Below are 72,089 nucleotides of genomic sequence, written 5' to 3'. Positions count from 1 at the left end.
AGAGGGCGCTAGGTGGGGCTTCCCACCTCTCCCACCCCTGTCGGTGTGAAGGTGCCCTGGCTTCCTAGGCAGGCCTCCCATTTCAGCTGCTTCATGATGGGTTCACCTTACCTGACGTGTCCATCATGCCCCCTACCAGGGAGGTGGGACCAGCCAGCGAATGTTGCCTGGAATCAGACCTGATCTGTGCCCTTGAATGTCAGGGCCTTCCAACAGAGCTCTTGTCTGTCTGCGTCCATAAGTCCCAAAATGCACATAAGAAGCCTGTTGTTTGCCGGCTATTTCACAGGACAAGTGTAAATAAACAGATAGTGCCTGAAGCGAGGCACTCGGGGAGGCATGGAGGAGAGCAGCCGGGAGTGGGAGATGAGACGAGTCTGCTGTGTGACTCCCAGCCCTTCCTCCCAGCCCTTTATTTACCTAGATTGCACCATCGTCATCCCACCCTCGAGAGAAAACAGTCAGAGAAAGGCAACTTCCCTGTGGAACTAGAATGGAAGCCACCGTGGCCTGTGGCAGAGGCCGTTTCTCGCTTTTGCTCTCGATGCAGTCACTGCTCAAGCCCAGGGGGAAATACCAACCGGAGGCCTCGCTGGGTAGTTTCGCTTGTAATCCTCAAACAACTGTGAGAAGTACAGACACGGTCAGTAGTCCAAGCAACCGAGGCTCAGGGAGGGCAAGCATCTTGCCAGCAACCGAGCTGGTTAGCGCAGCATCAGATCTCAAACCCATACCCTGACTTTCTGCCTAGAGTTGGGTTTCTTTCACTCTGTCTCTTTTCTCCTCTATCTTGCTCTCTGTGTGTCTATAGTGTTGTCAGGTGCTTCTGCTGAGGCCGGGTACACTGGGAAGCGAGTGAAAGGAACCAGAATGCACTGATCAGTGTTGACTGTCATCAATGAAGAGATCGTAGCAGGCTGTGGCTGTGTGGAGGTGCGACGCACTGTGCAACCATCGCTGGGCCTCAATCTTGCCCTCTATGAGCTGGGGATAGTGATGAAAACATCTGCTGAAGGCAGAGGCCTGGTAAATGTTCCAGACCACTCGTGGAACATAAGCGCTCCACAACAGGAACTATTGTTATTCTTAGGGCTTAATTATTAATAAGTGTAAGTTAACAGCCAAAATGAATCTCCCAGGGCGAGATGCAGATATTAAATCATGTTACTAGGCACGCATTCTGTCCCGCACCTGAACATGAGCACCCGTGCTTTGTCATGATATTTTCAGGGCACTCTCATGTTTCCAGAAAGAGGATGGCAAGAGTTCAAAACCAAAACCTCAACCTGTAGGAACTCCAGTAGCTTGAGAGAGTCTTGAGTCCCACCATCAAAAGCAGAGGCGTGGGAAAAGGTGTATAACAGTGGGATTGGTCAAAGAGAAAGGATCAGTTTTATCTCAGGACTCCCACGAAGGGATGAAGCCTCCAAAAGGAAAGGAAATTATTGCCAGGAAAGGCAAGTAAGGAAGCAACCACAGGTTTTGATTGGTGCTGTTGGGCCCAACCCAGGAGGGTACAATGACCTGTTTGTCTCAATAACATCACCTAGACTGAGTGACCATTTTCAAGAAGACGAAAAGGGCAGGGATTTAGCCCCGCTGACCCTGTAGTCTGCTTTACTCTAACAGCGGTTCTCAAGCTTCACTGTGCCTCAGAATCAGCTGCAGGCTTGTTAAATAAACCCAAGTGGTTGGGCCCCACCCCAGAGTTTCTGATTCAGTAGGTCTGGGATGGGGCCCAAGACTTTGCATTTCAAACAAGTTCCCAGCTGACGCTGAGGATGTTGATCCAGGGATCACAACTGAGAACCACTGGTTTAAAGTATTTTTCTATGGCTAGAAGACAAAGTGTTTCAAATTGCAGAACCTTTAATACCTTACATTCCAAGCATATAATTGCATTTAGTTATTAACCTTTTTATTATCCTCTATCACACTGATTAGAACATGAAATGTGTATTTTCAATTACAAATTCTCTGTTGTATTCCCAGCCTTAGCACCCTCATCCTAGAAGTCTCCACACTATGAGAGCCAAGTGGAGAAAGAGGCAAACGCACCGGCTGAAGCCCAAAGGAAGAAAGAGGAGGCAGAGGGCCAAGTAAGTGCTCCCTAGCTTGTGTGCCCATGCAAGCCACAGGGGTAGAAACAAGGGCTGGGGCACCAGGACCTGCATGGTCTGGGGAACTGGGTGCCACTAGCGCTGTCTCAGTGGATCTAGAACACCCGCCACCACTGATGGTTGCTACCACATTTGAGAGCCCATTTGGCTATGTGTAGGGTAGGTAAAGTACCAGGCTTTTCTGCCCTCCCGCCATTAAGACTGATGATAGACCCTGTGGTCCTGAATGCATGCCTGATGGCAGGCACCTGAAGTCGGGTGTGGGCATCCATAGGTGGGTACACCTGGGCTGAGACACTGAGCTTATAAGGGCTGCATCACAGGACACCAGCAGAGCAGAGCAGAACCACGAGAAAGAGAACGCCAGAAAGAGTGAAGATTCGCTACCAGCCTCCCGGCACCCCAGCACCCCTGCCTGCCTTGTACCTGGTAAATCCCAATAAAAACCCTGAAAAAGCCACCGAGGGCTCCAGGACTCCTCCTTTACCTGTCTGCTCCAATCATAGAAACCTGCTCTATGCCTTCTTGCCACTACACTATGCCAAGCAGTCTCTCTTGGGCCTTTAGGCCTAGAGGCGTGCCATTCTGGATTAGCTCTGTTGTGATGAGTGTAATATGCACACAATAAATCATTTCTTCTATCTTAGCTGAAAGGGGGAAAAAAGATTTCTAAGTAGAAAACAGTAAAAACAAAAAATGCCAAACATACAGGTGACTTTTCAAAGTCTGACTGACATACTCCAGGGCTGACTTGGCTGTTGAGGGAGCTGTTGAGGGAGCTGTCCTCCCTGGCCAGCCCCTCACCCCCGGGTGCATTTGTGCTGAGAACCTGCCTTGTGTGGCCAGGCTGGCTTTCTGACTCTACAAGAATGTGGTGGAAGATAAGCCTGGAGAAGAAAACTAGCCTACTTTTCAGCTGAGTTTTCTTAATACCATACTCTTAAAAGGAAACAAAACTCCAGTTCTCACGACCTTCCACGCTGACACTTGTCCAACCCGTTAATGAGGGGAAGCGTGTGTCATGCACATTAGCAGAGCTCGGTGACAGTAACTGGGCGAGGAAGGCGAAAATTTTGCAGAAGCCAAAACAACCCGTTGGTCTCCTTAAGCAAGATAACGTTAGGAGGGAGAGGGGCTTTCCACGGCTGCTGCGAGTTGTCTTATCTCTACAAGCAGCACAAATGATGTTCTTAAAAATCTGATGGAAGAGGGTATCATGAGATAACAGCCTTCTGACCAGAATTTCAGTATTTACACAGTTTGACTGTTAACTCAGCCTACATAAATCAAACTTTTTTAGGAGACCTTCTGTTGAAATTGGCCCTTTCTTCCCTGAAGATTGAAAGGAATTGGCAAGGGGTAGGGGGAGGCTTCTATTATTTGGCTTGGCCCTGGGTTGCCAAAACTCTGTGAAAGGGCCTCATGATAGTGCCCCCCCAAAAAAACATTCTCAGTGGGGTTTCTGTATGTGCGGACACAGGATATCACATGGCAGTTGGGAAGCAACTCACTGGGCCCCTGGATTCCGTCCCTGATAATGGCACCAAAAGATTTGTGGCTTCAGAAATGGTATTAAACTTTTACTAAAGTTTAATTTAGTAAATTAAACTAGGATGATTTCATATATCACAAATAGACCATGATAAACTATTGCTAGTCAGTTTTCCAACCCAAATGAATATTCTCTCACTGGAAGTGTCCATAATGGAGAACAGTTTGCAATCACTCGATAGGATTTTTTTTTCCTATGAGAAGCTGAAGAAACAGACTCCAGTCAACAGCTCTTTTATTTTTTAAAGATTTAGTTTATTTATTTATGCATACAAGAGCTGGGGTGTAGGTCAGAGGTGCGGGGAGCAGGCGGATTGACTGAAATACACTGTTGAGGGGGGCAGCTGCAGTGGGTGAGGAGGAGAGGTCTGCTGCACCATGTGGGTCACCTCCCTGGCTGGGGATCGAACTCATGCTACAGTGGCTGGTGATAGCTTAAGAGTGCAGAGACATAACCTCTTGCACCACCAGGGAGGCCTCCGGTCAACAGCTCTTGTACTAAAACTATTAAAAACACCTTGTCACTTGGGAGTTACTGTCACTTTTCCCTCCCTTTTAAAGTCACCTTCTACTGTTGGCTAGTTAAAGTTTACCCTCCTGCAAGAGTTATCTTACTAATAAATGACTCTTGAACTTCAGAGACAAAGCTAAAGGAATTTCAGCTCTGCAGGAATGAGGCTTTCGCCAGCCTAGAGGCTAGAGGGCCGTCCAGCTTTTGTTTGAGGCCATCTGTCTGCAATGCTCACAGCAACTGGGGCACAGAGCCTCTTCCAGGTAGGCTGGGCCCGGGCCCATGCTCACAATGTCCCTTTGAAGCCAGGAGAATCAGTCCCCACTGTATCAAGAGAATTGGCCTGGTGGGGGAGCTGGGAGGTGGGCTGGAGGGGATTTACCTGAGATCACCCTGTAAACCTGTCTTCTGCTTCAACCTCAACCAACCTGGGAGGTTCTGTGAAACAGGTGACTGGGCGAGGACAGGTGATGGGGGTCTGCTCTGCGGTGGGAGGCTGTCGTCCTTCGTACCTCTGCAGCCACCCCTGCTGTACTGCATTCAGTCCTATACATTTCCTCACACAATCCAGTTTTAAATATTTGGGGCTTTTGTTCCTTTAACCATAAAAAAATCTGAGAAATGCCAATATTCTGAGATCCCAACCATGCGTCAGACTGGTTTTCCTATTGTGCAGTAAGATAACACTTGTCATTATACCACAGGACCCAATGTTTGACTTGGAATGTAATATCTTACATAAATTTCGCCATAAGGTTCACTATCAATAAGTATTGCTGACGAGCTCATAGGTGAACTCTAGATGGGACTCCCCCTTCTGCTGTCTGAGGTTCCGCTGTGTGTCTGCTCAGATGCTGTCTCTGGGGCGGGCATCTCTTTCTCCATGGCTCTTCCTGGTGTTGACATCTAGAGAAGCGAGTGACCTGTGAGCCAGACCTCAGGCTTGTTGCTTCACTTCAGTGTGGGCAGAGAATGAAGGCAAAGCAGAGCGAGGAAGGCATGGCCTGTTTGCTGGTGGCCCAGGGCTGGCTGTGGTGTGAGGACTAGGCCAATGAGCACTCCGGGTGAGGGTGTGTGTGGCTCCTACGTGCCCGAAGTCACACCAGCAGGTCCCCACAATGGAGCCTCAGATTCTGAGCTCTGAGCTATTCCAAGTTTACCAGGAAATGCCACTTATCTTGTCTCGGATCAACTGTGTGACTCCACAGGACACCTGGTTCCTCCTTTCCAGGCCTATCTCATTCCTGAACAATATATTTGTATCAAAAACAGTCACCTCCTAGAAAGCATTCACAGAAACTAAAGAGAGACGGTGGTAAATTAGGTCAGAGACGGGAGGGAAAGGCTAAGTGGGGGAAACCTGGAGTTTGTAACTGAGAGGTGGCATGCATTAGATATGAAGTTAGGTTACTGAACCCCAGATTATGTTCCAAGATCTAATGAATGTCAGTTGAGTTCCCCTCAAATCCTAAGGACCTTTGGGGTCTTGTAAAGTTTCAGGGTCCTCCCTGGTGGCTTGGAGTTGAGTCTCAGAGCTGTCACCGCTGCAGTCTGAGTTCAATCCCCAGCCAGGAAGCTGACCCACACATGGCACAGCAGACCTCTCCTGTCTCGCCCACTGCTCCCCTCAGCAGTGTATTTCAGTAGATCTGCCTGTTCTGCTCCCCACTCTGTCTCTGGTGAATCCTCTCACACACCTGCTCCCACCCACCCATACCTCTGTCCTACACCCCAGTTCGTCTACACAAAAATAAATAGATTTCTAAAAAATTTTAAAGAGCTTCACTATATAATTATCCCTTACTTTAGCAATAAAACCATAGTTTCAAAATGTTTAGTATTTTGTCCTATTAGGCTGAATTAGTGAACTACAAGAGAACCAACATTTATAGTTACAAAGTGAGGATGTTGTTGTCTCTACACAATTTTTGGGTACACACAAGTATTTTACCATCTCCTTTTTATGAATTTTATCACTAACCATGTTCAATTTATTGTGGATGAGAATCACTCCTTATCATGTAAGCAACCAACATTACCAAATTGGTATATCTTATCCTAAAATTTAGGCCATCACCTTCCTTGTTCCAATGACTTTCAACCTCCTTCAGAGACTTACCTAACCCACCCACCCTAATCACTTGTAGGCAAGAGAGCCCTGATTTCATGCAGACTACATATTCCTGTTCCTACCCAAGGTAGAAAATATGTAAATATTGGACACATTCCATTCCATATCAGCCAAGGAAGTGGCCTTCCAAATGAAAGGGGTTGTGTGTGTGTTTCTACTTAATAGCTAAAACATTGCCAATAAAATTGGTAAAATAAAATTTCCTGTGATTAATCTATTCCTTAAAGTTAGATTTTTAAACAAATCATTTCCGGGTGCTAGCTTAGGGCTAAATCAAAGCAAACTATTACTTTCAACGTTTTGTTATCATATTTTTAAGTAATTATTTGCTCTATTGGATGGAAACTCTGGCTGTACCCTTTCACTCCCTGACCCCAAGATTAACACAGCATTTATTTCACAATATTTGTACAGGGCTTTGCGGCTGAGACATGGGCACACCCTTGAGCAATGCTGACTTCTGGTGGTTACCCAGCTAAGGAATATCAAAATGGGGACCTTTCCATTCTGTTACAATAATGGAAAGAAAGAGAAGCACAGCATCAAAATAAAGGAACACAAGATACCACATACTTTTGAAATTAGTCCATATTCTAATACCACAGATCCATATTCTAATACCACATGGGAATATATATCAGGCTGCTTGTTCAAAAGACAAGTTTTTTGTGCTGGAAGGAAATTTTGAAAGGTGATACCTGTTTCCAAATAGGGCCAAGAGTTCACAGCCGCATTTTTAAGTCTCAACATATGCTTTTATTTGGGGATGTTATACACGAAGCCTTATTAGAAGATCCTTAGAATCACTAAGAATCCAGCTGCATACACTAGGATGACAGGATTTCTTTAATCCAAGCAGGTGGTTGGGGTCCAGATACAGTGGACACTGAGCCCAGAGTATTTAGAATTGAGCTGGGGAGCTATAGAGCACGCTAGCCAAAGCATGGAGGACAAACACTGCCCTCTACTGGCAGAAAGAAGGACTGTATGATCAAGATAATATTTACTTATGACGGAACACTTATGATGGAAAACTCAATGAGATGGAAATAACCCGAACTTATCTCAACATAATAAAGGCCATACATATTTGACAAACCCATAGCCAACATCATAATCAATGGTGAAAAACTGAAAGCATTTCCTATAAGATCAGGAACAAGACAAGGATGTCCACTCTCACTTCTGTTTAATACAGTATTGGAAGTTCTAGCCAGGACAGTTAGGCAAGAAAAAGATATCAAAGAAATCCAAATAGTAGAAGTAGTATCATCTCACTATTTTCAGATGATATAATGTACACAGAAGATGCAAAAGACTACCAAAAAACAACTAGAAATAATAAAATGACTATAGTAAAGTGGCAGGATACAAAATCAATACACAAAAATCATTTTTATATGCAAACAGTGAATTAGGAGAAAGATAAATCAAGAAAACAGTCTCATGTACAACTGCACCAAATAGGATGAAATAACTGGAAATAAACTTAACAAAGGAGGCAAAGGACCTATACATTGAAAATGCTAAAATAGGGCCTCCCTGGTGGCGCAGCAGTTGAGCGCTGGGTTGCGAAGCTGCCCGCAGCCTCTGCAGCGCCGGTTCGATCCCCGGCTGCTCCCCGGCCACTGGAGGAGGGTCCCACATGGCGCGCAGACCTCTCCTGCCGCCTGCTGCTCCCCTCAGCAGTGTACTTCGGTCCTTCTGCCTGTTGTGCTCCCCGCTCTGGCTCTGGTGAATTCTCTCACCCTCCTGTGCTTCTGACTGTACCCAGTGCTTGTATAAATAAATAAAAATAAATCTTTTAAAAAAATGCTAAAATACCATTACAGGATTTAAAAGAAGAATAAAGAATTAGAGAGATATCCTGTGTTCATGGAGTGGAAGAATAAACTTTGTTTAAATGTCCATCTTACCTAAAGCAATTTAGAGTTTCAACCAATACCTATCAAAACACCAATGACTTTTTTCAAGGAAATGGAATTATAAAAGTTGAGTTGCACCACAAAATGCCCCAAATAGCTAAATCAATCCCGAGAGAAAAAAATTCCCTGTCACATACTCGGCTATCAGAATATACTATACAGCAATGGTAATCAAAACAGTATGGTGCTGGAACAAAAACAGATACACAGACCTGTAGAATAGAGTCCAGAAAGAAACGCAAACAAATACAGAGTTTATCTTTGAAAATGGAGCTACAACCATAGAATGGAGACAGGAAAGCATTTTTTTGGCCATCATTTTTTTTTTATTTTGATATTCCCCATACAATTGCAACCCCCTGATTTTGACCCCAATCCCTTCTTTCCCCGCCCCCTCCGAGTGTGTCTCTAGTTCATAGTTGTTTGTTGATTTTGATTTTTTTCTTTCTTATAGTTATTCTTTTTCCTGGTCCCTTATTTAGGTTTTCTAGATTCCTGCTATGAGTGAGACCATCCGGTATTTTTCTTTCTGGCTTATTTCGCTGAGCATGATCCCTTCCAGCTCCATCCATGTTGCTGCAAATTGCATGTGTTTATCTTTTTTGATTGCTGAGTAATATTCCATGGTGTATATGGACCACATCTTCTTGATCCAGTCACCTATTTTTGGGCATTTGGGTTGTTTCCAAAGCTTAGCTATTGTAAATTGTGCTGCTATAAACATAGGGGTGCAGGTGCTCTTTGGAATTGATGTTTTTGTGTCCTTTGGGTAAATACCTAAGAGTGGAACTGCTGGATCATATGGAAGCTCTGTCTTTAGTAGGTTGAAGAATCTCCACACAGCTAGGAAAGCATTTTTAACAAATGGTATTGGGTAACTTGGACAGCCAAAACAAAAGTATGAAACTAGATCCTTACTTAACTCCATACATGAGCTGTAATTCAAAATGGGTTAAAGACTTATATATAAGACATGAAACCATAAAATATTTAATAGGTGATATGCTCCTGGCATCAATTGCAGAGATGTATTTGGGGATACAACCCCAATGTCAAATGCAGCAAAATAAAAATGGTACTACATCAAACTAAACAGCTGTTGTACCTCAAAAGAAACCACCATGGAAACAAAAAGGGAACCTGTGGACTAGGAGGAGGTATTTGTACAGCACACATCTGACAAGGGATTAATTTCCAAAATATATAAAGAACTCATACAACTCAACAACAAAAGAAACAATCCAAAGGAAAAAAGACCTAAATAGACATTTCTCCAAAGACATTTAGATGGCCTACAGGCACATGAAAAAATATTCAATATCACTTATAATAGAAATGCAAATAAAAACCACAATAAAATATCACCTCATCCTTGTAAGAATGGCCTGTATTTAAAGGAATGAAAACAAAGGTTGGTGAGGATGTGGAGAAAAAGGACCACTCATCTGCTGTAATTTGGTGCAACTGCTGGAAAACGGCATAGAATCCTCAAAAAAAAAAAAAAAAAAAATTTGGGCCTCCCTGGTGGCCAAGGGGTTGGATCTCACTCAGCACTGTCAATGCCCACCGCTACGGCCTGAGTTAGATCCCCAGCCAGGGAGCTGACACACATGGCGCAGCAGACCTCTCTCGTCTCGCCCACTGCTCTCCTCAGCAGTGTATTTCAGTAGATCCACCTGTTCTGCTCCCCACTCTGTCTCTGACGGATTCTCTCAACTCCCGTACCTCTGGAATATACCCCAGTTCTTCTATGCAAAAATAAATAAAATCTTTAAAAAAAAAAAAGCACTTGTCCTTTAAAAAAAATAAACTGAAACTTATATAAAAAAATTGTAAAGCCATTGGATCCAGCAATATTATTGCTGGGTATTTACACAGAATGTGAAAAGTCTAGTGTGAAAATGTACTCCTATGCTCACACAGCATATTCACACTAGCCTAGTTGTGAAACCACCATAAGTGCTTACAGGCAACTGGATAAAGAAATTGTGGAATATTGTACATGGAGGAATGTGACTCCATTATTGAAAAGATGAGATAATGCATTTTGGGACAAAATGGATGGATTTTGGGGTGATTGTATTAAGTGAAATAGTCAGAAAGTGAAAGACAGATACCAGATGGTTTCACCTACTTGTGGAATATAAATAATCCAAGAAAATGAACTGGCAAAAACAGCACAAATAATTCTGAGACTCTGAAAAATACACTGGTTATTACAGATAATGGGGGGAGGGATTAAGGGGGAGTAGGACATTGTCAGGGTCTTGGTAAATTAAGCATGTGCCCATATGGAGGTGTGAAAAAGATTCCCTAAAGTTCTAGTTATGCAAATGACTGTCACATTAATAAAATCTGAGAAAAGTTTACTATTTCCCCATCTTATATAAAAAAAATTGTGTACTCATATATATATGTATATATATATATATATGAAGACACAACTTGCCTCATTACGACGTGCGGTGGTGGGATGAAAATGGAATGAGAAGCCTAGAGGGACTCCACCAAGAAAGTGCAGCCCAGCTCCAAGGGCAGTCTCGTTTTTATTTAGAATCGGACAGAAAATAAAAAGATCAAAGAAGCCAGCACAAGTATATGGGGAATGCACAAGTATATGGGGGATGCATAACCAGCTGGCACCAGCCAAGGTTGAAAAATAAGGAGAAAGCCAAGGAAAGTCTCAGTGTTTATGCTACTCTAGCCGTAACACCTATTGCTGTTTCTGCACATGCTGTTTTCAGCATTTATAGATCCTCACACCAGGACTTTTGCCCTGAGATGTTCCCTGTCTTAAACTTTCCCTGTCTCTGCACATGCTGTTTTTAGCATGTATGGATCCTCATACCAGCGCTTTTGTCCTGAGAGGTTCCTTATCAACTTTCCCTGTTTCTGCACACTGAGAGGCACACAATAGTCAAAGCAAAGAATCAACAAGGCAAAGACACAGAATAGTTGAGGCACACAATAATACAAGCTCCCGCAATAACTAGAACATAAAATATTTTAGGACCTCCCTGGTGGTCTAGGGGTTAAGTCTCAGTGCTGTCACCATGCTGGCCTGAATTCATACCTGGCCAGGGAGCTGACCTACATGGTGCAGCAGACCTCTGCTGTCTTGCCATCTTCTCTCAGCAGTGTACTTCAGTCATTCTTCCTGTTCTGCTCCCCACTCTGTCTCTAGTGAATCCTTTCACCCCCCACCAAAGTCTGGCCTGCACCCCAGCTCTTCTACTGTAAATCTTTTTTTTAAAAAAAGTGGTCTAGTAACACTCATGTATCAGTTAGGAAGCTGAGGAGGTTCATACCTAACCCAACTTGTATACCTCTGTATTTGTGCACTTGACGGCTTTGAAATCTTCCAAACCAGACTTATTTCTTTAGCATTATACTGAAACAGAAATGTGGTATGTTAATCACAAAACACCTACAGTAGATTGTGGACAGCTTTACAGCACTGCGCTCAACCCGTTGGCGCAACCTACAATAGATTGTGAGGAAGTGTGGCTGGTTAACATTTTTTCTCTGCCACTCCTCTCCCCTACCCCCAACCTTCACCATAAATGTAGTCCCTGAGGAACAACTGCTTGCAACATTTATTTGTATTTAAATTCAAAGCCAATGGGCCTCCCTGGTGGCACAAGGAGTTAAGGATTAGCACTATGAAGCTATCTGCGATTACTGCAACTGCAACATAACATTACATTGAATTTGGTCTACAGCCAAGGAGGTGACCCACATGGCACAGCAGACCTCTCCTGTCTCCCCCACTGCTCCCCTCAGCAGTGTTTCAGTCAGTCCGCCTGTTCTTCTCCCCATTCTGTCTCTGGTGAATCCTCTCACACACCCTCTCCCTTCTAGTCTGTACTCCAGTTCTTGTATGCATAAATAAATCTTTTTTAAAAAAATTCAAAGCCAAGGTGAGTTTGCATGTGAATTACAATATTTGTATTAGACATAAATGTAAACAAGGGCAAAGGTTGGAAGGAATAAAAACCCTGACAGCTGTTATCAGCTCAGTTTAGAGGGATTTTGTACCAGCTTCTCCACCCCGGAGCATTTGGAGTGGCAGCGTCATTCAAATGGGTATTTGAAATCGATTGCAAGTATCTTTTGTGTATAAACATTCTTCTTTGATATAATTATATGATGAATTATGCCTTCTATACCACTTGAGGAAAAATGTTAACTAGGAATCCTTGTGCACATAGGTCAATGCTCCTTTAATCAGAAGTTAGCCAATACAGTGCCTCTGAAGAATGTATGAACTACGTTTGACTTGTGAGATAACATGCTTTTGCTCCCAACAGCAGTGGTGATCACTGTTAGTTTCTAGAGCATTCAGTTGGGAAGCAGTTTCTTCCTCCAAGTCAGGCTGGGTGAGGAGCTAACAAGCCAAGGTGATCAGCTGTATAGGAAGTCAGGGTATTTGCTTAAGAGTGTTACAAGAAGTACACAGAGCACACATCTGGGTTATAAAAGCCCTTTTATAAAGCCATTTTTAAACAAAACAAAAAAAAGTTTACAAAAGAAAAAAGATACAGAAAAAGAATAACTTGCTTCATATGTCCCAAAAAGAGAAAAAATAAAAGGGACGATGCCAACATGCTCAACGATAAAGGGTTCTTTTTCTTATTTTTTAATACAAAATACAAGCAAAGGATACACATACTTAAAACAGAGCTCAGGAGCAGACACGCAGTCCTGGAAACCCTTCAATAAAAGAAAGCAGGAATTTGTTTTGTCTTTGTTTATGCAGATAACACACAGAGACAGGGATATGTAAAAATTAAGTATCACAAAAGACCATCGCACAAGCCTACCAATGCATGTTGCATTTATATTCACAAACATGGTCAACAAAATCATGTTCACTTCCATCCCATTTTATTTAAATTAAAAAAAACCCTTTTAAATAAAGTGGTTACATTCAAACTTGAACCGCCTCAAGTACCATGCTGCAGGTGTCAGCACTGTGAAGGTATTGCAAGAACGCCCAACCCTCTAGAGTCTGATCGCACACTCAGCAACACCAGAGCCCTGGTCGAGTCCCACGGGCTGATTAAACACATTTAAGCAGGTTCCTCTCTTTTACCCTTCCTGCTCAGAACTCAAAAGATTAAGGACTAAAATCAAGGGAGACCGGGAGTTTTACAGCTGGCAAAATGAAGTCTGAAAGATGCATCAAGGCAAACAGTTACTGAGAACTTGGCTGCTGCTTAACCTGGCAAGTCTTAAAGTCTCTCCTTAAATCTTACAGGAACTAAGTGTATAAGATTTGCTGCAACATGTTCATGGTAAACAAACTAAGTAGAGCTCTTATTTACAAATCTTGTAACAAATACTTCTGGAGAAAAAAAAAAAGAATCCACTAATTTCCAGAAGACAAAGGTTTAATTGCCAGACATTATACAAACACACACTCACACACACGTCCACACAATACTTCAGGGTTCTGTTTTTTTTTTTTTTTTATACATGTTATTTAGGGCATAAGCTGCTTACTATACCCCTACATCCCATTGAAAAAAGAACAAAAAAAAAAAATCCCAATTTTACCCTCCTTCCCACCCCCCAAAATCTAGAAAACCCTCCCTTCACCCCGATGTACAAAGTGTATGCACATTGGTGGCATCCACCAGCCACACGAAGCATGCTCAGACAGATGTCACAGGTCAGTCCTTCCACTGGCATGGCAACAGGCAGGTTTATAGGACTTGTCGCGATAGTGGTTAATACACAGTCAGCACCACTGTGAATTTTGTGAATTAGGCTTTGAAAAATAAGTGTTACTTGGGATATGGATTCAAAAAGAATCATCCTGTATCAAGTCTATCCCAAGACAGAGGGAAAATGGGTTGGACTGAAGCTTGCTAATAGACAGCTTGATGTCCCAATACTCAAACCATAACCAACTCCCTTCTCACGCAGAAAAAAGGACAATTTTCTAACCTCAAGAGCAACCAACTTATTTTTCCCCCTATCCCTTGCAGGAAACACCCACTACTTGTTCTGTCCAACTACCTAAATCTAAATCTAAGACCAGACTCAGGTGTCTTCCTTTCCAAACTCCCAAGGTGAGTTTCTATTTAGTAAAGCTACCGGTGGTACAGGCACAGAAAGAGCTACTCAGACTCCCATTCCTTACAACAGCCACAAGATCTTCTAGAAAGCTTTGCCCATTGCTCCTGGAAGGAAATTCTGCTTTTGAACACTCTCAAAGCATGTCTCAAACTGGTTTGTTTAAATAAAAGCACTACTTCCTTCCCAACCAGAACCCTAACATCCACTTGTTACTTGAATGTACGAGGGCAAAAAAAAAAAAAAAAAAAAAAAGCATCAAGTTGGGTTTGGCTGACCACATCCACAAATGCCACAACTTTATTACATTATAGCCTCCAAGTTAACCTATAAGGACATTCTATTTAAACCAGTACCAAGAGTAAGTGTTGAACTGAGGTTTGAACCTGGAGCAAACCAGTTATTGTGAAAAACAAACAAAAAACAAAAAACAAAAACCAGTATCAAAACTCCTTCATAGGAATTCCACTACTATTCTTACAGATTACAAGATTTCCACTCACCACTTCCCTAAAGGAGGATGCACCCATTAATATTCTTTCATGGACTCAATCGGAAGTGGAGATATGAAAGGGAGATATTTTAGAAAAAAGGGTAAGTCTATCACTTACCAAAATTAAAATGTCTCCATAGAGTCCAATCTAAGGTGAGGAGGACCAAAAGCAGCAGTTAGATTTAATAAAACGTAAGAGACCCTTTTCTAGATGTATGTTTGTGGCGGGGGCAGGGTCTAGGGAAAGAAAGTCTTAAGAACTACAATGTAGTGTCAGTCAGCATAGCTGCCGAAATTCATGTTCTAGAGGTAAACCTAACAGCTAAGGCAGAGAATCCAGGTAACACAAACGAGCACCTTCAGGGTTAACGTCCTACTTCCTGAGCTGCAAAGCAAGACAGTGAAGCCATTGCCAAGAGGCCACGAGGCCACGGTCACACCAGAGGAAGAGGGCATTCAGTCAGGGGTGGTGCCTAAGGCCGGGGCCTATCAGCTTAGAGCTCCTCACCTGTCCCGACCTCACGGCCCGGCCTGACACTGAGCACCTGTTTCCAGTTGAGACACCGCTGCTGTCCTCTCCTCGCGTGCATGATTTGAAGGGAAGACGAGTGTTTTAAATTATCAATAAAAAGTGGAGAAAACAAAGTTCATTCAGAGCCTGTCTCACTTGGGGACACAGATCCTTTTGTCCAGTCTATTAGAAATATATAATACATCTTCAATCTCAAGAATCAGTTTTTTAAAAAGCAATCCCAAGCAACCCAACCCAATGCACACTAGAAGACATGGTTACCTCTAAAGTATGGGTGTAGATCACAGAGATGTTAGTGCAGATTATAATAAAAAGACTGTTACATAAAATATCAAGGCTCAATTTTTAACCCCCCCACCCAACTTCATGAATCAAAATCTAAGAAAAGTCCAAATGTTACTAGGAATGTAAGACTTAAAGTTATAAACCCCTAAAAATAGAAGTGCATGGTGGAAACACTGATAAGGTGTTTTACTTGAACACAAACTTTCTTGTTAAAATTAGATACCTGAACAAACCTACCAATGCAAGTAGAATAATCTTTAACACCCTCATTTCAAAGTTCACAACAAAGTTACCATCATGAAAGATAATAATCCAATTGCTACTAATGCTCAAGTTCTGCATTTTTGGCCAAGTATTAAAATCTCCAAATTCATTCTTTAACACACAGTTCAACAGTGGCGTGACTGTCACTGGGTGCTGTTTTTTTAAATCACAGAATAAGGATATTCCTTAAAGTGTCTTAAGAATCAGAGTAAAAACATTTCTTAAATAACCCTTTGACTTAGAATCCTCTGAAAGCAAGCCATGCTGAGGGAAAAATACGTTATGACTTAAGATAGAAAGGAAATTACCCATGTAAGGTATTAGGAAGCAAATGTAGATATAAAGGCTAAATTTCAGTAACACCCTAAACCTTTCTCCTAGTGGTGGAGAATCGAGCCTACAGCTGTCTCCTGACTGCTTGTAAGGCATGGAAAAGCTGTTACCAAACCACACACAGGCCTCCAAAGACATGGTTTCTGAACTTAAACTCCTGATTTAAGCAACAAGAACAGTAAACAGGAGCACCACCAAATAAAGTCAAAAGCAAACTGAAGATTGTGGGAGCAGCACTTAACATACTCCCATCCAAGACAGGATATGAAGGAACTGAAGAGAGCCAGGAGAAATCACATGGGAGGGCGGAGCTGCTAGGCATGGGGGGCTGTGTGTGAGGCGTCCTATGTAGCAGCAGGAAGCTGAGAAATGCATTTTGTATCATGTTTTTACAAAGAAATGGGAAGCTAGGTGAATGAAGAGGAAAATGTTCTATCCCCAAATAAAAAGAGAGCATGGTTCATGGGATCTGAACGTCCATCTACAGCTTAGGAGAATCTCAATCCTCTGTTTTCATAAAGGAAAAATCTCAAGTCTTTGTGATTGAGTTTCACATTAACTGGTACTTTATTTGCTTAAAACCTAAACATTATCAGTTTGAGAAGAACTCCACTGTGATGTATATATCTCGCCATTGAATTTCTAAGGTTTTTTTGTTTTGTTTAGATCCTTGGTAAAATTTTATCCAAGAAACAGAATGATACAATACATATATATTTTAAAACATGAACCATCAGAGAATGAAATAAGAAACGAGAGTGATGTCCTGGTGGTCCTTGCTTTTTTAAAAAGTTCCTTAGCAGGATAAAAGGATCACTGGCTCTGAGTCTCTTTGAGATTAATAAGTGATGAAATAAAAACAAACTCACATCCTAAAGTAAGGCCAGGAAGGTCCACCCCCACCTACCCTGCCTCCCGGTAAAAAACATGAATACTTTTAGCAACAATTCAGAATTCATCTTGATCTCCTACTTGCCCCATCAGTGGAAAATTAAAGTCATGATTATTTTTAGACATCTATACCTGTATATATAGATAAATTGTATTAGGTGACAATCAATTTTTTCAAAGTCCAGGTAGAGAATGAAAGAAGCATCTTTTAACTAAAACTTTTTTACATATTTTGAGTACTGTTCAACTTGCTACGGTTTAGCAAAAAGCAAAATTTTCATAGTGTTCACCTCAAATCTTATTGCTTTACAATTGTGGTATACCTTCCATTAAAAACAAAAAGATGAAGCAATCAATCCAGTGATTATTTGACAAGGCTTTCATTGGGGAAGGGGGGAGGGCCGGTGGCAAAGAGAAGAGTAAGAGACAGAAAGGCAAATTAAACGTACAATGGTTTTCTTAAAAAGGAAAAAAAAAAAAAAAAGGAGAGAAAAAGTTATTTTCAATAAAAGGAAAAAAAGCATTGAAAGCCCATGAGTCAAGCCATAGCCAAAACCATGTTCTATCTTAAGTAGGTTTTCTTTTCCCCCTTCTTTTTTCTTTTTTTTTCTTTTTTTTTTTTAATAAAATCTCTTCCCAAATCATCATCACTTTTAATCTTCCCCAGACTGGGCTTCATCTTCAGACCCTTCATCCCCAGATTTCTCAGGTGGAGGGCTTGCAGATGTTTTCTTTTCCGGGGGGCTTTCCGGTTCCTCATCATCTTCTTTTGGAGACGGAGTCTTTTCCTTTGATGCCTTTGAAGCTGTGGGGCGACCCACTTTCCCTTTGCCTTTCACTGGACTTGGCGTCACTGAAAGAAGAAAAACACCAATTGGGGCAAGGGGCAGAAGAAAACACCTTTAATAAAAATCAGCTATAACACAAAGCAATTTGTGAGAATAAAATTTGTTTTTGACTCAACAGGCCAACTTACTAAAAACCATATACTTACTAATAAAGTATATGCATCCCCAGATCAACCCATCTCAATTTCTAAACTGACCATGAAAATATGCAGTACACTAAAGTGGTTTCCAATCACTTTTTTAAATTATTAATTTGGGTCCTTCACACATCTATGTAACTTTGGGGGTACACTTTCACACCTCCATTTGTGCAGGTGTGACCTTCCACCAAAGCTCCAGTGCCAATGACCCATCCCCTTCCTTCCCTCCCCTGTGTCCTATCATTCCTTCTGGGAACCAGTGTATTTTCCACAGACTCTAAGAATTATTTTTGCCAGGATGTCTTCTTTGGTTATTTATATTCTGCAAATACTAAGATCATTTGGCATCTGTCTTTCACCTACTTTTATCAATGTAATGTTATGTTAGCAGTAAAGCTTCTAAGAGATGTCAGGCTGTAGAAACTGCACATCATCACAACTTTTGTGAAACTAAAAGTATTGTTTATGTTTAAAAAGTGAGTAAAAAACAATAAGGCGACAACTTGATCTGAGTAGAGACTGAAGCCATCAAAGAACTTTCGATAGTTCTATCATTCCCAACAGTCAGCACTGATTTTAGAAATAACCAGTTCTATTTGGCAGAATTAAAAAAAAAAAAAACAACCAAACTCAATTTTTTCATTTAATGACAAAGTAGTTGCAACGAAGAGAAAATCTGGTAGAATCCAGAAAAGCTCAAAGAATCTGTGTTGTCCAGGAAGTTTCTATTCTGCTAAGGCAGAAGGTGGTGGGGGTCAGATCACTGAGGGGTGCGCTTGCATTTTTAAGCTCTCACTAGCTGTTAGGAGCAGGGACCATGGTTAATGCATTTTTCACCACTGTGCCCGACACAATCCCTCCAAAATCTCGCTCACGGTGGCAGGTGAGAGCAGGGCTATTCGCTAGTTTCCTGGGGCGGGGTGGAGTTGTTCTTCACAGGTTAACACTTTAAGGTGGTTTCCTGAAGAATGGCCCCTTTTCAGAAGCCTTTTACTCTTACCAGCCCCTTATGAAGAATTTCTGTAGAAAAACAGGATTGGGTCCTGAAAATTTTCAAAGCCATAAATAATGTCAACTCAGCTCACCTGTAGCCTTTAGCCTGGGTTTGGGCATTTTCTTTTCTTTTCTCTCAGGTTTGGACTTCTTAACCATCTTTTTGTTTTTCTTTTTTGAACTGCCATAGTCACTATCATCATCATCTTCCATTAGGAAATCTTCATCGCTGCCGGAATCTTCTGAGAGGAAAGAAGAATCCAACTTAATGCCTACAGCCTTGTGAGTGAACAGAGGGACAGAGCGCTAGGAACAACTAGTGGGGGGATTTGGGAGCCAGATATTCTTGGACTCTAGTTTGCAGCTGCGCTGCCAGTGAGGCTGGTGTCATGGCTGGCCCCACCTGTAAAAAACAGGCTTATTACACGCAGCACACGGGGTGTGATTGACTTATTTGAAGAGGAGGCTGGAAAACAGTAAGAGATGAGAATCTGAATAAAAACAGAAACCATCAAATAACTCTGGTAGTTCCACCACTCCCATATAATAGTGGTGCTACCAGGGAAATGAAACCTAATTGACTTGGTGTGTTTGGTCCAACTATGAATAAAAGAAACAAGAAAACATACTTATGTTTAATCTGAGTAACCTGTGAAACACCTAAATTCTGATATTAGTATTTTTAATGTTGGCGGTTCATGTGGCTAGGAACACCACCTGAGGGGGAGAGCCCATCCCTTAAAAACATTAACAATGTAAACCAATTTTTTAATGGGAGAAAGGTCTGAAACCTTCTCTACCAGGCCCAAACAGGAAATCCTAACATGAGCTCTTATTTGCTCATGCACATGGTTTCAATCTTTTTACTTTCTTTTGAAGACTGTGTTAATCGCTATACTGCCGCTACCTGTCTCTTGTTCATTCAGTATTGAAATACAAACGATGGACGTCATCATTGTAAAGTCTCTGAACCGCTTAATATCTACCTTTTAAAACTGATATTAACAACCATCTCTTCTAACAGTGAGTATCTACTTTAGCGACCTGCTGCAACGGGCAACGCGAAAGCGCTGAAGCAATCCCGCAGGAAGCACAGCCGCCTGGGAGCCCACCATGGCACGTACTCTCTTGGAACGGCGCCTCATCCTCCTCCTCCGGCTCCTCCTCACTGCCCACGTCTTCCAGAAGCATTTCTCTCTGTTTCGAAGCTGCCTTCGATGCCGCCTGTCGTTGCTGGCGCACATTTTTATGATCTTCCTTTTCATCTTCACTGTCCTCTACAATATCAAAGTTACGATGCAGTGACCAAAGAGTTGTAAGTGTATTTGGCAGCTGACTAGAAAAGGGACGACAGTGTCAACGTGAGGTAGAACCTGCCTCTCTCTTTCACTCAAAAAGGGTGGAATCAAACCTTAAAAATTTCCATGAGGGCTTCCCTGGTGGCACAAGGGGTTAAGATGCAACCTATGAAGCTGAAGCTATCCACAGCCACTGCAGCACATGTTCGATTCCTGGCCAGGGAGCAACCCACATGGCACAGCAGACCTTTCCTGTTTCGTCCACTGCTCAATGCAGTGTATTTCATCAACCTGCCTGTTCTGTTCCCCACTCTGCCTCTGGTGAATCCTCTCACAACCCCCACTCCCTGCACCTCTGGCCTATACCCCAGTTCTTGTATGCATAAATAAATAAATCTTAAAAAAAAAATTTCCATGAAAGGTGGTCAAAATGCAGACTTCCAGTTATGAAATAAGCCCTGGAGGATGTAATGTGGCTAGAGTTAATAAGAATGCCATATTAAATATTTCAAGTAGTTACAGAGTAGATCTTAAAAGCTCTCATCATAGTTTCAAAAATTCAAACTATGTATGGAAATAAATTCCCACAAAATATACAAAAGGGGGCCTCCCCGGTGGCCCAGCGGTTGGGGGGGGAAGGTTGTGGCGTCTCCCCCTGCCGCGGCCCCCGCCTGCCGCCTCTCCGCCTGCCGCCTCTCCGCGAGCCCCCACTCTCCAGCCCGAGCCCCCCCTCTCCAGCCCGCTGGCCTCGGGCTGGGACGGGAGGGAGAAGGGGGGTGCCCGCGGAGAGTGTTTGGTGGGGATGCTTGGCAGCGTTTAAGGGGGCCTCTCGCGGGAAGGCGGACCACCGCAGCGCGCCCCACTCCCGGGGGGTGGCGCCGCAGCGCTGGGCTGCGAAGTTGCCCGCAGCCTTTGCAGCGCCGGTTCAATCCCCGGCCACCGGGCGAGGGTCCCACGTGGCGCGTAGACCTCTCATGCCACACCCACTGCTCCCCTCAGCAGTGTACTTCGACAGTCTGGCTGTTCTGTTCCCCACTCTGGCTCTGGTGAATTCTCTCACCCTCCCGCACTTCTGACTGTACCCAGTGCTTGTATAAGTAAATAAATAAATATTAAAACAAAAAAGAAAATCTATTAAAAAAAATATACAAAAGGACTAAAATTCAAAGAATGAACTTGAATAAGACTATGTACCCATTGTCATATATAAAATAGCTTAGGAATGTAGTTTTTTTTTAAAAGATTTATTTTTAGTTATTTTTGCATGTAAGAACTGGGGTGTAGGCTAGAAGTGCAGGAAGAGGGAGAGGATTCACCAGAGACACAGTGGGGAGCAGAACAGGTAGATCTACTGAAGTCCACTGCTGAGGGGAGCAGCAGGCTGTATGTAGTTTTAAGTAGCAATAAAACTGAATTTAGACATGAATACATGTTTCCTATAACATATTTTAAACAAATAATCATTGCGTTGTCCTAAAATTTTCAACTATACTCAAAACTATGTTCACAGTTTTTAGGCACTTAAGTCAGAAATATATTTTTAAATAATAGAAGAGGGGACAAAATTACACTTACTTTAAAAATACAAAACACGTAGACCCTAAAATAATGTCAAACTATTACCCTTTTTAATGAATGAGGTGTGGCCCCTTTAATTTAGAAGGAATTAAGGGAAACTTTAAAACACACACTTAGATCAAATCAACTTCATTTATTTTTGAAATCAACTTTAATTAAAAAAAATTTTTTTTTTTAAAAATATATATCATCACACCAAATAACAACTGGTCTTTATTTATTTATTTATTTATTTATTTTTGTGGGACCCTTGCCAGCGGCCAGGGAAAGAACCAGCGCTGCAGAGGCTGCTGGCAGCCTCACAGCCCAGCGCTCAACTGCTGCGCCACCAGGGGAGGCCCTAATTAAAAAAAATTTTGACTCGCAGTTGCATTTGTGAATAAACTTGGTTCAAGGGCAGGCTGCCAGTCTACTCGTTCTAGACCAAGGTATATTTGTATAATTCTCTGCCTATAGACCTTTTTTGGATTGTGAGGCTCTCTTGTTCTTTAAAGTGTTAGTGGTTACTCACTTGGCAACACTACTGGTCTTTTAAGTTGTGCCACAGTCAGTGTTTAAGACACAGTTTTCACTGCTAAAAATCTTATCTAGAGACAAGAGATACAGGGAAGTTGATTTTGGTAGACTTAAAACTAAACCCAGCTGGTAAGAGCTGTGCTTACCACTAGTACAAATGAATTCATATCAAAATGCTCAATACATTAGAGTTCACCAGGCAGATGAATATAAGTGTGTATTATCACAACATCACTGCACAATTTGAAAGGATAACAGAATTTCTTTCCAACTTGTGCTGTCAAACAGCCTTTAAAAGGAATGACAGCAAACAGCGCAGTGGAGTGAATTCAAAGGAACTTTGTTGACCCGCTACATATCAACTAAATAAATAGCAATCTTGTTTAAGGGAGACCCAGGAAGGCAAAAGCCAGTGAATATAGGTTAATATGGAATAAACTCTCAATTGTTAGGAGATTGAAATTAAAAAAAAAAAAAGGCCAACATTAAACAATCAAGGCTTAACATTTTATTTGGTCATTTTCACATTAAAATTCTGAAAAACAAAACAAAACAAAACAAAACAAAAAACCAACTTTCTTGTGGCTTTTTCAAAAGACTACTTTCCAGCTAAAAACAGGCCTGAAACTAACCTTAGTTTGCTTTTCAACCATAATTAATCACTCTCACTTTTCATACCTCTTTTACTTAGTATTATATACATTATCATTGTCTGTAATTTGAGATCTTATTTGTTCATGCACATGGTTTCAATCTTTTCTCTTTCTTGTTAAAACTGTATTATCCTGTATTGAAGTAGTGTTGGTTTATAACACTCTATAGGATTTAGGGGTAGAGGTTTGTTCATAGCTCTTTAGATGTACGTCACCATGATTTTCAATCTTGTCTATGCATGAGATCATCTGTAAACACTTAAAAAAAACAAAGCCTTAATGGAGTAAACCTCCTGGAAAAGAAATCCTGGGGTTGGACTAAGCATGAGTATGTAAAAGGTAAATAAATAAAGCATTAAAGGTGACAGTAATAGCAGTCACGAGGATTGAAAATCACTATAAATTCTTTGAAGATGAAGATATCTTCAAAGATGCATTTTCAACGTGCCTGACATTATTATGAAACTGCTTATTAAAACAGCCAACGAATAAATACATAAAAAGGAATTACACCTATTATATTAAAAACAGTTTTCTACCTGCTGAATGAGAATCATCCTTCTTGGTCTTCACATCTTTTTCTTCAGAGTCCTCACTGTAAGAGTAAAGGGGAAAAAGTAAATGCTTAAAAGCTTTAGATAAAAATTGAATATTCGGTTCCTGGTTTCTGAGGGAGAACACTGAAGAACACCTCTTTTACATATAAAATACTCCAACAGATGCTGAGGAGTGACACTGCTTCCATTATTCTTTACTTAAAGGATGTGAGTAGGCATAATTTTATCTACTTTCAGAAAACACTGCAACCAAAGACCCAAAGGAAAAAAAGAAGGGATCTATCTAAACCCAGGCTGAAAATGCCTCACTTAAGGCTGAGGACAGGTTCACAAGAACATTGAATAAGGAAAAAAAAATCCTCTGTTGTCAGAGGCACAGCACAAAATACTAAAAATAAATAATATATGAATAATAGTAAGAAGGCAAATAAATGGACAGCACCTAATACAGCTGCAAAAAAAAAAAAAAAAAAACAAACCCCCACAAAATGCAATTAGTAAAGGAAATTGGAACTCAGTTATGTATGTGGCAACAGAGCTAAAAATTTATCTAGAGCAAAATGAAAATAAGTAATTAATGATCTCCCGCTATTGTTTATTTCCATTATTTCCATATCAGAAACATCAATGCATATATAGACCTTGTGTAATGGAAACAGTGAGTGACCTCAAAGTCACTCAAAGTAAAATAAGAAGGAGTTTCAAAATTCAATGGGAAGTTTTACAAAACAATTTTTTTTTAGTGACAAAGATACTCCTTTTAAATCCATACTTAGGAATCTGGGTTCTAGTGTCCCTTCTTTGTCATTAATTAATTGTATGATCTGAGGGCCTCCCTGGTGGCCTATCTCAGCACTAACACTGCCAAGGCCTGAGCTCGATCCCTGGCCAGGGAGCTAAACCACATAAGGCTCAGCAGACCTCTCCTGTCTCGCCTGCTGCTCCTCTCAGCAGTGGATTTCAGTAGATCTGCCTGTTCTGCTCCCCGCTCTGTCTCTGGTGAATCCTCTCAATCCCCTGCACCTCTGGCCTATACCCCAGTTGCTCTTAAAAAAAAAAAAAAAAAAAAAAATTAATTTCATGATCCTGGGCAAATTACTGGTACTCTTTAGCAATAAAAATGTTATGATTCCAGAAGAAATTCTGACAAATAAATAAAAGAAAAATTCATACAAGAAAATTGCCTGTACAGCTTGCCTTTCTCAATAGCAGGTCTAAATCTCCTGTGCTATATCCCATAATCCAGACCACACTCAAATGACAAACTAATGAACGGAAGATTCATAAGCAAAGAGAAAAATCAAACATATTTCTTTACTAAGCAATCTGATGTGAGACACACTATAATTCAGAAACCTGAGACTGTTCTAAATAAATGTTTTAGTATAAAGTGAGCATTTAATTCACAAGAATTCTATCATTTTTCTCTAGTTCTTTCACTATTGACTTTACAGGCTTAATCCTTGAATCCCATTACAGAAAAATCAACTAAAAGCTGAACTTTTAAGTAGAGACCAACAGAAAAATCAACAGAATACTGCCTGGAAGGAAGGATTAAAATGGGGCAGGAAGAGCACAAGGATCTATGGTGATGGTTCACTGGTGACTTGGTGGTGGGAATTTTATGGGGACTACATTGGAGAGTAGAAATCAAACACTATACAAAAATGAACAATGATATAAACCATATATACAATATATAAATATTAAAGAAAAAACCACCAATGAGAAAAAAAATAAATCAAAAATAAAACCTGTTGGTCTAACTGCTGGATAACTGTGGGTAAATCATGGAACCCCTTGAAGTTAACATTACTTACCTCAATAAAGGTTAGTGAGAATTAGATAATATAAAGCACATAATAATCATAAATGGTAGCTATCATCTTCATCATCATCAAGGAGGCCTAAAAGTCGTGCTTTATATGAGACGTGTGTATATAATGAAAGAACAATTATAGCTAAAATATCCTGGTATCATAAGCCAATTACAGCTAAAATTACAACTCAAGCTTATTTATAAAAGTAAGGCCAGGGAAACTGCCCCATTTGATTAAATTATTTAAACTAATGAGTATTATGGGCAGTGAAACTTTGTACAGCATACAATGTAAACTTCTGTAAGCCCTAGTTATGATTTCCCAGAGATTTGTGACTGAATGGGATAGGATACTTATTCTCTGCTATCACTACAATGAAAACTGTCAATACTAACCCCAGGTAACAAATTAGATAAACAATCTCTCCGCTCATGTTCAAAGGTTTGAGGCAGCAACAAAGGCATTCTTGGAGATATCACCTTGGATTCTAGGTTGAGTCCAATAAAGCCTTGTGACCCTGAAGAAGCTAACCTCTGGACCCAGAGTGATGCCTGAGAAAATATGAATGTGCAAAACAACATCCAGTGGATAAAAAGCACTTCCCTGCCTGAATCAATGGAGACTTCACCAATTTAGAGATCAGAAACTGGGTCTCCCTGGTGGTGCAAGGAGTTAAGTCTCAGCTCTATGAAGTTATCAGCAGCAACCGCAGCATGAGTTCAATCCCCAGCCAGGGAGCTACCCATATGGCGCCCCAGACCTCTCTTGTCTCCTACTGCTCCCCTCAGCAGTGTATTTCGGTAGATCTGCCTATTCTGCTCCCCACTCTGTCTCTGGTGAATCCTCTCACCACCCCTCAATCCTCACCTCTTGCCTATACTCCAGCTTTTGTATGCATTAAAAAAAAAAGAGAGAGAGATCAGAAACTATCCTCACCACAGAGTAGAGACTATGACTAGGAACAGATTAATAAAGCCTCTTACCTATCTTCCTGTGAATTCTTTCCAGATCGCCTCTTATTTTTAGCTTCTCGGGGAGATGATCTAATTTTCTTAGCTGGAGGGCCAGAATCTCTTCCATAGTCTTCATCTAAAAAGATTATTTTTCAGTCCCAATGAGCCATATTATGATTTTTACATATAGAAATTATCACGGTATTCACTAAGATAATTATCTCTCACGCCATTTCAATGTTGAGGGACAGAATACCCCAAATAGTTTTCTTTCATTTTTTGTAACTAAATTACTTACTATTCTCTAGTCTTGGGTAAGGAAGTTAGGAAATGGGGTACAGATAGTCACTGAGGAACAGGGTGCCCCAAGCCATTTATCAATCTGAACTTGGGGCCCTGATTCAGTCTTACCACCTTAACTCAATCATTTCCAATTTTGTCTATTACTCATGTGCCCTCATGTATATATTTTTAATACAGCCATAGCCAAATATCTCGTATCATTTTATATCTTACCCTTCTATTAGAAATCTTTGTTTTAAATCTTCATACTTATTGCTATAATAATTTTCAAATAAGGTTATATTATAAGCACTTTAGAACGCAAATTACTGCTATCAAGTAAATCACCTTTAAAGTATTAAATATAGTATGCTCTGGCAGTTAGGGAAAGTACTTTCAATTTCAAAAATCCCATAACACTAAAGAAAATCAATCCATCTTAAATGGTGATTATTTCCAAAACTCATTGCTATCTGGAGGCAATCTGTCACATTAGCAATTATTAAATGGTTGGATACATAGACCATTCCATTATGGACTATCATAAAATAGTAATGATGACATGGATTATCATGTAACCATTAGTATGAATTTCTCAAATAATTTAATAACATGACAAAGAGGTGAGGTAGGACAGAATCCAAAATTCTATAGTAAGACTTTATATATATTTTTAAGATTGATTGATTGATTGATTTATACAAGCACTGGGTACAGTCAGAAGCACGGGAGGGTGAGAGAATTCACCAGAGCCAGAGCAGGCAGCAGAACAGGCAGAAGGACTGAAGAACATTGCTGAGGGGAGCAGCCGGCGCGACAGGAGAGGTCTGTCGCGCCATGCGGGACCCTCGCTGGAGGCCGGGGATCAAACCGGTGCTGCAGAGGCTGCGGGCACCTTCGTAGCCCAGAGCTCAACCGCTATGCCACTGGGGAGGCCCCTTAACTACATTTTTAAAGAAGAAAAAAAGAAATAAAATTTTAGACAAAAAGGTCCTCAAAAAAACTATTTGCTGGCGAAGGACCTTGAGTAATATTTCTGCTTAAATTATTTCCACTTACTTTATTTTACAGATAAAGTGGAAATAATAATAGTAAATCCCATCTTAACAGGATTTTTCTAAGGATTAAACGAACAAATGCAAATATTTATTATCAGTTATGAAATACATATACTTTAGTATTACCTCTGGGAGGTTTAGACTGTTACTTTTTTAAATTCTTCTTTATACATTTCTGGCATTTTCTAAGTTTTCCCAAAGATACATAGTATCTTTAATAAAATAAAATTAGATTTAAAAGAAGAAAAAAGAATTGTTAAGTCTATCCAGAAAATAATGAGATTAAGAACAAGTTCTAAAGAAAGGGGCAGGCTCCTTGGTGGCAGAGGGGTTAAGTCTCAGAGCTATCACCCATATGGGCTGAATTTGATCCCCAGCCAGGAAGCTGATCAACATGGTGCAGCAAACCTCTCCTGTCTTGCCCACCGCTGCTCCCCTCAGCTGAGTATTTCAGTCAATCTGCCTGTTCTGCTCCCCACTCTGTCTCTGGTGAAAACTCTCACCACTATACCTCTGGCCTACACCCCAATTATTCTACACAAAAATAATTAATTTCTTAAAAAAAAAAAGTTATAAAGAAAGCTTTTAAGATTTAAAATACTAAGATTTAAAATACACTACTCATTCTATACAAATTAGTTCACAAAAGTTGTTTCATAATACATTGTTGGTTCAACCGTAGTTACTGTTATTATGCAAAAAACTTAAATATTCCTTATTACAAGGTACAAGTTTTAATGTAATTACAGTTAATTAATAAACACTGCATTGTAATTATTGTATGTTCAAACTTTGGACACTAACATCAAATAATAAAAAATTATTCAAGTGCTTATTATCAATGATTTACTAAAGAAAAGTTAAAATCCATGCAAATTTAAGTTTTGTTTTGGGCAACAGATCTTGACATAATTTACATACATAAATATTTTAAATGTAAAAAAAAAATCTCAAAATCGTGATGAAAAAGTTTATAAACTGGCATTTTCCCTACCAGCTGGTACTACTGACAATGGGCTGAAATCACAAAACTTACCAGCATCATCAGATTCCTGAAACTGTGAATAATCAACGACCTTCCTATTTCTGTAGAAAGAAGAGACTTATAATTAAGATGACAGAAATGTAGAACTTTTCTAAGATAAGTGTATCCACATTATTACTTGATAAACAGAATTAGGACTAGCTGCTGGAAAATTATATTTCAACAGCCCTCTCCCCCCACTTGCATTTGTCACAGCAAAGGGCTACTTATACCAAAGGTATTCCCAAACTACAATTCTCACATTACTCATCTTAGTGCTAGCTTAAATGCTATTCTTTCCTACAAAACAACCTTGCACCTCCCAATAAATATAAAACAGTAAAATGAGCTAAACTATAGCTTAAGTTGTCATGCAGAAATAATGGCAAAAATACACAAACCAGGGCCTCCCTGGTAGTGCAAGGGGTTAAGATGCAACACTATGAAGCGATCTGCATCCTCTGCAGTTCCATCCCTGGCCAGCCAGGGAGCTAACCACATGGAGCAGCAGACCTCTCCTGTCTCCCGCTGCTCCCCTCAGCAGTCTATTTCAGTAGACCCACCTGTTGTTCTGCTCCCCACCCTCTCTGGTAAGTCCTCTCAGCCCCCACACCTCTGGCCTATACCCCAATTCTTGTATGCATAAATAAATAGAAAATCTTAAAAAACACACACCAAAAAACACAAACCAAACCTGCAAACATTATTTGAGTTTTACTGCTATATAAACATAGACATGCATACCATAAACAATATTACTCAGCTTTTTTCAAGGCTATGTGATTTTTAAACAGTTATGTTATAAAACAAATTATGATGACAGTTAAGTCTTACTTAGAAGGAAAAATTAAATGACCAATTAATTCAAAACATACTTTTCATTAAGGGGTCCATCTACAAGAAAAATATGAAAATCTTAGAAATTATAAAGGATTTCAATTACTTCCGACTAGGAAAGGGATCTTTAACTTACATTTTCTTTTCTTTTTAAAATTTATTTATTTATGCATACAAGAGCTGGGGTACAGGGCAGAGATTGAGGGGGGTGAGAGGATTCACCAGAGACAGAGTGGGGAACAGAACAGGCAGACTGAATGAAATACACTGCTGAGGGGAGCAGCGGGTGAGACAGGAGAGGTCTGCTGCGCCATGTGAGTTGCTCCCTGGCCAGCCGGCGATTGAACTTGTGCTGCAGAGGCTGTGGACTGCTTCATAGTTCAGTGCTTAACCCCTTGCGCCACACCAGGGAGGTCCTTCAACTTACATTTTCTTACTTCATATTTTAAGTCTGAAAGTTTAAAATGTCCCCTTCTCTGTGTAAGCCTCCATGAAAACATCAGCACATTGAGGCTTTTGATGTACTTAAAATACACTGGAACTAAATGCATACTCAACAAGTGAGCTGAAAGGATTAAAATAACAGGACAGCAACCACACTTAAACCTGAGCAGAAGGATATTCCTGGTTTTATAGATGAAGATACCATAAATTCAAAGACAGGTGTAGGGTAAGGTAAAAAAGCATCAGGCTTTTCTGCCCTCCCACCATTAGGATTGATGATGGATCCCTGCGGTCCTGAATGCATACCTGATGGTGGGTACCTGGAGTGGGGTGTGGGCATGCGTAAGTGGGTACACCTGGGCTGAAACTGGGCTTATAAGGGCGGTGACACGGGACGCCAGCAGAGCTTATAGCAGAGAACAAGCAGAGCAAGAGAGAGACCAGAGTGGAAGAGAGAAAGAGAGAAAGGAGCAGAGAAGCAGAGGCCACGAGAGAATGTCAGAGAGCCCAGGAAGAGTGAAGATTTGCCCTGGGCTGGAAGGCCTGCCAGCCTCCTGTCCCCCTCTCCCCCCCACCTGCCCCTGGCCCCTGTACCTGGTAAATTCCAAAAAAAGCCTGCAAAAGCCACTGAGGGCTCCAGGACTCCTCCTTCACCCATCTGCATAGAATCATAGAAAAACCTGCTCTGTGCCCTTCCTGCCACCACACAGGACAATCAAAATGCAAGCACAGCTGCAGTTTCTAAATAATATGCAAAAATGATGAGGTAGGAGTGAATTCTGGAATCATGTCTGGAACTAAGATGTGGAGTCAGGTATAGGCACATCCTTGGCTTGAGATAAAAAATAATGGTTTTTAAGGAATTTTGCCTTCCGTTTTTTGGTTTTTTTTTTAAGATTTATTTATACAAGAACTGGGGTACAGGCCAGATGTGTGGGAGGGTGAGAGGATTCACCAGAGCCAGAGCGGGGAACACAAGAGGCAGACTGAATGAAATACACTGCTGAGGGGAGCAGCGGGTGAGCCAGGAGAGGTCTGCTGCACCATGTGGGTTGCTCCTCGGCTGGCGGGGATTGAACATGCACTGCAGAGGCTGCGGACAGCTTCACAGCGCTGCGCTCAATCCACTGCACCACCAGGGAGGCCCTGCCTTCTGTTTTTTAGTCTACCAAAGATGAATTATTTTCTCATTTTACTGAAAAACTGTGAACTATGCTCCAACTATGTTTTGCTATAAGCAGCTCACCTTATATTCAAAGACACCATTCTATTAGAAAAATTAATTTAAAAAATATGACCATCCAAAATCAGACACAGAAAGAATGGTGGCTTCCAGGGCTGGGAAGTTAAGGTGTGTAGTTTCAGTTTTGCAAGAAGAAGAGTTCTGGAGATTGGGTGTATAAAAATGTGAATCATACACTGAACTGTATGGTTAAAAATGATTAGAATGATAAATTTTATTTTATTTAACCACAACTGAAAGAGTAAGATAAGAAATAAAAGGGGGCCTCCCCGGTGGTACAACAGGTTGAGCGCAGTGCTGTGAAGCTGTCAGCAGCCTCTGCAGTGCGGGTTCGATCCCAGCCTGCCGGGGAGATACCCACATGGCATGGTAGACCTCTCCTGTCTCACCTGCTGCTACCCTCAGCAGTTTCTGCCTGTTCTGTTCACTCTGTCTCTGGTGAATCCTCTCACCCTCCCGCACATCTGGCCTGTACCCCGGTTTTTGTATGCATGAATAAATCATTTTTTTATAAAAAGGACTTGATTCATTTTCAGCCTTTTAGAGATGCATATTCAATGCCTACCTTGTTCTAGCAAAAATATCAATTTTTTTAGTCACAGGAGACACGAGAAACAGTATTATAATAAATACAAAGTTGATAATTTTCTGCATTAGGATCAAGGAAAATGGGACACGGAACGAAAGGAAGGAAAGTATTCAGAAGAGGGGGTTTAAATCTTAACCTCTAATAATTAATGCACAGGATCTGAAACTGCTGGCATATCTATGTTGGTGTGATGGCAACTAAAATATTGGTACAATTTCTGGGTCCGTGTATCAACAGAGTTTTTTTCCTATGAGACAACATAAAGGAGGGTAACCAGATGGTGAAAGCCATGTCATACGAAGAACACTGAATAATTTGGGGGTTTTATCTTGTAAATGGGAAAGCATGTTAAGCCACTTTAGGGCTTTAATGCGCAAGTAAAGCAAGAACACCTGCTTGGCTTTGGTGTCACATTAAGTGTAGGTTCAACATAAAGAGTTTGCCAACAGTTAATGATAGTTACTTTCTTAGTCTACTGCTAGAGACACTCCAGAAAGGAACCATACTGTAAATGTACAGAATCTTTGTTAATAGAAGTACTGGGGTCTGATATTTCTCCAGGTCTCAGTCCCTCCTCTGTTGTAACTAGTGACCTAAGTTACTTGACAAGTCTGAAACATTATTCTATAGATCAATTAGTTAAAGCTAATGAAAAAGATTGGGGCCTCCCTGGTGGCACAGGCAGTTGAGCGGAGTGCTGTGAAGCTGCCCCCAGTCTCTGCAGTGTGGGTACGATCCTCTGGCCGGCCCCGGAGGTATCCACATGGCATGGCAGACCTCTCCTGTCTCGCCCGCTGCTCCCCTCAGCAGTGTATTTCAGTCAATCTGCCTGTTGTATTCCCTGCTCTGTCTCTGGTGAATCCTCTCACTCTCCCACACATCTGGCCTGTACCCCAGTTCTTATATGCATGAATAAATATTTTTTTTAAAAAAGATTGTTTTCGCTTGCAAAGTTAACCTTTTGCATACCACACACTCAACACAACATTGCACCTATTGTTTTCTTCACTAATCTGAGCTTCTTGAAGGTAACAACCACTTCTTAAATTCACATTTCTGATAAAGAGCAAAGTAAAAGGGAGACACTCAACTATTTTGTAATCTGTAAAGTCTTTGAGGATTCCATTTCTTGCCAATTAACAATCAACCCAGGCAGGAAGTCGGTAATTCCTCCAGTCAAGTTGTCTTCCCTCTCGGTCACGCTTGGCTACTTGGCTTAGAATGCTGTTCAGATAGCTCCTCCCCATATTACACATAATATGGCCTCAGAGCCTCTGGAAACTGCTAATCCTTTATTGATACTATATAACCTACTAAGTACCTGTCCTCTCCATCAAATCTGAACTTCCTGAGGATGGAGGTTGTCTGTCCATTTGTAACACTAAATTCAAGATATACAAACTTGCATCTGCACAGTATTCCAGTGGGAAAGGGTATTAGCAGAGAGAATATATACAAGACTGGAGTTCAGTCTATCAGATATTTAATTCCCACCCCCTAAATGAAAAAATGTTTCCACCATACTAAAAAACTTCTTCAAACCTAAGAAATTAAACAAAAAAAAGCAAACCGTTAGTACATTTCTTTCTATCTGAGTTTACAACACAGAATTATAGAAATGTCATACGGACTATATGGACATAAGTAATTAAAATTTTCAAAATTGAATCGAAAATTCACTCCTTCCTCTGGAACACAAAATTTTCAACTATGTGAAAACGACCAGAATGATCAGAATTATCTTAATGGTATATATTCATAAAAATAGTAAAACCCAAATAAAATAAGAATGTAGACGGAATCCTGTCTTTAACTACTAAAAAGTTACCCATCTAAAAGACTAGAAGGAAAAAAATAATTTAAATAAAAGATCTGTGATAACAAAGGTCATTTACAATAACACTATAATATTTTCTAATAATCGTTTGGTTCATTTCCTGCCTTTTAAAGATGCTTATTAAAAGCAACATACTATTTACATTACTTGGAGATTTACATTATTTAGGGTTAAATATATTCTTATGAATTTATTCCTATATAAATTTGAAATTGAGAAGATATACTGGGATAAAACCACACTGCTCAAGAGTCAAGTTTAAGTCTAAGGACATGAAGTTCTAACTGAAAACAAACATTCTTACTTCCTTACACTACCCCTATTTAAACACATTAGTTAAACTTCAGTGTAAAACAAGCAGCAACAACTAAAAACTGGGAGGGCACCACAAACTTTGAATACAGCATAGAGGTTAAAACCTCAGATTTTTGAGATGGATTTATTTAAATCCTGGCTTTGCAACTTATTAGTTAAATGTCCTTGAGCAAATTTCTTCCCCTCACTGATCTTCAGTTTCTCATCAATAAAATAGGAGTAACACCACCTCTCTCTCCAGACTGTTTTGAGTGCCAGATGCTATGCAATAAATAGCACCTATTGCTACTTGTAAGCACTAACTTGTTCCACCCAGAACACTACTACTGAATCGAACATCCACAAGTAACGTTTATTTGAACCTGAGCACTAGCACTGCTTAAAATGTGTACAGCATTGGTTCCAGCACAACTGTCTGGAAAAGTTCTTGCTCATTTCATTAAAATGCAATCCTGAAACACTTCTATTTTTATATTATTTTCAACTTTATGGAAAAGTTTTCAGGTTACCATTTAGGCCAGAGATTATAGTATTATAGTAATAGCTACTTTAGATCCACCATACAAATTAGATCAATTTCTACCACTCATATTTTTGGGAGGAAAAGGATGTCAAGAACAAACTCCACAAACACTGGTTTTTACAGACGCCAGACCCACCCCAAACCAAAGAGATCCAAGACACCGAGGACTACAAATCCCACAATGTCATCACCACCAAAAGGAAGAGTGCTGGGAACTAAGGGTGGAATTAAGCAGCCAGGCTAGGTATACAACCAGACATGCAGGCCTTGGGGGCCTTTGGTTTTTCGCCGGCTTTGAGAGTGCTATTGGGGTTCCAGCTTAGTGGAAGTGGTAGGACGCATTCACCCATTTATCTCTCTTTCTCCCTGAGTTATTCATTTCTTCATTTCCCCTTTTTGTAAATAAACCCCTTATTACCCTTTTTGTGTGTGCCTGCAGTTGAGTCTCATTATTATAAGACCCTTTTGCACGCAGGTGAGGACACACAGTCAGGCCAACCCATTTCATGCTGGGGTTGCCCTGTAACAATATCAGCTGGAGTTTCAGCTAAGCAAGTCTAAAAGCTTGCACTAAAAAAGAGAATGATTAAATATAAAAATAGGAACATTAAAACTTTTAATTTTGTGCCTTCTCTTTCTTTGAAAGTTGATAAAAATGTCCACGTCTAGATTCTAAACACACCTTGGGCACAATGAATTCCTGGATGATCACCAGAGGGTCTTGAGATGAAAAGCCCCTTTTGTATGGAGTTCAAGTGTGAAAATGAAAGGTAAAGTGGGAAGTGAGACAAAGAACACCAAAAGATCTTTTTCAGTCACCAAATGTGATTAACTGTTAGAAGCAATAAGATTTTTCCCCCTTTTGTTCTTTTAATCAATTTCTTTCTAGTAAATGTTGGCAAGTTTACCCCTAGGAGCTTTTCTTTCTTAGGGCAGCAACTAAGACCAAAACAATGCTACTCCTGAAATATGAGGAATGTCAAAGCAACATTCTGAAGAGTAAGAGGGGCATAGTTTCAGATGGAAATCACCACACCTTTGAGGGGATCTCACCTAATCCTCTTGACTTCACAGTTGAGAACACAATTATGACCCAACACATCATGACCCAACTCTGTAACAAGCCTGCACATCAAATATGGAGAAGATAACAAGCAAACCCGAAGTGAGGAAGCCTATATTTCAAATACAAATCCATGTTTAACTATTGACACCTTAAGCTTATACTATTTAAATAGCACAAAACCATTTTCTCAAGTTTCTCAAGAAACTTTTAGACAACATGCTACACAATTTTACCCTGATGAAATTATACTCTTCAGGTCAATGAAAAAGAGGAGAAAGAGGGAGGAGGAAAAGGGAGGGTGAAGAGGAAGAAGGGAAAGAAAAAGAAACTTTGCTAACTTTCTAGAATTAACATGTTTCTTACAGTAGATTTGAAATCTGAGTTTTGACAAACCCCAAAATAGTCAACACAGCTCTTTTCACAAACCACCTGGATGGCAAAAACCTCATTTCATCAGATGAATGAGATCCTATAGCACAATGTTTTTCATCAATAGGTCACAACCCACTTACTGGGTCCTAAAATCAAATGTATCAGTGTAGAACCCGCATTTAAAAGGAAAAAATACACACTTAAAAGGAAAAAATACAAGTATCTGAGAAAATCGTACCCAAAAAAGAGTAAGTTCCTGTTTCAGGTGTTTGTGTTCTTGTGTGGCACAAACTGCAACATAAAATCTCTCTTATTGGAAACTTATAAAAAATGTTTGAGAGGCAGCACTCCCTCTGCCTACCTGTGACTATGCAGGTACTTCTTTTCACCAACTGTCTCCCTCTGCAGGGCAGCAGCCTTCCTGCCTGCCCGTGACCTGTCAAGGCCGCCCGCCTGCGGCCTTTGCAGGTCTCTCTCAGCAAACATGTCCCTTCTGGAGGCAGCTCTTCCTGCCCACTTGTGTCTCTGCAAGTGTCTTTAACTGTTTTATCCTTTCCCTAATAAACCTGCCCTTTAAATATTAAAAAAAAAGTTTGAGAGCCGCTGCTAAGATTAAAAAGTAGATTGCAATAAGAGATTGCAAGGTAGTTTTTAGCTTTATCTTTATAAAACATAACTTTAAAAAACTTTTTTATAAAGAAAAAAAAAACATTTTCAAACTTAAGTGCTCAAAGTCCACCAAAGTTTACTGCCCAGTAGGGAGGGGTGGGGTGAGTAACACAATGACACCAGGGATATTATCTGTACTAACACTACTGTACTTCAGATAACGTAACCCAATCTTACCCCAACTTTGTATTCTATCAACACATGGGAATGACTGGGAAGCTCTCAGGATCTCCCAAGGCAGACTATTCTAGGAAAACTCCAATAATGAGAGTTGTTGAAATCTGCCGATGGCCAACTGGCTCTGCCTCCTGGGATTACCGGGGTCTGAGTCTAGCCCCTATGTGAGAGCATCCCTGAAACTTTTTATGGTGGTTTCACTATTCTTCAAGGGTAAATACTAGGTTTCCTTTAACTTCCTTTAACCTAACCTTCCTTCCAGCATCCCCCAAACTAGTAATTTTCATCTATACTATCTCAGTAAAGTGTCTCAAGCAATTCCCAGATCTGAATACAATAACATTTTTAAAAAGTTGTGAATGTGGAGAGGGGGTGGGTGATCAGAATGACGTCTTCCCTCTTCCTATTCTATCCCACACTGGTACTAGTGCAATCCAAGATCTTAGTTGCTTTTGCGCCGCCACATCACACGTGCATTTCCAATGACTAAAGCCCCCATTTTCAAAATCCAGCACTTTCTGTACACAGATACTGACATTTGAACATATTATTTATCTTTCCCAACTACATATTATCTGCAAAATTAATCTGCACAGGCCAAGAACAAAGCCCTTTAAGGCACCTGTGAAAATCTTCCTGGCGGACCGGCATCCCTGGGAATGGCAGTGGCGGCTCAAGTCTATTACATCCAACTACCCTCCTGCCTTTCTTCCTTTTCCTCCCAGGGATTTAACATGAAGCTCTACTGAAGTCCTCATGTAAGTAGAAACTGTAATGAGAATACTTACTGTACAGTATTCTTTTATTCTCATACTTTTTTTAAAGTAAGAATTTGTCTAAGTAGACATTATAGCAATAAACCTTTTCGTTCAACAAAACATTCCCAGGAATCACCAAGGAAAACACAACTAATTAGAAATAAAAGAAGCAATTTAAAAGTGTTCTAAGGGCCTCCCTGGTGGTGCAAGGGATTAAGCACTGAACTATGACGCAATCAGAAGTCTCTGCAGCAGGAGTTCAATCCCGGGCCAGCCGGCCGGGCAAACCACATGGCCCAGCAAACCTCTCCTGACTCGCCCGCTGCTCCCCTCAGCAGTGTATTCAGCAGTGTATTTCATTCAGTCTGCCTGTTATGTTCCCCACTCTGTCTCTGGTGAATTCTCTCACCCTCCCCCCCATCTCTGGCCTGTACCCCAGCTCTTGTATGCATACATAAATCTTTAAAAAAAAAAAGTGTTCTAAGAAAAAAATGCTGTCATTGCAAAATTTCCCAACTCCAGGCTTTCTAAAGGTTTCCTGGCTAGATCAGTTTGGATACCTCCCTAAACATGTTAAAAATTTCCAAAGTCGTGTATCAAAGAGACCCACTTACTTCTATCTTTGAAATCGCCTACTTTTATTTATTTATTTATTTTTTTGTATAGAGGCATGCTTTATTTATTTGTTTGCTGGTCTGTTTGTTTGTTTTGTTTATACATGCACTGGGTACAGTCAGAAGCGCGGGAGGGTGAGAGAATTCACCAGAGCCAGAGCAGGGAGCAGAGCAGGCAGAAGGACCGAAGTACACTGCTGAGGGGAGCAGCGGGCGGCAGGAGAGGTCTGCGCGCCATGTGGGACCCTCCCTCCGGTGGCCGGGGAGCAGCCGGGGATCGAACCGGCGCCGCAGAGGCCGCGGGCAGCTTCGCAACCCAGCGCTCAACCGCTGCGCCACCGGGGAGGCCCTGAAATCGCCTACTTTTAAAAACCAAATTTGAATCAAAAACCAAATCTGAATCAGACCTCGATAAATCACCATTATAGAGGCTACTGATCAATGCAGATTTGTGAATCATGCGGAATCAATAATTAAACAGCAATCACCACGCATCACCTAAATTCTTTCTTGCAATCACCTCACACAAGGAGCTAATTAACATTAATTCAATTTCACCAGAAAAATCTAATGCCCAGAAAGGCTAAGTAACTTGTAGTTACCACAAGCATTATGTGATCCTACTCAACCCTGCATCCCGTGCTGCCTGTTCCCGCCAACCTTCCATGCCTAAAGGTCACAAATCTAATTCTACTACAAAACTCGTGATATTAAAGTTTCTCCATGTCAGCTCTTTCTTCACAATTCAGGACATTAACCTCTTCTTCTATCCCTCAAAAATTATTTCTACACCAAATTTGATATAAGAATGTTTGTGCATAGACACCTGGATGCTGAACTCAATTTAAGGTAATTTCTTAGAATTGCTTCATTTAGCTTGGGCTTCAAGTTCCTCCTGACTAAGGTATATTGACTATGTTATATAACCTGGTATTTACAATTAAACTATAAAGTCCAAAAACAATTACAAGAGCTACACAAAGAAAATGCAAAAAAAAAAAAAAAGGTTATGGGAAAGATCTAAATATTTTTCAAGTGAGAAAGGTAGGTTTCTATTTCTGCACAAAAGGGGAACAGAGTTCTGAATGAGCCACGAACAAGTTTTAGATCCTCCTCATAATCCCCTGCTAAATCTTTTGTTACCAACTTGCTAATGTTTTAAGTAGATGAACGAACTCTTATATGGCACACCCTCACAAAATAAATATTGTTTTACCATATTCTCTTGCTATAAGAAAGGTATTTTAAGTCACACATCCGCACATTTCAGTGAGTATAATGAACTAAGTAAAATGGGCCGGAAGACTTAACTGTAGAGCAAAACTACACGAGGGGGCAGATTGGGGCAGTGAGACCCAAGGGCTCAGAAGTTCAAATTAGGAGCCCAGTCAGTCTTCAGCAAAGAGGGTCTCCAAAACCTTAGTGGAATCTTCCAATTGTCTCAGCCCCAGGAACAAATCTGTAGCCTTAATCAGGTTTATTGGCTCACCACACAGAAGGCAATAGCACAGGAGAAGGGTGGAGTATCTCACCAGAGGAAACCTTAACAGCATTTGGGGAGGGGCAATTTAAATGAAGAACCCTCTTGATAAACTCAAAGCAAAGGAGGGCTCTGTAAAGGGGTGACTTCTAAGTGGAACTCTGGGCGTGTTTCTTGGCAAAATTAAGCAAGATGTAGAATTTTGTGTCCAGCAATCTCTTGTCTTGAAGGCTCCAAAGTTGTAAATTGAGGCTAGTTCTGTGTCAAAGGGACTTAGTTCTTCCTGACAAAGTATGAGGGCTCATTTCGACGGATGTAATTTCAATGAGTCAAGTGTCTGGTAATCTCTAATTTTAGATAAAGTTTCTCGGTAGGGAAGCAATGGTCACTCCTGAGGGATTATATAAAACCTTCCTTTAAAGGTCCACTATTCTAATTCACATTGCAGCTAAGAAGAAGCTCACAGCAGCTGCAACCTGTCTGTGGCAGGCAGAGAGCTGTGTCCTTTATTCCAGGCCAGAGACTACTGGGCGGATTTCTATGTAACAATTAGTTTACTTATCAACCTGCCACTAGTTTCTCAAGTCACTCATCTGGATTATTTTGACAGATGAAATCTCCCTGAAGATCATCTTCTTCAATAGCTAACCCAACAGGTACACAATTCAAAAATAGATATGTGCTAAGCAGCACCTGAAAATAGACCATACTCAGTTGAAACACTGGCAGTCTGAGGACTCTTGACACCTAATTTTTTTAATGTATATACCTATAATCATTGTTATTTAGATAGCTATAAGTAGTAGTTCCGTAAAAATAATGGCAATGCAATTCTCTAACAATCAGTTCCATTTCCTAGAACCTAGACACATTTTTTTTTTTTATTGCAACCACATGAAGGGATGTCCCAGTTTGCCCAAAGTGGTCCATGTTAAGTCAAATGTTTTCTTCTGCTGTGCACCACATGGCAGCTCAGTAAGTGCGATCTATAATCTCTACAATCTAAGAAGTTGTATAATCTAGAATAAGGTCACATTTCTTTGCAGCTAAGAATTTAAAAATGCGAACACAAGTGACACTTCACAGCATGCTCAGTAACTTGATTAAGTCAAGTAACCAAAGTTAGACTCTGGCTGTGCTGACTAAATCATCTAACTCCAACGGGACACCAGAACGCAAATGGTCTCAGGGAGTTACACGGTGCGGTGGTCTTGCTTTCGATCTCTGGGAAAAATAGACTAGATTAAGTCTATTTCAAAATTAGCTTTCTCATTATTTTTACAGCTGGTAGTAACCTGAGAAAAAGCTTTTCGAAAATTGTAAACTACTTTGTAAATGCAAGATAGTATTACTCTGAGCTCAGTATCTCCACTATATAAAACCTAAGCAGAGATGGAAGTCAAGCATCCTGCACCCAGGGTCTCTGCTGTACTGTGCTACCTCCCTCCAATTCTTTCTTGCTAGTTGATTTAAAACAATAAAACACAACTACTTTCCTTAATTTGTAACTCATCAAATGAAATGAACTTGAATTTCTAATTTTAATTTCCTTCTAATGTAATACGCTGAGTTTTATGCTAGATGTTGACTCTTAGTGTTTTAATACAATGATTGCAGTAGCTTTTAAGTTTTGTTCTTGTGACAAATCCTACTTGTTATTTTTTCATTTGCTTGTGTTCCGTTAGTTAATATTGTTTATATTTTTGCATCTATTTGTATGTAAAATGAGCCCATTGATTTTCTTGTAGTGTTCTTAGGTGGCTTTGGAATCTGTTTATTTGGGGGGAATACTTTGTATATTATGAAATGTATATGCTTGCAGTGCCATTTAGAGAACACATTTTCCCCCATAAAAGCCCCACATTGGCCTTTGTTTTCCTGTCCATTCAGTACATTTTCCTAACCCCTTCATATTCTCCTATTTCTTCTAAGTTTTCTATTACCCCTCCCAAGCCCTCTTTAAAGTTCATTTCCCCCACAGAAGTCCTATTATGAAGTACTTAACCCTTCCCAGTACTGAAAAGCACACTTAGCCCGAGAAACACCCCGTGGCAGTGTCTCCATTGGAACATGCCACCCTGTGTTGGCTACACTTGGATTTGAATTCCTACTTCACCTCCTGTCTGTTGGAGAACTGGGCTAGCGACTTTTCCCAAGCCTCAGCTGTCTCACACATGAAATGGGCTCATGTAAACTGTGCTGGAAGACTTGTTTCAAGATTTTGAAATATGTGAGAAATACCTAGCAAGGCATTTGGCACAGAGTTGCTCACTGACCGCTCCACTGAGTTTTGAAAGTGGTCTTACTTTTTCTGTAACTGAAGACTGAGAAAGGGACTTCTGTTAAAGGGCCACAATTTCAAAATTCAGAAAGTTCTGAAAACCAAGTGCTTTTTCATCAACTTGTATGGTGGTAAAACCTAATTTGAACTCAACAATGATGGGCTTTTTGTTTTTTCCTTTAGTGTAACAATTTATAAGTATTACTAGAGATACTAATGTTTGGTTATAAGGGTAGTTCCCCAGACTTACTGGTAATAGTACATTAATATACCCTTCCTCATTTAAAATTCTCGAAAAATGAACTTTCAAGCTTACATGGTTCCAATGGTTCCAAATTAAGGATTTTGGAAACAAGCACATTAAATGTGAGTCTAGTAGAAAGGAGTATGGTTAAGTCTAAACTCAGCTTTGTTATTATTTCTACACTTTAATTCCTATAGCTTCAAAGTCATCACTAATGCGGGAACTGGATTTAATTTTCAAATTGTTTTTTTTAAGTTTTTAATTAAAAATATCTGACAATTACTTTAAATATCTAACAAAACTGGTCATACTTAAAAACAATTTGGCCATATTTCCCCTAAAATATTTTCTACATAGTCCTAACAACAACAACAACAACAAAACTATGGTGAGAATAATGCACTCACCAGTTATTATTTAATAGCAAAAACTTTGACCATTGTCAAAGAGTGGTATTCTGGAAATGCTAGCTTCGTATTCATAAAATCTGGGTTCAAATTGTGGCTATGCTAAAATAGTTCTATGACCTTGAACAACATACTCGTAAAGCATGTTTCATCATACTATAAAAGAATTAAAAAAAAAAAGCCCTATGATTTTATAACAAGGATAAAACAAAATAAGGTAATAACCTCTATATAGAGTGCCTACTTCTGCATTTAATCTACATAAATGTTTGGTACTCTAAAAACTGCGCTTTAAAAGGTTTGTTATAACGTACATGTTTGCTGGGAAATGAATACTTTAGTGCTGTAAACTTAAATCTTCCTCCATTATTCAGGTTTTACAATTATGTGAAATATCTTTGAAGGTGAAGTTTACAGAGGAGCTTGTCTTTTTAGAGGAAAGTGGCATGTAACTAGAAATAATGTACAGATCCTGGTTAATAAAATCACACTTCTCTTATAGACACAGTCTGGGAGTAGATAGTAAGATACAAGCAACTGGGTTCACCTACAATGACATTTACTAGGATACTAAACTTTTAAGTGTTGTCCCTGTACGTACTTATTATCATAAATTCCAAGTTATCTTGAATTTTCAAGTTTTCCCTTTAATTATTTGAAACTGATTTTCTGGTAAGAAAACATATATTTTTAGACTACAGATACATACCAAACAAAATTCTCTGAAAAGAAATATGGAACTTGGGAAAGTCATTAATTCTCAATATTGTTATAAACTTAGCCAAAAGAGTTTGTGTCAACCTATAAAGAGTTCCTGCTTTCACATGAAAGCTTGCAATGTTAAAGCCTCCTTGCAATTTATATAGAAGATAAAACATCAACTACACATATCACAAAAACAAGGGGCAAACAGTTTGATCTTTGTGACTTGAATCTTTTCCAAGGAGGGCTGAATTTCAAAATAATTGGTTTCTAGTCTGGGCAAACTAATAAATTTGAGCTTTGTCTTATCTTCTAGAAGTAATAGCATTTCCCTTCCTTGCTTACAAAGATAAGTCATGAAAACACTCTGGAAAGTTAAAAGTGACAACAACATCAACACTTACTAGTCAGAATGTAAAGAGACTATGTGGAAAGTAGGGGGGTAAGGATGACCAGGAATGGGAATTAAGAAACCTAGTTTCTAGGCCCAGACTTGGCATCTACTAATGCACGATGAAAGGCACATCCCGTGTCCAGGCCTCCATTAAAGCACTTGCAAAATGAATTTGCCTAAAGTCTTGCCTAGCCTTAAGGAGGTTACACTAACCTATATATCTGAATGCAAGGTCTAATAAAAATTTGCGTTTTTCATTTATATACAACTGCTTTGATACTGTGAAAGGTAAAACTAGCAATACTGTATGAACAAAACTTAGATGTGTTTTACACAGGTCTATGGAAAGCCCTGCTATAGCTGACCAGTTGTTATTCCTTTATTTGGAAATTAGTGTCAAGCTTTAGAAGTACTCTAAAACTCTTAAGAATGCTTATGTTAATATAAAAATAAAATTAGCATTTATAGTAGTTATTAAACACACACACACACACATATAGGCCTAAGGGCAGAAACAAACCCTGAAAGAAAATGCACTGTGACACTGTAGAATTTCTAACATGTTTTTTTTTTTTGGTGGGGGGGAGCCTATAAAGTTGATCATTCTACTATTCCATCAATGTCTATTATCCATTTTGTTAAATGCCCTAAGGTGCATAGATTATTCAACTACACCTTAAAACAAAACCACTTCCCTAGGACAGGACTTTTTTTATTGCAAAATTTAACAAACCACCAAACTCAAGTTTAATTATTTCTGCTTTATTTTATGGTATATTGAAGACTTTTAAAAGATAGTTACAAAGACTTTATCACTAAAATATAATCAGAAACCAAGTTCCTTTGAAAATTAGTGACCCCAAAAAGCCCCAAATATATTAACTTCATTTTTCAATTAGGGCCATATAAACAGTTAAAATCATTTTTAACACACTAAGCAACGTAAAAAGTTGTGCAGAAATCCCAATGCCACCAAAAAACTGATAGTATACACTTATTGTATTTCTCCCCATTCGGTGATATTAAAAATTAAAGCTTCCAAATAAAGAAAGTTGTTTCATGGTCCAGTATCTAAATACGGGAACTCCAATTCTGGCGGGTGAGTATAAGAAAAGTGACAATAATAAAGAAATCGAAACCTAGTGAACTGAACTTAAAAGGTAGACAAAAATAGCCTAATTCCACCACTGTAATTTACTTCCAGAGACAAGACCCAATTCTGATAAAACAAATCTTTATTGTATGGCCTATTTGATCTGATCTTAAAGAAAATACGAAAGTTGATGGGATACATCAGTCAATTTTTACGACCCCCCCCCCCCCCCTTCAGATCTATTCAGACTCCCTGCCAAAAAGCCGAGGAAACTCTTCCTGGTGAATTATTAGAGATGCGGGTTGAAATCAGAGGGCAGAAAAGCAGTCAGGTAGGGAGTTGAGCTTCTTCTCAAAGGCCCCCGCGGGCGGAGGGGGACGCAGACCCTCACGCCCGCACGCTGGAGGCAGTCAACCTGGTCAGGAGCTAGCACGGTGTGGAACAAAAACCCTTTCCGGGGTTCCAAATCCCTTTTGAGCTCTAGGTTAAAATACTTCCGTTTCTCACAAAACTTGGAATGAAGGGAAGAACGAGAAGGGGGCAGCTAAGCCTTTACACCTAAACATTTACCTATTAGCTTTAAATCACAGGCAAAGAAACCAAGGCTTACGGAGAAGTGTCAAGGACACCACATGGAAAGGAGCATTTCTTTGCAACGGCTCTCCTTTTTAAGGCCTCACAGCCCGGACTGTCACACCCCTCCATAAATGGCACATTCCAGACAATTGCCAGGAGGGCTGCAAAGGGCGATTCCACCTTCCGCTGGGAACAGCAAACTTGTTGAAATCCTCGTTAAGTCTAACGGAATAAATCTAGCGGCTAACTCCAGCCCTTTAATACAAAGTTATGCGGGAAGAGTTACAAAAACATCAGGAGACGTGGACGCCGGGCGGGGAGCAGCGGAAACGAGAACCACACGGGATTTGGGGCGTGCAGTTAACCCGCACCTCCCTGCGCTTCCCCGAGGAATGGCTTCCAGGCGAGGAAAGTGCGAGCCGGGGGTTAACCCGCTCCAAACTTCGCGGGGGAGCGGCAGCAGGCACAATTTTCCGGGGCCGTCGCCACTCACTCCAGCCGGGGGGTGGGGGGTGGGGGTTGGGGGTAAGCACGGGCTCCGCCCCCGCCCGACCCGACCCGGGAGGCGGGGCCCGCGGCGACCCGAGGGCGGAGGCGGGGCCGGCGGTGGGGCCGCCCCTCCCCCTCGCCGAACACCCCCGTCCGCTCCGAGGCGGGTTGAGCCCCCCACCCCCACGCCGGCAGAGGCGGGAAGGGGCCTGACGGGCGTCACCGCCCCTCCTCGCTGAAGGTGGGGAGCCGAGTCCGAGAGCGGCGGTGTCCCCGGTGGGCAGCGAGCGGCCGGGCCGGAGGAGGTGGGGCCTGGGTGGGGGCGCTGACTTCACACCCCTCCCCCTCCGGCCGCGGGCGGTTCGAGGAACACCCCGCCCGCTCAGTGCGGCGGGTGGGGGAGGCAGAGCGGCCCCGGGCCCTGCAGCGGCGAGGCGGGGAGGGGCGCGCGCTCGGGCGCGCGGCCGCCACCCCCGCGCCGCCCCGCGCGCCAGCAAGGCCCCCCACGCTCAAGGGCGCGCGCGGGCCCCGAAAGGGAGGAGGCCGCGCGTGGCACGGGAGAGGGCCGACTCTGGGCTCTGTTCCCCATTCCTTCACCACTCACCCCCAATCCCCTCCAACCCGCTCCAGGCCTCGGACTCCGCACTGACCTGACAGGCCGGGACATGTTCGCTGTCGAAACAGGACCGAGTCGAGAAGCCAAAGACCAGGACCCCCCCCCACCCCGCGCACTCGGCGCCCCACCCCCCCCAACTTCGGCCGATGGGGCCGCTGCCGCCGAACCCCGAGCTGCTGGCTTCTCAAACTCCGCCGCTCCTTGGTTCAGGGCCCCTTAATCAGACGAGCCCCCCGCTCCCCCGTCTCTTCAAAATGGATGAATCAAACCAGCCGAAAATGCGCCAAAGCCGCCGTGCAACCGAACCCACTAGGGCTTCCAGGCTCCGCCCCAACAGGCCTGACCATTGGTGGGTTCTGCCAGATGCGTGGAGCTCATTAGTCCGTTTGAATCATCACGTCTTCCAAGCCCCGCCCCCTCCGATAGGCTCCGCCTCCTCCGTGGGGTCCTGTTAGTCAAGCTGCTTTGAGAGTGCATGGCCGCAAAACAAAAATGGTCGCGGCTCGGTTTCCACTCCGCCCCCTGGCTTCCACTCCGGAGTTGCAGATTCGTCTTGGGTCGCATCTTGGAACGACAAGAAAAAAAAATTATATAGGGTTCAATATCGTTACTTTCAGTTTAATGATGTTTCATTTTGCCTGCTTTGATAATTGTAGAAACTCCACTAATAGCAAAACCTGGGGCACAGGCAGCTGATTCGTCACTGAGGGGCTGTTTCAGAATTGGAGGGAAATTCCATAGGTTCAAATAATTTGACCTTAAACCCACAAGCCCCTTTTCCTGGCCTCGGAATGCTGCTGGAGTAGAGCCAGGTTCGTAATCAAGGAATACTTTCATTCCTATTTCCATTTTGTACTTGGAGAGCCACTTCAGGGGCATAAAAATCCCTGTCCTGAACTTTAGGATTTCAAAGAAAATTAGTGGGGGGGGGGGGAGGGAAGACACTAATGATTAGGACCAAGAGCTCTGGGGCCACTAGGGATTTGGGTTTGCATCTCTGATTTGCTCACTTAATAGTTGGTTAACTTTACCTCGCTTTGCCTCAGTTTTCTCCTGTGTAAAATGGGAAACCTATTGTAAACCTATTATAAATGGGGAGTACCGACATCATGGGGTATTAGAATTAAATGAGCTGTTTAGGACAGTCTCTGGCATACAGTCAATGCTATGTAACTGTTTGTTAAATTCAATTTTTAAAAGATGACGATCTCTGGGTTGGCTCAAGACTTTAAAGTCAAATAACTAAGGGTAACTCAGATCATTCTATTTAAATCCATGAAAGTTTGCTGGATACCTAAAACTCTGAGAGGCAGAGCTCAGGATCCCTATGGGAATGCTTGAGGTTTATCCACCAATGTAAGATAGACTTCAGTCCCTGCCACAGGCAGCCTGTTAATAACCAACTGAAGAGACACTCCATAAACAAACAAACCCACCACTATCTGCTTCCTAAAAGTCTCCCCTTGTCCACCACTGAAATATTAAAAGCATTATCTTCTGCCTCTTCCATTGTCCCTTGAATGCTTTTTTTGTAGTGAGAGAATGAGTAACATAAATTTACTAATTCTAAGTATTTTAGGCGCACAGCTTAGTAACAACGTGCATTCATGTCATTGTGCAACCATCACCACCATCCCTCTCTAGAACTTTTTCATCTTCTCCAATAGACACTCTCTACCCATTAAACATTAACTCCCCATTCTCTCTCTCCCAAGTTCCTGGCAATCATGATCCTACTTTCTGTCTTTATGAATTTGATTAGTCTACGGACTTCATATAAATGGAATCCTAGTGTATTTGTCCTTTTATGATGGGCTTATTTCACTTAGCATGTCTTCCAGCTTCATTCATGTTGTAGCATGTATCAAGATTTCCTATATTTTAAAGACTAAATACTATTTCCTTGTACACATATTTCGTATTGTTTACCCATTCAAATGTCAATGGGTATTTGGATTGCTTCTATATTTTTACTATTGTCAATAGCATAGCTATCAACCTGGATGTACAAATCTCTCTCCCAGTTCCTAGTTTCAATTCCTTGGGGTTACATACCCAGAAATAGAATTGCTGGGTCATATATTAATTCTTTAATTTTTGGAGGACTCTCCACACTGTTTTCCACAGCAGCTGCATCATTCTACATTCCCACCAACAATGCATGAAGACTCCACTTTTTCCATATCCTTGCCAGTGCTTGTGAATCTAGTGTATGTGGAAGTGGCCATCCTTACGAATGTCCAAATAGGTTTTGACTAAGTGTATTGTCATCCGTGTTACTGTCAAAATGCCAGTGTAGAGGCTGGGATAGTACAGTGATCACAAATGACTGACCACTTACTCTGTGCTGGGCACTTCCAGTTCTGTGACCTCATGAATGCTGTCTTATTAGAGCTATTGTGTTGGAAAATATCATTACTTGGTATTGTTGAGATGAGGCAGAGGAATTTTTGTTACTTACTTATTAGGCGATGAAAAGAACAGACTGCAGTCAGCATGTCCAGGCAGGCAGAAGGTTCAGATCAGGGCTTCTAGTTTATAGTTCAAGGCCAATATGTAGATGGTCACTGGTTGAAGGTGCTTCCTCTCCCAAGACTAGGGCCCTTCCCTACCTTTTTCCTCACTTTAGCTTAGCTAATATTTCCCTTCCATTTGTATATTTATTCACACTCAGTATTTCAACACTGTCTTTTAGGACGAGGAAAACATCTAGTTCTAGACTTGAACTTCTAGCCTATTTTTTAGTAGGCAAGTAAATTATGGGACAATTAGCCTACAAGAGCCCTAGCGTTGTCTCCCAAGATGCCAAGAGACCCAAGGTCAGTTCCCTCTAACCCATTCCCAATCATGCTGTCCAGGGCACCTGTCTCAGCCACAACTACTTTGTTGGAAACTGAAGACATAGTAAGTTCACATAACAAAGAAAGATGTAATAGGTAAGGTTTTTGAAGCAACATCAAATCACCTGGAAGGGACAATACACATCAAAAGTATGAGAAACTGTGAAGCCACAAAAGTTTCAGGAGACAGAAAAGACAGTTACTTTTCTCTGGAAATGAGATTCTAAGGATTTTGAAAACTAATGCTGAATCCTTTTAGTTACATTTTGAGAAGTAGCCTTTTCTTTCTCCCTGCCTGTGTTTAAGACACTAAGAAGTGGCAGTGCGAGGATGGTGGATGGATGTGGCCTCCATATCCCTGACAAAGACCCAATTCCTTCAAGGCTGTGGTAGAGCACTTAGTTACTTTATAAAAATTTGATAGCACTTTGTGCTGGGCACTCCCAGTTCTGTAACCATATGAAAGTGAGCCAATCAGCGCTAGAGACAGACACAGCTTCTGCTTACCACAGGTGTCCAGAAAGGTGCCTCTCTTTGAATACCTAGCCAGGACTTAAAGATAATTTCTTCCAGTCATTTTTTTGGTCTAACTTCTGCCTCTAACCTGTTGATTCTCTGTACCACCATTTTCAGAAGAAAGAACGGGACAGAAGACCTGTTATATTTCTCAAATTATTTTCTCTTCTGCTCCAGACTTCCACATTTCTCCCTACTTTTAGGACTGTTAAGAGCTAGGTTTAGGTGGATTTCTGCTACTGAAACAAAAACATGTACAACTTGAAATCTAATGTTTAAAAAATATATATATTTAGTAGAAGAACTGGGATGTAGGCCAGAGGTGCGGGAGTGAGAGGATTCACCAGAGACAGAGCGGGGAACAGAACAGGCAGACTGACTGAAATACACTGCTGAGGGAAGCAGCAGGTGAGACAGAAGAAGTCAACTATCAAACTCAGGCAGTAGAGTTGATAGCACTGGGACTTAACCCCTAGGCTACCAGGGAGGCCCACTTGAAGTCCAATTTTAACCGAAGGGGAAAAAACTCCAAAGATCAAAACTTGCTGTTTTGCTTGTCACCAGTAAAATCCATAGAAAACTCCCTTGTCACACTGCAGGAGTCACAGTCCTATATATCTCAGCCACAGAAGAATAATAGGAAGTGAGCCCTGCTAAAAAGGGGAGGCCCCAAGACAATGCAAAGTGGCGCGGGCAATGCTACTCATGCTGTGTGACAAGGTCCGGGCATGGGGGAAAATTCTGAAAAGTCAGAAAGCTCCATAGCTGGCTCCTGCTACTTCCTTTCATTTGTTTGTGCCAGTTATTGAAACCATGGAAATTTTCTATAATTTTCAGACTAACACAATGAGTGTTGGTTGGCATCAATGCCAGTTTTGGTAATGCACACCTCAGTAGTTTGAAAAAATGTACCTTCCAACATAATTGATAATGAAACGGTTTCCAATAATTCTCCAAGTCCTCCAATTTGTAATTCAGTTACCATGAATAACATTGAGTTCTCTAACAAACCAACTGACGGAACTGAGCCTGGTAAAAGTACCCACTAGAGAAGGCCCTGAGTTGCCCCGGGAGGTGAAATGATCCAAAAGAAACACACCACATACTGTTCCCATGGCACCAGGACCCCTTGGTTCTATATAGGAAATAGAAGGCTGCCCTCGATCTTACAATGCCTGCTTAGTCTTGTTTTAGCTACCTAGCTTGACCACATAAATCACGTTGCATATAGCACCTGTTTTCTATTTTCTGAATAACACATCACCTAGGGAAATAATATAACCAAGTTAATGTAACCAAGTGACCAAGTTAATCATAGACTAGGAAAATTAAAAAAAAAGGACTGTGCACTGTTAATGATCATTAATAATTTTTGAAACAATATAAAAGTAAAATCAATCATGATTGCATGATGTAATGATAAAATAACAATTTCTGATGTATAAATAAAGACCCGCTGAGACCCTCAGTGGGAGATGTCTGCACCCTGATCAATGTCAGCATCTCTTCACTACCTCATCTACCTCATCTCCACCCTCCCCTCATCCCTCCACTTCGGCCGAAGCCGTCTCGTCCTTGCTGAAACCCGGCTTGGGTCGTAGCTGGACTCCGGCAGCAAAGAGCACTGAGCTTGTAACAAGAATATCTTCCTCCCGGGTGGTGATTATTTATTACCTCAGCAAATTTCAAACTTGCACCTCAGCTCCTTCATCCGTGCAATGGGTTTAATTATATCACTCCTTTACCTACCTCAAAGATTGGCATAACAACAACAACAAAAAGGGCTCACTTATGGAAGTGGTTTGTACACTGTGAAGCACTGTGTGAGGTAGAATGGGGGTCACATTGTCTTCACTGAAGAAAAAAATCCAAAATCTAACAGCTGGTGTATCCCTCCAACACAAGGCTCTGTGAGCCACAGGAACAGTTAATAAAGACAAAGACTGCCCAGAGCTATAGATGGAGGAAAAAGCACTGAGTGTCCAAGGTGTTGTGCTTTCTCCACATTCCCTAACCATTCTGAGGAAAATTAATCTATCCCAGCATGACCAGTATGAGCAAGATTCTACCACTGCTGTCAGCTCACTCTCTCCGTGAGTCCCAGCCCTGTATCTCTTAATTGCCTAGTAGGCCTTTCCGTGGATGCCCACAAATTTATCTATACCAAACAAATCATCTCCCCTACCCAATTCTTTCCCCATTTCTGTCAGTAGTATCTTCTTAATTGCAAAATCCTTGGTGCTAATGATGCCATGCTGACGCCTTGATATTGGTCTTCAATATGACAGTCTCTGTTTCTCCTCATTGCATTTCTCAAATTCATTTTTCATTTCCATTGTTTCCATTCATGCTTACACGATGGTGATATCTTTTTTTGTAATCTATGTGGTGCCAGGAGCCCATGGCTCCGGGTTTGGTGGTGCGGGGGAGCTCACCAGGTTCTGCTTGCACTCCCAGCAGAAGACCAGCCTGGCACAAGGCAGGTTTTGACTCGCTGGTGGGGTTTCCATTTTGAAACCCATGCCAGTTTTAAAAACACACCAATCAGGTTTGAGCTCACGCTGGCACAAATCGGGCTTAGGAAATGGTGCCAGTTTTGAAAACATATCAGGTTTAAAAACTGGGGGCCCTGAAAGCCATAAGAGATAGAGTAGCAGACAGCTTAGGACAGACTCACCTGAGACCGACTTGTTGAGACGCTCTCGTAACCTTCAATCCCAGCCTTCACACATTCGCTTTGTCCTTCTGAGTGGGCCCCGGCTCTTGCCTCCAGCATGACCAACACTACTGCTTAGTGCTATGCACTACTGCTTGATCCTTGACATCGCCTGCTGACGGGCACAGCTGGCCTGTGCCTCCTAGAGCTGTACACTGGCACCTGATTTCCACATTGCTGCCTGGTGCCCAGTGATGCTGGCCTGTGCCCAGCCACCTCTAAGAGCTGTTTGGCCATTTCTAAGTGCTGTCCGCCACTTCTAATCCTCCAGCACGGTGCCTGACCAGCACTCCTGCCTCCAGCACCTCCGGCTCCTGATGCTGTTGCCTCCGGTGCTGCTCAGTCTGGTCTCAGAGAGGTGCTGCTGGCTGCTTTGATGCTGCCTCGGCAGTGCCACCTGTGAGTTGGAACTTGGCCCACCAATTATTGGTGTGTCATGAGCTCCAGGCTCTCAATGAAGGGACAGCACCATCTTCTAAGAACAGTTTTTGGTTTGGACTAGACACTGCAGACATATCAGGGGAGGAAATGCAGCCATTAGTGGCCTTGGAAACACTTTCCTTTTTTTCCAATGTCCCCTTTGAAAATAAACCCTGTTGTTGTTGCACTGAGTCTATGTTGTGTCCTGCAATTGCAAGCACACAGGGAGGACCCACAAACTGTGACAATCCCCCCCAAGGCTTGCACGATTTCAGATACAACATACAATACTACCTTCCTAAAGCAAGGCACGCAGGTCATCTCTATACTCAAATTTTCAGTAAATCTATTCAGCATTCCCCCATAAATTCTAAACTCTTTATACTAGCATTGAAGCTACTACTAGAGAGGTTTTCGAGGTGCAAATCTAATACACATCTCCTAACTTATGATGGGGATATGTCCCTATAAGCCTGTCCAAGTTGCAAATTCTGTTAAGTTGAAAACACATTTGATCTACCTTAGCAACTGAAAATCATAGTTTAGTCTAGCCTACCTTAAACATGCTCAGAACACTTACATTAGGGTATCATCAGCAAAATAACACAAAGTTTATTCTATAATAAAGTGTTACAATTTATTGACGTACAGAAGTGAAAAACAGTTTGTAGAGTCTTGGTTATTGGTCCTTGATTGTGTGACCGGCTGGGAGCTGTGCCCTGGTGCTGCCCAGCTGCAAGAGTATCATAGTGCACACAGATAGTCAAAGACAAGCTCAGAATTCAAAATCTAAAGTACAGTTTCTACCAAATGTGTATTGTTTCCAGACCACTGTAAAGTCAAAAAATCACAAGGTTCAACTTCCTGAATTGGAGATCATCTGCATTCCTCTGCTTAAAAAAATTCCTCCATGAACTCGGAGAATGTATGATAGATTAATATCCTTAACATACCAAGATCTTCTATAAAATCACTAAGAAGAAGACAACAAAATAAAAACAGACATAGGGTACAAGTAGGTGAGGAAATTAAATAAAAATGATATATTTATAAACATTCATAACAAAAGAAAGACAAAATTAAAAAAAAATTTCATTTTCAGGCTGGTGAAGATTTAAAATAGTCTTGTTTAGGATACAGAGAAATTGGTCCCTCAGACCCTATTGGTGTATTGGTGTAGAGTATATTTGGTATAAACATTTTGAAGAGAAATGTGGCACCGTATTTACAGCGTGGACACTCTTTGGCTCACTTCTAGGTATTCCTCAAGAAGTTTTCACATAAATTTATAAATATACAGAGATTGTGTGTGGCACTATTTGTAGAGAGGAAAAATAAATAAGCATTCATTAACAGATAACTGATTACATAAATTATGATACACCCAGACAATTCTACACAGCAATTAAAAGGAAGGAGGCAGAACTATATATTCTGACATGGGGAGATACCTAAGCTACATTGAAAAACAAAAAGCAAGTTGCAGGAGCCTTTTTTGTTTTAAAGGGGAAGGGAGATACAGCTGGGGAGGCACCTGTAGACAGAAACCTGGAAGAATCGTCAAACTCTTAATCAAGTTGTCTTTCAGAGGAGAAATTACAGAAGTATTCTATCTCCTAAAAAATGTATTATTTGAATTTTAAAATAATATTTATCCTGGGACCAGCTAACTGACCCAGGCAAGTTCGTTAACCCCATTACTCCTAAATTTTCCCATTTCTGGTAGGCCCAGAAATGACCTCCAAAAATGGCATGACAAATCTCAGGCACCGGTGAATATGGGAGGGGGAATTCAGGTTGTTAATCAGCTGACCTTGACGTGGGAAGATTAACTTGGATTATCTGGGTTGGCCTAACATAATCACAAGGATCCTTAAAGTAGATGGGGGTGGGGCAGAAAGGGTCAGAATGATGTGAGAAAAAGTTGACCAGCTGCAGTTGGCTTTGAAGATGGAGAAAGGGGGAGGGGAGAAGAGCATGAGTCAAGGATGGAAGTAACCTCTAGAAGCTAGAAAAGCTAAGAAAATTTTCTCTACCACTTCTAGAAGGAAATGTTGCCCTGCTAACACCTTAACTTTGGTCAGGTGAGGCTCGTTTTGTGCCTCTGACCTCCAGAAGTATAAAATTATAAATTTATGTTGTTTTTGAAAAAGTAATGTATTTTTGTATTTTTCAGTAAGAAAAAAATGTTTAAAAAATAAAACTGTGATAATTCTCTGCTACAGGGGAAGTACAAGTGCCTCAGCATGGCACATGGAGCTCTCCTTAAGTTGGCCCCATCTCTAACATTATTTTCTCACCTCCACCTTCCAGCTCCCTCTCTACCTGTCAGCTCCAGCTATAAGGAGCATCCACTGTTCTCTGAACAAGCCAGGTGGTTTCCCACACCCTGCATGCCTTTATTAAAGGTATTCTGTCCAAAATGCATTTCCTTCTGTAGCCCTCCAGTTGGCAAGAGTCAGCTGACACGCCCTCTTCTGTGGTTTGCCCTGCTCTCTCCTTGTCCACCATCAATACCAGCACTGGATCCGGCACTCCCTGCATCAACGGGAGGTTTTTGCGCATGTCTGTCTCCCTTCTGCACCACCCTCCCTGGGCCAGAAATGTCTCTCCCCAGGCCTCCAGCCCATGCATTTAACAAAGTACCTGACACATGATAGGGATGCCAGTATTGGTTAAATTAATGAATGACCTTTATAAACTTCCAACAATCTTTCTAACCTTAGTCCCATTGCTCTACACGATGAACACACTGGCTGGATCCTCTCCAAACTGCATAAGAATCTGACAACTTCCAAAGAGTTCTTTCCTCCCAACCTGAAATCCTATTCCACCTCTTTCTCAATTGGTATCCATCCAAAGTTCTACTTCTTTAAAAGAAATCTTTCTTTACCTCTTTCTCCTCTGTTTGTCTATCTTTATATTCCCCACAAGTCCTGTTGCAATATTGGATATACGAAAGGCACGTGGGAAAATGACTTGTTTAAATGTGAACACAAAAATGTGAAAATCTTTGTATTAAAAAATGGATTGAAAGCAAAATTATTAAAATGTAAATAGACTTTTTTTCAGTTACCAGGTGAGAGGTCATTTGGATATTTCTTTTCTCCATTTTCCTTAATAAGTAGATTTAATCTTTTTTTGTTATAGAACTACTAGTAAACACATGTACCCAATTAATAAATTACTATTCCACCATACTGAAAATGTGTTATATGGAAAAATGTCAAGCATGCCACCACCAGGCACACACGGGCACTGCAGCGTAGAGCTGAGGGCCCAGTTTCTGGATTCACGTGACTGCATCTCATAGGTATATAAGACAGGGGCTTTGTGAAAAAAAGATAATTCATGGGAAGTCCTAAAATTATGGCTTATGGCACCACATAAATGTTAGCTACCAGCAGTGGCAACAGTTGAAAAATGGAATGATTGTTAAAATATCTGTATTTGCAAACAAGAAAGCAGGTATCCAAAATTAAGTGGCAGTGATCGTGCTCTGGTGACATATCTTAGTAGGTGGAACTGTTCAGGATGTACTTAATTTGGCACCAAATTTCACCACACGTCTCTAATCTATACTTGCGCATGGTCTCAGATCTATTTGATGCAAACCATGAATTTCAAGGCCAAACAGGTCCATTCTGTTTCTCTAAATGCCTGAGCTAATTTTCTAAAATAGGTTTCCCAGGCCAAAGGTTTCCCAGAAACATTCAAAATGACAATGGAGATGGGGAAATTAGAAGATTTGCAGTTATGTCTGGGTTTTATTACAAATTCAACTGGCTGCCTTTCAGCCGGTCAGATTTTGAGTCATTTGTCCCCTCAAACATAACAATGGGAATGACTGTCTGCTTTCTTATTTCCAAGATAGTGGAGGAGGCGATCACAACTCACAGACTTGAGGAAGGGCTCCAGACCAACTCAGACGATGGTATCTAGTGCTAATGGACTCTCCTACTCCTTCATGATTAACCCCAAGTTGCCTACCTCACCTTCTTCCTCTTCCTATCTGCTTTGTCCTCTTTATTTCCACTAACGCGCAGTTAGTTCCTAATCAGATGCACTTTGAGGGTGAATCAAACTGGAGTATGAAGAAAAGCTATCGCAGCAGCAGCACCACTGCATAAAAGTAAAGTATTGCTAAGTGCATCTGATGGCTAATTTTGTGTGTCAACTTCAGTAGGCCATATGGGGAACACAGATATTTGGTCAAACATTATTCTGGTATTTCTGTGAGGATTTTGGATGAGATTATGACTTAAATCAGTAACCTGAATAAAGCAAATTGCTCTTCCTAGTGTTGGTAGGCCTCCTCCAATTAGCTGAAAGTCTAAACAGAACAAAAGGCTGACCTCGTCCTGAGTAAGAACTCTCCTATTTGGTGGACTTCCGCGCTCCTGCCAGCTCTCTCAGCCTGCCAGTCTGGGGACTGAACTAGGACACCAGCTCTGGAGACGCACCAGTCTCCATAACGTAAGTCAATTCCCGACAATAAATCCTCTCCTCTCCACCCCCTCCCCCCCCATTCCCATCTACCACCTAATCTCGCTGTCATAGACACGTCTTTTATTTGTTCTGTTTCCCTGGAGAACCTTGACTAATACAGGGCATTGCCATTACTATACTGAAAATCTGCAAATAAAACTTGAGAGAATTCAGATGGTGTCTGAAGCCAAAAGGAAGGCAGAACCTTTCTAACAACGAAGGTGACACGCAGGTATATGCTCAAGACTCTGGTATTTGTGGCTGAGAAAAAAAAAAGCACAGGGAAATTGTTTCCAACACACACCATTTTCCAGCGCCTTTCAACCTGATCTGCAGCTTTGGGGTTATTTGGCATTAATAAACACGTCCCTACATAGCCAAGATCTCTTTCTGCATGGGATGAACCGTGATGACCCTGGCGCTAAATGATGTTAAAAGCAGGAAAAGTTCATGTTAGTGGGATGGTGTCTTAAGGACAGAAGAGAATAAATAAAATTAAATTTAAAAAAAGAATTAAATTTTGAGATAGCAGGCAAAAGTGAGAAATCCAAACATGCCTTAGTGGTAGCGAGGGACGTGAATCAGGAAAATGACCTCGGAGCAGTTTTGGTTCCTAGTAGCAAGAGCAAGATGGTCTTAGCAGCCAGCTGCCACTGCTGAGGGCCCTTGCTCGGCCAATGGTCTCTTTCCCCGCTTGTTTGGCCACTCAGGTATTTTTTCGAAGTGGAACCTGGGCAGTCATAACCCCACAATTCCGATCTCAGTCCTTCCTTGGGTCTCAGAATACTGTACAGGGGATACTTGCGCTTTCTTTTTAGCCAAAGGCCAGGTGAGTGGCTGGGGGTGCATTTTATCTCAAATACAGAACCTTCTTTAGGGAAGGACCATAACAATATCTATGTTCTAAACAATTTTACCCAAGAGGAAGCATCCAAATGATAGGTTCTAATTATGTTTAGTATAATCACATTTCTTATCATGTAAATATTTTCTTCTTATCTTAATTGCTTTCCCTTTTCTTTATGGATAGGGACATGGAGAGAAATTAGTTATACTTCAATTTCTTCTTTAATTAGTTTCAGGCCTCTAATGTTTACCAATTAGGAGAGGAAATCCAGAAGGGCTGGTAGGTCAGCCTCTGGCAATGCTTGAAAAGGTAGGTAAATCCCAAGTCAGCAAATGGGAAAAGAAAACATATTCAATTTTTTTAAGTAGTCACACTTCCAAGCAGTATTTAGGGTAGTACATCATGCAATGAATAGGTAATAAACAATTGGTACTAGTAAGTTAAGACATAAACAGAGTAACATTTATCTTCATTTTTAAAGCAGGTATTTAAAAAATAGTCTTCATTTCACAGTACTCTAATCTATCAGTATAAAACAGCGTTTAAACAAAGTCACACTAAAGGCCAATAGCTGTCATGAGTAGAAGACTTATTTCCCATTTACCTGTGTTTTGCAGGGGTTCAAACTAGTGAATAAAAAATCAATTTTCTCTTCACATAAGGGGGAATTTGTTACTCTACTATTGTCCTTAGAATGATTGTCATTAAAAACCCTCCCTGAAAAAGAGGTATACCAAAAAGAACTTCAAGGTCTCAAAAGACTGTGCAAAAGTCATAATAATTGGTATTAAGAACCAACCAACCAAAACAAACAAATAAAACAAAAAACAACACAACAGAAAAACCCCAAACCAACACCCATGGTGGGGCTCCCCTATTTGCTCCCTGATATTTGGTTTCTGATTTATCTCTCAGGACAGGGGTTTCAGTCTGGTATGTGTCAGCATCATCTGGAGGACTACAGCACCCAGAATCCTAGAGCACACAAGTGGGGTTTCTCATAGCTTTCCCAAGCTCTCCAGCAATGGAAATGAGGCTGTTCAGAATCCCTGGGGAAGCTATGAAAAATAACAACAAATTCCCACACTTCATCCCTGGGCATTTTGATTTAGTAGGTTTCAGGTTAGAACCCAAAAATCTTAAAACACTTTATTTTAAAATTTTTTAAATAAACTTCCCAGGTGGCTCTCTGATCACTTTATTTCGGCAAGTCTCTCTCAGAACGCTAGGTCTGAGTTCACTAAGAATATCCCTAAAGTTGGGTAGGTTATAAATCACTATTCTGTGAGGATTTAACAAATCGAACTGTCCAGAAGTGATTTGATACGTAAAAGTCTACCCGATTTAGCACTTAAGTTACCTACTGATTTTTTGTCTCCTCTCCACCCCAGGTGGGTTTGTTGCCTATGGCTGTAAAGTGCCAGCCATTCAAAGTGTTTACAAACAAGTTGCACCACAGGATTTTGTTCTGTTAACCTCTCCCTCTTCTGTTTAGATTCCCAGAGCTGCAAGGAACAGATCTATTTGGGGGTACCATTCCAACTGATGTCATTTGCAGCATTTTGCATCAAGGTGTTAACCCAGAAACCTGCAAACCTACCTTCACCCCAGTGGTAGGGAGACTGAAAAAAACCCTAATGTGAGAATTAATTTTTCTGTGGAAGGAAATGCTCTCATAATATGATAGGTAATTCAAATAACTGACTCTTCTTTAAAGTCAGGAAAAAATATCTAACTATGACTACAAGCTTCAGAAATAGTGACTTTTAGGTGTCTTCCAGTAGTCTAAGATCCCCAGATATCCTTTTGTATCCCCCCTCCTTTGGCATCTCAGAATCAGAGCCCAAGACAGAAAGAACCTGAAAATAATGACCGACAAGGAATTTGGGAAATAAATAACCTTGCATCTCATTTTCTTTGCTATCTGAAGTCATTAGATGGGGATATTAACATGCATCAAATGAAAAAGTAAGGTCATAAACAGGTGAGAATTATGGTCCTTAAAGCACAGAAGCTGACTTCTAATCCTTCTCACAAAATCCCTGATCACTGATGGAGGGAGAAGACACCCTTTCTTATTCAGAAGGCACTGGTGGGGCCAGTGCGCCAGCCGCACGTGAGGACCAACTTCCAGAGGACACAGGAGTCTTTTCTAAGTGATAGTGGTCCTCCTAACTGGACAGTTCAATGCACTTAAAGAAACTTCTGGGGGAGACAATCAAAGGGAAGAGATGGGAAGACCCCCTAGAACCAGGAGGGCAAACAAGGCAATGTTACTAGCAGCAGGCCCAGCTGGAGGGAGTCTCGGCTTTCAGGTTGATGTAGTTCCCTTGGCTGGACAAAGACAAGATATCTTCTCTGGAATTGCTCATCATCTTTTCGATGAGGATTCTAAGAAAACAAAAATGTGAGCCTGAGAAGCTGGGTTGAGAAAAGGGGGGAAGCAGGCACCATCTGTCTTATCAGCAGATGGGCAGATGGCATCAGTAAAGCCACTAGATTTAAGTGCTTCTTTGTCCCCAGGAGTCTGGGGAGACAAGACAGCATCCCCAACCTTCAGGAGCTGGTGTGCAGTGGCCCAATCTTCCTGTTTCTCAGAAACAAAACAAGGCCCAAGGGCCACAGTGGGAGACAGGGAGATCCGGGGACTGGCCCCCCAGAACAGCACAAGCTACTCACCTCATGGCCTCGTTTATATTTTTGTTCTCTTTTACTGATGTTTCTGTCCAACCTGTGAATCCATTTTCTTTACTGAACCGGTCAATTTGGTCTCGGCTCATCGCCCATGGGGACAGATCACACTGGCAAAGAGAATAAAAGGCAGCTCTATAAACTTGCTGGGGATAGGAACCTAGCTCAGATACCTCTGGATTTAAAACACTTGCAACAAACGGCACAGACACTTGCATCTAAAAATCGACAGTCAACATTCTTTCCAAGAAAGTCTCAGCAGCCCTTGAAAGGAGGTGGAGATGATTTTGCCAACTTGCAAAGAAAAGCAGGTGCCCAGAGTCAGAGAGGATTTCAGACACGCTTACTCTCTGAACCCTGAGAGAGGCCAGGGTTCACTGTCCTAGAATGCCACACACCTTGTTGGCCAGAAGCAGGCAGGGCACAGGGTCCCCATTAGGCAGTGTGAGCTTGCTGTCCAGGTCCTGCTTCCACTTCCGGCTATTGCTGAAGGTAGTGCTGTTGGTCACATCAAACATGATGACACATGCAGAGGCATCCCGATAGTATAGTCGTGTCATAGAAGTGAAGCGCTCCTGTCCTGGGAAGAAGGAGGAGGCCTTGAGGAGATCCTGAGAACCAGTCTCAGGTGCCTTGATACCCTGTCCTTTCTGTGTTCCTTGTGGGAGAGAGGGCAGTATGGAGAGTGGCTGAGTCTAGATTCTGCTCCTAGATCACCAGGTCCAAATCCCTGCTCTGTCATTTATTATCTATGACTTTGGGAAAGTCAACTTTCCATGCCTCAGTTTTCTCATCCGTAAAAGCTACTGAGTTTATTACAAGGTTGTGAGGATAGTGAGTCAGTGACTCTAAAATGCTCAGACAAGTGCTTGCACATAGTAAGGTTAGCTGTGACTATTACTGTCTCGATTTCTTGGAGATCTTGTTTCTCAGCAAGGTCAACTGAAATTCTGGTAAAAGGGGGCCTCCCTGGTGACCTAGTCTCAGTGTTACTCACCACAAAGGCATGATTTCTATCCCCAGCCAGTGCGGAGCTGACCCACGTGTGGCAGCAGACCTCTCCTGTCTTGCCCACTGCTCCCCTCAGCAGGGTATTTCAGTCGATCTGCCTATTCTGCTCCCCAGTCTGCCTCTGGTGAACCCTCTCACCTGCCACACCTCTGGCCTACACCCCAGTTCTCCTAAGTAAAAATAAACAAAATCTTAAAAAAAAAAAATTCTGGTAAAAGCGTGCTCCCCCTGCTGCTGGGGCATTCACCCATGGTCTAGACAACCCAGCAAAGGGCTAGACCCACCACTCAACACAGAGATGCCTTTGTATTTATTCAGGGCAAAAGATCTACAGAAAACCTCTACAAAAGCTGTACATTTATTCAGCTCATGTATCCTCAGAGCAGCTCACTTGTTCCAGCTTCAGGAGATTTTGCTGCCTCACATTTTCTTGGAGAACTTGCTGATTAAACCAAAATTTCTTCTCTCATACTTATCCAGTCTCCCCAGCCTACCTGCAATATCCCACAGCTGCAACCGCACCATCTCAGAGTTGGACCACTGGAGAACCTTCAGAGCGAAATCCACTGGAAATACAAGGATGATACATCTGAATAAAAGCTACCTTGAGAAAATTCTCAGTAAACTCAGATCAAATATGCAGTTATAAGCCATGTGTCGTGCAACTCCAGTCTTACCTATCTAGTTATTTTTTTTTAAGCCCTCAACGGGTATTTCTTTTTAAACCTACATTTATATATTAAGTGTGGGACCCCAAGGGGTCTCCAATTTTTTGCTCCTCTGTCAACCCAGTTTGATACTACTTGTCTTGCAGGGGTCGGGTGGGGGACAGGCAGGTAGGAGTAACAATGAAAGTAAACCCCTAATCTTAGGTTAGTTTCTGGGAGATTTAGTGGGGGTTTCTCAAGCAAGGGATGATAGGGTGGAAGGGGGAAATAAGTTATGTGTGGTAGCTTTTGCACCTTTTACATTTAGTTTCACTGCTGGGTTTTAACTCAATTCTATTTTGAGGAAAACACACTCTAGGGGGAATGTCACATCCTTCAAAAGGGCCGTAGGAATCACTTCAGGCAGGATGGGGGTAAAATAACTCCTCAGAGGAGTCCCAGGATGATGCTTACGAGCTGGGCTGGAACCTCCCACCGCATCTGGAGAGAACTAGATTCCATGAGTCAGGGCTGAGAGAATGCCGGCCAGGGGAAAGCATTTTGAGAAAAGAGAGAAATAGGGTAATTTCTGAGGTTTTGAAATATATTCTTCCGCATCTGTGACAAATAAAAACTAGAGGAAATTTAGAATAAGCACTGAAAAAAAAAAAATTAGCCAAAGTCAATTATGTTCTTTACTAAAAGAAAATTAGAGCAATTGCTAAAAATTGATTAGCAGGCCACTTTTAACCTAAATCAATGAAATAAGGAGTGGGGTACAGAATGGTAAGGAAACAGTGTCTGAGTGTTAAACTTCGAATTTTGCTGGATATTCTTAAGGAAGTTGTTTTATGGACATGCTTGGTAATTAAAAAAAATTTTTCCATAAATGTTTCCATAAATGTTTCCACCAGCACACATTTTCAAAATTTACACTAGTGCAAGCTTTCTTCTTAAAAAAAAAATTCTTTTAAAGGAGATTAAAAAAAAAGTTTTAGTTACTCTACCCCTTCATGAGCTTTTCCCAAATACCTTTTAATTAACAAAAAGTCATTTCTATTTCTGAAAAAGGAGTTGAGTCCAAAGGCCACACCAGGAAAGGAATGAATTGATGTTCTCTTCCATCCTCTTCTTGTCAGTTGGAGAGAAAAAGGGGTGGGAAGACAGATCAGAGAAGTGGTAATTTCACTTTCTTCGAAGAATTCCTAGGTTGCCTTTACTTGGGCAATCAGTGGGCAGAAACATACTGCTCAACAGCCCTGATAAGCACAAGCCTGTGTGGCCTAAGGGGCTCTCCCACGCAGGCATCCCCAAAACACAGAGATGATCCCAGAGGTCAGGTTAAGAGTCCTTCTGTTCTTTCAACAACTGCCTGGAACTCCCGGGAGAAGCGGGGTTCTCCAGCTGGCACCTAAACACCCAAGCTGCCTCTGTTTGTTGCTGGCAGACCTTTGCCAGGGACCGCTTGCAAGGTTGCTGGAGCCTTGCGCCTGCGATGCCCCCCTTTTCACATCCTCCCTCGTCCTATCTCTCATCTTCACACCATGGCCCTACCTCTTCCCAGGCATCAATCAGCTCAGGCGGGGAAACCTAGCCGGGGAAACCCCAGCGAGGCACGCACGCCGAACAGCCTGCCACTGCTCGCTCTCAAGTCCCGGCCCAGATGCCTACTTCCTGACCCGAGCAAGGGCACGCGGACCGGACCGCAGTGCCCACCCGCATGGGTCCACCGCTCGAGCCGTGGCCTGGGCCTCCTGTCCAGCCCGCCCGCGGGGCAGCGCCTCACCTCCCACCGTGGACTTGTAGTGTTTGCTGAAGGTGTCCTGCGAATACCGCTGCACCAGGGACGTCTTGCCCACCGCGGCGTCGCCCACCACCAGCACTTTGAACAGGTGATCGCGGCTGCCCATGGCCAGCAGAGTGGACGTTTCAGGGAGGCGGCAAGTGTGTGTGTGTGGGGGGGGTCGCGTGTTTAACCCCTGTGGCTCCAGACCCCCTTCCGACTGAAGTCAGGCATTCCCGCCTGTCGCCCGCTGCGCTGCTCTGCCGAGAAAGCAAAAAGGGAAACTCGCACTCCACCTATAGGCGTTTCCTCCCCGGCGGCCGCAGCCTGGGTGGGGCGGGCGGGAGGCACCCGGCCGAGCCCCAGCCCCCGGCTCCTCGCCACATCCCCGCCCGCGCCAGAAGCGCGACGGGGCCCCGCCGTGCCTCACGCACCCGGACTTCCTTCCCCTGAGCGGCTCCAGCGGAACCCGCCAACTCATTTCCCAGTTTGGGCCAGAATATACGCACCGCCTCCCACAAAACAAACTAAGGTGGGGGTCAGAGAGGCTCACACCTTGACTCCTCAGACTTTGTGACGCCCAGGAAGCGGCTGGGTGCTTCTCCCCTAACTCCGCAGGCATCACGTGCAGACTTACTGGGAGCACTACATTTCCCAGTTTACTTTGCGGTAAAATAGCAAGGGAATGTGGAGACTCGCCCACAAGGCCTCCTGGGAAATGTAGTTTATGCACTTTTTGAAACCTACAGGAGGTTTCAAGGTCTTCATAGTCCTTCATTTCCTCCAAGTCTTACTTTAAAATAATTCGGGATAAGATTTCAATTACACTGAAAAAGTGTTTGATAAGCGTCAAAACCCGCAAAAGCACTCTTTAAAGGGAAAAAAAGGAACTTTTCTCCATATAATAGAGGCCGGGTGTGATAACCCCAGAGCCATATCATTAATCAATGGTGAAAAACTAAAAGCATTTCCCCTAAGATCAGGAATAAGACAAAGACGTCCACTTTTTTTCTTTAATTTTTTTTATTTTTATATTCCCCATACAATTGCAACCCCCTTATTTTGACCCCAATCTTGCCTTTTCCTGCCCTCCCCCCCCCCCATAGTGTGTCTCTGGTTCATAGTTGTTTGTTGATTTTGATATTTTCTTTCTTATAGTTATTCTTTTTCCTGGTCCCTTATTTAGGTTTTCTAGATTCCTGTTATGAGTGAGACCATCCGGTATTTTTCTTTTTCTTTCTGGCTTATTTCGCTGAGCATGATCCCTTCCAGCTCCATCCATGTTGCTGCAAATTGCATGTGTTTATCTTTTTTGAATGCTGAGTAATAATTCCATTGTGTATAGGTACCACATCTTCCTGATCCAGTCATCTATTTTTGGGCATTTGGGTTGTTTCCAAAGCTTAGCTATTGTAAATAGTGCTGCTATAAACATAGGGGTGCAGGTGCTCTTTGGAATTGATGTTTCTGTGTCCTTTGGGTAAATACCTAAGAGTGGAATTGCTGGATCATATGGAAGCTCTATCTTTAGTAGGTTGAGGAATCTCCACACAGCTCTCCATAATGGTTGGACCAGTTTGCACTCCCACCAGCAATGCAGGAGAGTTCCTTTTTCTCCACATCCTCGCCAACATTTGTTGTTGCTAGTTTTTTTAATATGTGCCATTTTCACTGGTGTGAGGTGGCATCTCATTGTAGTTTTGATTTGCATTTCCCTGATTGCAAGTGATGTTGAACAGTTTTTCACATGCCTGTTGGCCATTTGTATTTCCTCTTTGGAGAAGTTTCTCTTTAGCTCTTCTGCCCATTTTTTGACTGCATTATTTTCTTTGTTTTTGTTGAGTCTCATCAGCTCTTTGTAGATTTTTGTGATCAGTCCTTTATCATTAGTGTTGTGTGCAAAAATTTTCTCCCAGTTGGTGGGGTTTCTCTTTGTTTTGGTTATTGTCTTTTTTGCTGTGCAGAAGCTCTTTAATTTGATATAGTCCCAGTTGTTTATCTTTGCCTTCACTATCACTGCTTTGGGTGATGTGTCTGTAAAGATGTCTTTGAGGTGCATGTCATGTAGTGTTTCTCCAGTATTTCCTTCTATGTATTTTATGGTTTCAGGTCTTTTGTCTAGTTCTTTAATCCATTTTGAGTTGGTTTTTGTGCATGGTGTCAGGTAGTAGTCAAGTTTCATCCTTTTGCATGTAGCGACACAGTTTTCCCAGTACCATTTATTGAACAAACTTTCTTTGCTCCAATGCATATTCTTTGCTCCTTTGTCAAAGATTAGTTGACCATAAATCTGTGAGTTTATTTCTGGGTTTTCTATTTGGTTCCATTGGAAGGACGTCCACTTTTATTATCACTGTTTAACATACTATTGGATGCCCTAGCTGGAGCAATTAGGCAAGAAAAAGATACAAAAGGAATCCAAATTACAAGAGAATAAGTGAAATGATCACTATTTGCATGTGACATAATGTAGATAGAAAATCCAAAGAATCTACCAAACTGCAACTAGAAATGATTAAACAATACAGTAAAGTAGCAGGATACAAAATTGGTATACAAAAATCTGTTGTATTTTCATATGCAAACAATGAATTAGAAGAAAGAGACATTAAGAAAACAATCCCATTTACAATTGTGCCCCCCCATGAATGAAATACCTGGGAGAGTAAACTTAATGAAAGGTGAAGGAACTATACACTGAAAATTTAAGACACTGTCAAAGAAAATAAAAGATACAAAAATCTGGAAAGATATCCCATGTTCATGGGTTGCAAGAATAAACCTTTTTAAAATGGCCATGTTAATTAAAGCCATTTACAGATTCAACACAACACCTATCAAAATTCCAATGACTTTTTCCAAGAAAACAGAACTAATGTTACAAAATTTGTATGGAACTATAAAAGAACCCAAATAGCCAAAGCAATCTTGACAGAAAAAAAAGAAAAATGTATGTATCACACTCCCTGAGTTCAAGCTATATTACACAGAATAGTAATCAAATGGTATGGTATTGCAAAAAAGAAACAGACCAGTGGAATAAAATAGAGTGTGTGTGTGTGGGGGGAAAGTCCATACAAATATAGACAGTTAATCTGACAAAGGAACTATCCCATAATGGAGACAATAAAGTGTTTTTAACAAATGGTGTTGGAAAACTTGGACAGTCAAATGCAAAAAAAATGAAACTAGATGCTTACTTACATGAACATACATGAACATTAACTCAAAATGGATTAAAGACTTGTATATGAAACCGGAGACATCCCCCTTCAAGGCTGTAGTCCCTGGCCCCAGAAGCTGCTTGTGGGCAGTATAAGTGGCAACGGGTGTTGGGCATTTTACTGCCAGACATCAGTGGCCCCACTGGGGCTCAGGCTGTAGGCAGAGGCCAGCAGCGATGGTGGAGGGCAGGCCAGCACTAGCGCTGTGGCTCCTCCTATACTATACAATGCTGTGTAGTGTAGTTTGCACTCGGGAGAGTGATACTCCTCTAAACAGGCAATAGAGAGGCATTGGGATTTGGTGCCTGAATCCCAGAATAGACACACAAAACACACATCACCAAAAAAAAAAAAAAAAAAAAAAAAAAAGGGCCCTGTGGACTGGAGAAGATTATTTGCACATCACACTTCTCACAAAGGGTTAACTTCCAAAATATACAAAGAACTCATACAACTCAACAACAAAAAAGCCAAAGAGCCCGATCAAAAAATGGGCAAAAGGCCTAAATAGACTCTTCTCCAAAGAAGATATTCAAATGGTCTACCAGCACATGAAAAAATGCTCAATGTCACTTTTTTTAAAGAAAGAATTATTTCTTTATTATAAGAATTTTTTATATTTATTTTTATTTATTTTGCTTAGAAGAACTGGGAGAGGGGGCCAGGGGGGAATGAGAGGATTCACCAGAGACAGAAACTGCTAAGGGGAACAGTGGGCAAGACAGGAGAGGTTTGCTGTGCTGTGAGGATTAGTTCCCTGGCCGGGGATTGAACTCAGGCCATCACATCATGGTGAGCCTTTGCTGAGGTGGTAGTGCTGAGGTGTTAGTGGTAGTGCTGAGACTAAACCCCTAGGTGGGTTTGTAGTGGTAATGCTGAGACTAAACCCCTAGGCCACCAGGGAGGCACTCAATGTCACTTATTATAAGGAAAATGCAAATCAAAATTACAAGGGGATACCACCTTACCTCTGTGAAAATGACCTTTATCAAACAGACTGGAAACCACAAATGTTGGTGAGGATGTCAAGAAAAGAGGAACCCTCAGTCATTGTGTTGGTGGGAATATAATTTGGTGCAGCCTCTATAGAAAATGGTATGGGGAGTCCTTAAGAAGAAAAAAATGAATGGAAACATATGATTAGCACTATCACTGCGAGGCATTTACCCAAAGAATATAAAAATATCAGTATGAAAAGATTTATGCACTTTTGTGTTCATAGCAGTATGTTCATGATAAGCAGGGCATGGAATCTACCCAGATGCTCTTTGACAGATGATTGTTCAGATGACTGGACAAAGAAAGCATGAACACTACTCAGCTATTTAAAAAGATGAAATAGTGCCTTTGGGGGCAACATGGATGAATCTGGAGGTGGTGATGCTAAACCAGGTAAGTCAGAAAGTGAAAGACAATTATTAGGTGATTTTACTCATTTGCAGAATATAAATAACCAAGGCAAACAAACTGGCAAAACACAACAAAAACAGTTCCTACCCTCTATGAAAAATATGCTGGTTGCTAGGAGGAATGGGAGAGGATAGAGGGTGTGAGGGAGGGGAGGTTGCAGGGTACTGGCACTGGAGCTTTGGTGGAGGGTGAATGAGGCATGTACACGTATGGAGGGGTGAAGTGGGACTCCCAGAATGACGTGACTGTAAATGATTGACAAAATCAATAAATTTTAAGCAGCCAAAGTTAAACAAAACCTTCAGATCAGAAAAGATCCTTCAGTGGTGATTTGTTCAACATCATCTCACCTGCCTAAATCTGTCCTCAGATTTTTCATTATCTTCGGGGTTATTATTGTAACCCATGGCTGAGGCCAAGGACTGTTACAGGTGGTGTCCCCTGGAGAGGGTGCTAGTGAGGATAGGAAGCCCCAGGGAAAATGCTAAAAAGTATATCATTTTGAGGTGGGGCTACTGATAAGAAATATACAGGGGGCCTCCCCAGTGGCGCAGTGGTTGAGTGCTGTGCTGCGAAGCTGTCCAGCAGCTTCTGCAGTGCCGGCTAGATTCCCTGCTGGCCAGGGAGAACCCCATATGGCACAGCAGACCTCTCCTGCCTCGCCTGCTGCTCCCCTCAGCAGTGTCTTGGGTCCATCTGCCTGTTCTGCTCCAGCTCTGGCTCTGGTGAATTCTCTCACCCTCCCACACTTCTGACCTCTACCCCAGCTCTTATATAAATAAATCTTTTTTGAAAAAGTATAATAAAAAAAAGAAATATACAGGACTGTGGAAAGGGAGGATTCATTCAGTCTTCGGGACTCAAGGTGTTTGGGTCTTTTGCATTTGAGGTCAGCAGATTCCAGCCCGCACCGTGCCAATCTTCCAGAAGGCTGTCGTGGGCCTCTGAAGGTGGAGGCCTCCAGCAGCTAGCCTTGGAAAGGAATAGTTTGGAGGATTTGCAAGTAGCCAAGTGACTGAAACTGTTCCTGGTTTTGCTGCGGTTACGGCCTGGCAGAGAAAGCAAAGACCCGGAGCCAGGCGCCTCGCTGCGGTGTGCGTGTGGCTGTTTGTCCATCCGTTTGGCTGCTGCAGCTGCTGTTTTGAGTGGCGCTTTTCTGGTGCTGCGCGGGGGCGTCCCCGCAGCTCTGGGAGTGTCTCCCGTTGTGTCTTCTGTTGTCTTCGAGTGTCGGAACCTGGCCTAGAATCAGGCTGCCAGTGCTCCAGGTCGGCAGAGGCAGGAGGACGCCATCTTAGACACGTGGACTATTGTTTGGGAGAGAAATTCTATCCTCAGTGGCGGGAAGACACTATTTTAACTGCTTTTGTGCAGGACTGAGAAACACTTGACATGGCTTTGGGTGAGGTAAACGGTCATTATTGGCCTCAGTAACTCTTTGTTTTTCCCTGATTTATTAAATAAGTCCCTTTGTTGTTGTTTTCTGAGCCTGAGTAGTCTTGCAATTGTGCGTGCAGGTGAAGAACTCAGACTGACTGGTAAATTATTTGGGCAGTGTCCTTGGCCAGTTTTAGTGCCCCTTGTTGCCCTGTATCATTATGGCATTAAAATTAAAAGTTATCTCTACCCCATACATTCCATAAACCTCAAGCCTCACTCCTCGTGCTCTAAGTGAAATCCAATTCCCATATCTTCAATTAAGATGGACAGATGCAGGATCTTGTGAACATGATGTATTTCCCATACAATCCAAAATCAGTCAAGTTCAAAAACACTTGGTCAAGGGCCTCCCCAGTTGAGCGCTGGGTTGCAAAGCTGCCCGCAGCCTCTGCAGCGCTGGTTCAATTCCCGGCCACTGGACGAGGGTCCCACATGGAGCGCAGAGCTCTCCTGCCGCCCGCTGCTCCCCTCAGCAGTGTTCTTCGTCAGTCTGTCTGCTCTGCTCTCCACTCTGGCTCTGGTGAATTCTCTCACCCTCCCGCGCTTCTGACTGTACCCAGTGCTTGTATAAATAAATAAATAAATCTTTTTAAAAAATGCTCTAAAAAAACAAAAACAAAAATGCTTGATCAAGAGACAGACCCTGAGAAAGAACCATGTTATTCAATAACTAGCCTCAGCAATAAAGATAGACAGAAAACAGAAACAGTTCCTCATTCTCACTTCCACAAATCCCCAGCCACCCTACTCATGTATCACTTGAGCTGAAAGCTGCCCCATTAGTTGCTGATGTTGCTCATGAATAACAATGAACCTACAGTTTTGCCAATAATTTAACTTTGAGCCTATAGCTTTTTTTTTTTTGGCATAGAAAAACTAGGGTGTAGGCCAGAGAAGCAGGGCATGGGAGGATTCACCAGAGACAGAGTGGGGAGCAGAACAGGAGGATCAACTGAAATACACTGCTGAGGGGAGCAGCGGGGAGACAGGAGACATGCTGTGTCATGTGGGTTAACTCCCTGACTGGGGATCGAACTCAGGCTGCAGCTGTGATAGCCATGAGACTAAACCCTAGGCCATCACTTTTATAACCCTGCCTATAACTTTTTTTGACCTGCCTGTCTTTCAGGTAGGAATTAAGGAGACATAAACTTCATGGCAAGAAGATAAGCTCCATTTTTTATGCTTTCCTCCACAAGAGGAGAGGAAGTAGGTCCCTTTCCAAGGGCCCTGCCGGGTCTCTTGAGAGCGGGGTTACCACTAATGTTCTGTTCTGAGAGGAGAGAACATCAACGTGGGGCACAGCTTATTTAGACCAGAATATTTGTGACTGGTTAGTGGAGGTCAGGCAGGGTTACTTGTCTTTCCGGATGTCTCAGACTTCTTGCTGTGGTCTCTTTTCAGTTCCCATGGGCCATGACATGGTTAATCACTCAGTGAAACTTGTCTCGCAGGTGGCTTCTATTCTTACAGCATTTTTTTTCATCCTCCTGCCT

At 41.8% G+C, this 72,089-nt stretch overlaps 2 protein-coding genes across 3 annotated transcripts; both read right to left on the bottom strand.

Moving 5' to 3' along the window:
• Window positions 1–17,676: 17,676 nt before the first annotated feature.
• On the bottom strand, window positions 17,677–46,614 carry NUCKS1 (nuclear casein kinase and cyclin dependent kinase substrate 1; the record flags this gene model as incomplete). The annotated part of the gene is made up of 7 exons (XM_084245523.1): window positions 17,677–17,970; window positions 19,191–19,340; window positions 20,223–20,375; window positions 23,683–23,738; window positions 26,504–26,609; window positions 28,850–28,899; window positions 46,598–46,614. 7 exons carry the CDS (start codon window positions 46,612–46,614, stop codon window positions 17,771–17,773), a joined length of 732 nt encoding a protein of 243 aa, XP_084101649.1. The 3' UTR covers window positions 17,677–17,770.
• Window positions 46,615–60,638: 14,024 nt separating this feature from the next.
• Window positions 60,639–64,649, bottom strand: RAB29 (RAB29, member RAS oncogene family; the record flags this gene model as incomplete). Of its 2 annotated transcripts, XM_084246328.1 has the most annotated exons (5): window positions 60,639–60,781; window positions 61,070–61,191; window positions 61,480–61,661; window positions 62,587–62,658; window positions 64,526–64,649. In XM_084246328.1, the coding sequence occupies 5 exons, from the start codon at window positions 64,647–64,649 to the stop codon at window positions 60,667–60,669; spliced, it is 615 nt and encodes a 204-aa protein (XP_084102454.1). In that variant the 3' UTR covers window positions 60,639–60,666. The 2 variants fall into 2 exon arrangements, with proteins under 2 accessions (XP_084102454.1, XP_084102455.1); XM_084246329.1 differs by lacking the exon at window positions 62,587–62,658.
• Window positions 64,650–72,089: the final 7,440 nt, after the last annotated feature.

This window comes from Talpa europaea (assembly GCF_964194135.1).
Source record: "Talpa europaea genome assembly, chromosome: 10".
In the NCBI taxonomy this organism is placed as follows: Eukaryota; Metazoa; Chordata; class Mammalia; order Eulipotyphla; family Talpidae; genus Talpa; species Talpa europaea.
This window is presented reverse-complemented; position numbering and strand designations above follow the sequence as displayed.